At 31.9% G+C, this 72,089-nt stretch overlaps 6 protein-coding genes across 6 annotated transcripts; 4 read left to right on the top strand and 2 right to left on the bottom strand.

Moving 5' to 3' along the window:
• Positions 1 to 24,912: 24,912 nt before the first annotated feature.
• On the top strand, positions 24,913 to 26,751 carry LOC108347341 (flotillin-like protein 1). Its single transcript, XM_017586508.2, has 2 exons — positions 24,913 to 25,839; positions 26,216 to 26,751. The coding sequence occupies exons 1-2, from the start codon at positions 24,913 to 24,915 to the stop codon at positions 26,705 to 26,707; spliced, it is 1,419 nt and encodes a 472-aa protein (XP_017441997.1). The 3' UTR covers positions 26,708 to 26,751.
• A 5,201-nt stretch (positions 26,752 to 31,952) lies between these two features.
• On the top strand, positions 31,953 to 36,196 carry LOC108346979 (DNA-directed RNA polymerase II subunit 4). The gene is made up of 6 exons (XM_017586058.2): positions 31,953 to 32,141; positions 33,383 to 33,491; positions 33,824 to 33,901; positions 34,191 to 34,224; positions 34,416 to 34,484; positions 35,774 to 36,196. Exons 1-6 carry the CDS (start codon positions 32,093 to 32,095, stop codon positions 35,849 to 35,851), a joined length of 417 nt encoding a protein of 138 aa, XP_017441547.1. The 5' UTR covers positions 31,953 to 32,092; the 3' UTR covers positions 35,852 to 36,196.
• A 2,060-nt stretch (positions 36,197 to 38,256) lies between these two features.
• LOC108347046 (serine/threonine-protein kinase OXI1) lies at positions 38,257 to 41,086 on the top strand. Its single transcript, XM_017586155.2, has 2 exons — positions 38,257 to 38,719; positions 40,117 to 41,086. Exons 1-2 carry the CDS (start codon positions 38,334 to 38,336, stop codon positions 40,943 to 40,945), a joined length of 1,215 nt encoding a protein of 404 aa, XP_017441644.1. The 5' UTR covers positions 38,257 to 38,333; the 3' UTR covers positions 40,946 to 41,086.
• Positions 41,087 to 49,135: 8,049 nt separating this feature from the next.
• Positions 49,136 to 56,590, top strand: LOC108347564 (E3 ubiquitin-protein ligase CHIP). The gene is made up of 8 exons (XM_017586892.2): positions 49,136 to 49,538; positions 49,639 to 49,706; positions 49,841 to 49,904; positions 53,353 to 53,424; positions 55,389 to 55,522; positions 55,719 to 55,872; positions 55,979 to 56,089; positions 56,174 to 56,590. Exons 1-8 carry the CDS (start codon positions 49,431 to 49,433, stop codon positions 56,297 to 56,299), a joined length of 837 nt encoding a protein of 278 aa, XP_017442381.2. The 5' UTR covers positions 49,136 to 49,430; the 3' UTR covers positions 56,300 to 56,590.
• Positions 56,591 to 57,797: 1,207 nt separating this feature from the next.
• LOC108346752 (disease resistance protein RUN1) lies at positions 57,798 to 60,588 on the bottom strand. The gene is made up of 4 exons (XM_052868983.1): positions 59,998 to 60,588; positions 58,820 to 59,897; positions 58,380 to 58,655; positions 57,798 to 58,249 (listed from the first exon to the last, which is right to left on the bottom strand). Exons 1-4 carry the CDS (start codon positions 60,516 to 60,518, stop codon positions 57,899 to 57,901), a joined length of 2,226 nt encoding a protein of 741 aa, XP_052724943.1. The 5' UTR covers positions 60,519 to 60,588; the 3' UTR covers positions 57,798 to 57,898.
• An 8,361-nt stretch (positions 60,589 to 68,949) lies between these two features.
• Positions 68,950 to 71,884, bottom strand: LOC108346751 (disease resistance protein RUN1). Its single transcript, XM_052868982.1, has 4 exons — positions 71,189 to 71,884; positions 69,981 to 71,085; positions 69,541 to 69,831; positions 68,950 to 69,407 (listed from the first exon to the last, which is right to left on the bottom strand). The coding sequence occupies exons 1-4, from the start codon at positions 71,707 to 71,709 to the stop codon at positions 69,096 to 69,098; spliced, it is 2,229 nt and encodes a 742-aa protein (XP_052724942.1). The 5' UTR covers positions 71,710 to 71,884; the 3' UTR covers positions 68,950 to 69,095.
• Positions 71,885 to 72,089: the final 205 nt, after the last annotated feature.

Genomic DNA, 72,089 nt, shown 5'->3' with positions numbered 1-72,089 from the left:
ACACCGGTGGCGGCTAGACTTGGTCGTAGTGGTTCTTCTCTCCCACACGCAGAGATGAGTATGGGGAGGAGCTAGACACCGCGGCCAGCGATAGTCTCGGTGGTAAGTTGGATCGCCGGTGACGCCTTGGATTGAGGGGGAGTTCGTCGCGGTGGCTGGACCGGTTTGAAGACGGCAGCTGGTAGCGGAGAGTGGCAGAGGTACGGTGGCCGTGTCAGAGTGCGCCTCCTGAGCGCATGGAATAAGAAATGCCGAGGCGCATGGTGGTGTTACAGGTAAAGATGTGGCCGGCGACTTTCTCAGTTGGCCGCGACGACGCACGGCGGGTTGGTCTCGGATTACGGCTGCCATGGATGATGAAGAAAAGCCACTCTCCCGCTCCCAGCCTTTCATGTTGAGAAGGAAGACCCTAGTGGTTACCTTGGTCAACAAACACCAAATGCCATCACAAGACTTCATTCACACTCCCCTTTCATTTGGGCTTAAGCCCACTCTGAAAAAAGAGAATTGGACATGAGCACACTATTTCAGAATACACCTCCGTTTTCGATTCCACACCGGGGCTGAAGCCCATTCCGTTTTTGCAAACAATAAAAAAGGGGAGGTTTGGACATTGGGCTCATTTTATTTCTGGCACCTCCAACTTTGCTACTGCACCTCTATAGAGCCTAATTTTGCTCCGCGCGCAATTCTGGTTCTTATATCTGCACCCATATTCTTGTTTAGTTGTTATCTTGCTTTATTTTTATACTTTTGTTTCTTTTTTTTATTATTATTTATTTGGTTATTAGTTTTTTCTGTATATAGCCCCTTGTAAGATAACCCCTACCTTCTGTTTTAGTGGATTTGCTCGTTTCGTTTTATATCAAAAGAAAAATAAAAAAATAATAAAAAAAATATGTAAAACTTTAAAAAAACATTTAATGTAATAAATCTCGGTATGAGTACTCGTGCGATCGTATGCATCAGCCTAGTACTTATTGCCCAAATATAAAATAAATAAAAAGCCGTGTGAGTGCTCGTGCGATCGTACGCATCAGCCTAGTACTCATTACGCAAAACAAAAGAAATAAAAAGCCGTGTGAGTGCTCGTGCGATCGTACGCATCAGCCTAGTACTCATTACGCAAAACAATAAAAGGAAAAAAAGCCGTGTGAGTGCTCGTGCGATCGTACGCATCAGCCTAGTACTCATTACGCAAAAAATATGTTTCAAAGGTTTAGGCACATGTGTGATCGCACGCATCGTCCTTGTGCTAAAAACATTTTCTCTTTTCTAAAATTAAAAATCCAAAAAAATATGTTTTAAAGGTTTAGGCACATGTGTGATCGCACGCATCGTCCTTGTGCTAAAAACCTCTTCTCCTAAACAATAAAAATACCAAAAAAATATAAAAATCCTCAAAAACTAAAAAAAACTTCTACTTTTCAAACTCAAACAATATCGCCTTGGCAGAACTACGTGATCCTTGATTCTCCATTAAAAGTGGAGATACGTAGGAGCAAGGCTAGTCCTTGTCAGGCTCACTCTCCCAAAAATCCAAATCATGTCAAAACAAAGTTCTCAACAAATTTCCAAACAAACATCTCAAACAGTTTTCAAAAGAACTACGTAACCCTGATTTCTCACATGAGAATACGTAGGAGCAAGGTCAATCCTTGTCGGGCCCAAAAAACTAAAAAAATATTGTTTGTTTCTTTAGAGTTTTATTTTAAGGGGAAGTTAAATACTTTGAAAACCACATCCACATTCGCACATTTAGTTAAAGGTACTGCCTTAGGGCAGGCGTTGTAGGGTGCTAATACCTTCCCTACACGTAACCGACTCCCGAACCAAGAATCTGGTTCAATTTGACCATGCCTTATCATTTTATGGTTTTTCCGTAGTTTTCCAGAATAAACTATGGTGGCGACTCTAAAATCTCTTTTCAATATCTCTTCTTTTTATTGGATCGTCGTCCCGTCGCGATTCCGGTTGCGACAAGGACCATTCAACACTATTGACTTAAAGTGGCTAAATAATATTAATAGAAATATTTGTTGACGCAGTTATTGTATATTAACAAAATATATGATCAAATCTCGTTATTTTAATTAGATCATAAATATCCTTTTATACCATATATATCAACAAAATATAAGTTTAATCTAGTTAAATAATTTATTATTATTATCATGCTTATTTATCATATATGGTAAGTTTTAGTATGTTTTATTTTTAACATATTTAATAGGACCTTGAAATCCCATAAATACACGTGATATTTTTTCATGAAGTATAATCAGATTATTATAATTACTACTATATTTGAAGGTTAGAGACGGTTACACATAAGTGTTTTTCTTTTTATATAATGAAGGACTCCATTTCAACTATAAAAAATATTCAAGCTACTACTAGGATGTTACCAATCCAAAAGTTTGTGCTTTGAATCCCAATTATAACATTAAATATAACATGCTTCTATATTTTAATTTCAATATCTTAATCTTCTTTATTATGTTAATTATTACACTATTGTAAATAATTTTTTTAACAACAATTAAAAGAGTTGAAATAAAAGGTTACATAACAAAGATATGAACAAAGGCAACACAAATGGTGACAAAGTGGAGGCACAATGACAAATGGGTGATGATGGCAATGAGTTTCGAAGGGGATAGAAAAAGGAATGAAAATGAAAAAGATAAATAATAAGCGAACACAAATTTTGATTGTTTTAGGACAAAAATAAAGGGAAGAGGAACAACTTCAAGCACATCTATTTTTTTTTTACTTTTAATGACGCTCTTTTAAGAAATCATTGTCATTTATCAATTATTTAACTTTTAACACGATTGTAAACCACCAATCATAAAAAAAAATTGTATTTATTCACAAATTTGTCATTAATTTTTTTTACCATGGTAACTTTGGAACACCATTAAAATGACTCTTTCAATCTCAATTTCACACTAGCGATAATATTTATATGTATAGTATGATTTTAAAATTTTTATTTTTTTAATGGCTAACATAATTTGGTAATATTAAAAAATATTAAATGCGTATGCATATATAAATATTAACTTAAATTAAAACCTAAATATTTAGTTTTAATAACAATTTTTTTTGTCACAGTTAAGTAACTTAAAAGTATTAATTAGTATTTTCAATTCAGACACTTTTGTTAAATAAAATTCATATTAAAGAAAAATACTATAGCAGTTTAAAATAAAAAAAATTAGATGTGTCATCTTATTAATAATCACAAAGTAATAATGTTTATTAACTTAATTCAATATGTAGTTGGATATAATTAAATTAATAAACGTCTTTAAATAGTCTAAATAAGGATTGTAATATATTAAAAATACTTTTTTGGTTACTAATTTGTTAAATAAGGATTGTATAAAAATATTTTTTAATTTTTTTAATTTCCCTCTTCTCTTAAGGAAAATTTAAATCTTAATGAACTTTTTCAGAAACTAAATTTCAAACTGATTTTTTGCTCAGTTTGGACACAACAAAGATCAGAATTTATCACTTCAGTAACTGAACTTATCCTAAATAATGAACCCTACTGTTTATACAAATATTGCAGAGTATACTAGGCAGGAAAATTTTTTGTGCTCGTAAGAATTCACCTTTTGTTTTCGGTGTCTTTTTTGCAATATAATGAAGTCTATAAGTAAGATGATTATACAACATGATTATCCTAAAAGCTTGATGCATGAGTGTGGAAACGTGGAAGAATATTTTCTGGATTACATCATTGTGTTGTCGTGAATCAAAGGTTTAAATAATTAGGGCTCATAATTTATTAGGGTTTGAATAATTAGGGCTTGTTATGAGGTTGAAATGAAGCAACTCAACCAAGTTTCGTGGACATTGGTTGTAATTGAACAGCTTTCTATTGTCCTTTTCTTGACATTATATGCTGTTTCCACTTTTAACATTATGATGTGTTCATATGAATTCACTATATATTTGTGTCAGAATGATGTGTTTCTCACATTGTCACGTCAAATCTATCACTAAAGTAGTGTTTTTACCCTTTCCCTTTTGTATTATGGCCATGTTGGGGCATCAATGTCTGTCCAAAATATTTGGGACATTTTTTTTATTGAATAAAAAATTAATATTTGGAAGCTAAATTTTTATGAGATTGTGATTATAGTTACGAAATTTGATATCATAAATTTTAATGTAGTGAAAATTTTATTTCTCTATATTTTATAACCTATATTTTCGTATTCATTGATGTACCAACTTTTGAAGGTTTGATCATTTTCAACTTTATACTTGTGCATGGCTTGAGACCTAGGAGTATCGTATTCTAGATTTGTGTGAAGTTAGAACAAGAGATAAGATGTTTACTAATTGAACTATGTTTAAGGTTGATGTTTGCGTTACGGAGCCATGGGCTGTGCTTATAATGATTCCTCGACATTAGGTTTCCATGGTGTATGATAAGACCGTATATTTCAAAAAGAAAATATACCTACCTAGCTATCGTTTCCATTCATGACATTTTATATTAAAAATGCTAAAGATGATACAATGATATTAACAAATACATAAAGTGTGGTTGAACATTTCATTTTAAGTTGAGCTAAGGTTCTGATTTTATGTTTGTTGAGATAATATTGATAAGGTTAATTGTTATATATGAATTATTATTCGTTTTGGAGCTTGGACTTTATAACATAATTTTGTTTTAAAAACATGTTTGATAGAATTAAAGGAAGAATGTGCATTTAATTATCATTTCCATTGACTCTTAGACAACGTAAGATTATTGGACATATTGAAACAAATCTTCTAGGATTAAGAGACGCGAGATCTTTCTTTGGGACATTATTTTTGTTTCCAAAAATGACATTAATGTTTGGACATTCAGTTATTGAAATAATATTATTAGGAGTAATCACCACATTTGAAATATTGTCTGTTTCGAAACTCAGAACTTTATTATAAATTTTCTTTTAAAAGATATATCAAAACTAATTCACCTTTAATTTTCACTTCTAATAAGCGTGAAACTATTAAGCTTTCTAGAATATTTATATGTTATGCACAAGACATAGACAGTAGCTAGAATAAGATACAAATAAAATAGAAAAGCATAATATCCAAAATGAGTTAAATATGTTTTTTTTTTTCAAACTATTATAAAAAGTTATGTTTTAGCCTTAAACTAAATTATAACATATTTAATGTGTGCTTTATGAAAACAATATAAAACATCATTCACAAGAAATTCTTGTATTATGTTTTTCATATGATATATGGAGTTTTACACTAAACTATAATAGAACATTCACATATCGTTGTTGGAGGAATATTCTTCTTGACTTCCATAAAATGTAGGGATACTTTATAATTTAATATAAAGGTGAAGCACAACTTTTTATTATAATTTAATGACAAAAAAAAATCCTTAACCCAATGAAAAGTATATTTTGGAGGACATGAAATAATCTTATTTATAGAAGTTCAAATGTGATAAATATATAATAATCACATGATCCCTTTCTACATTAATGGAACGACATTATACAAAAAAGAAGTACTTTGGAAAACAAGTATAACACAAAACAAGAATGAATATAGAGATAGGGAGGATGAACGAATATGGAAGGATGATGAAGCACACACAACCAAAGCCTTGCCATAAACCCAACACTTTGTATGGTGCATAAATGAAACATATGGAAGATTTGTGACTTTTGGTTAGAAAAATAGTGCATAAATAAACTTTTGTCAGGTTGAACATCTAGAACCGAATAACAAATGTAATAAGGTGTTACAAAGTGAATGACGATAATTTAGGCCTTGTTCTCTTGAGTGGATTTGCGGGAGAGTAATTGAAGGAATTTGAAGATAAATTTTTTTGTTGTTTATTTGAGTGAATTTGGAGGTAAATGAGAGTGAATTTGAAAGTAAAGTTTGTCATAATTAGTATAGGATTTTATTGACGTGACAAATTAAAAAAATTTATTTCCAAATCTACTTTCATTTACCTCTAAATTCACTCAAATAAACGACAAAAAGAATTATCTTTAAATCCTCTCAAATCCCTTCAATTACTCTCTCTCAAATCCACTCAAGAGAACAAGGTTTTAGAGTTTTTGGATTCAAACGAACAATGCTATTTTAAAGAATTTAAAAGAAGAGGTTGAGAAAGTGTTTACTGTAATATATATAAGAAGGGTCTAAATCCTAAATAAATATTCAAACTTTTTTTAATTATGGTTGGTATTTGAGTTCAATTACATACCTACAATCAATGCAAATATTATAGCCATAGACTTAGTGTCTTAATTCTTCTCCTTGAAGAACAAAAGGTTTTGATATACAAACCAAGGGACTTTGGTACATGCAGATGAACATTGTCCTGATCGTGATAATTGAATGGCAGTAATTAATATATAGCCTTTGTAATAACCGTAAACCACCACTTTCTTAGTTGAAGAGGATGAAAATCATTGCATTTGCTAAGTTATCACCATACTACTTTGTAAGGATATGAAATAAGAGGAGGAAAGTGGGTTGCTTTTTGAAACTTGTTTATTTTCTTCCCAAATTCTACCACTTTTTTTCTTTTTTAAATAGAGTTAAATATATTTTTAATATTGTATCTTATCTTTAAACTAAATTATAAAATATTTTATCTCTACTTTTTATGAAGTACATAAAATATTCTCATCAATGGTACATGAAACATTCATTGTATAACATAAAAAAACACTTCACAAACCATTTGTTAAAAAAAAAGTTGTAACTTTCATAAAAGTATAAAGACAAAATACTTTTTAATTTAGTTTAATTTTTTTCATAATAATTTAAACATAAAAACACATTTAATCCTTTCAACCTTCAAACACAACACATTCTGATAATAATTCTTTAAAGATGCATTTTTTCTGTCTTATTGGTTATTTTGGTCAATTTCAAGTTCCCTCAAATTACCACACCTAGCTATTAGTAAAACCCAAGTTTTAGATGTATAAACATGGAAAGTGTTATTATGTTTAGACTCTGAACCTTTCAATTGTAATAGTTTTCCTGCAATAGTTTTTGAAGGGACATAGTTTACTATAATACTTATTACTATATATGTAGTGTTTTTCTACTAAAACTAACAAAGTATTGAGTTTTAAAAGTTAAAGTATAAAGTTTCATATAGTTTGTTAAAGTACAAAGTATTGAATATGGTTTAAATAAATGAAATTAGTTTGATATGAGTTTAATGTAAATGAAAATTATGTATTAAATTTAAATGATCATGGTTGAATTGAAATGCGTAAATTATGGTTGTAGTAATCTTTTTAAATTTCTTTGAAAGTTGTATATGTTAACTTGGTTTTGAGTAAAACCATGGAAAACAATTTTTGTTGGGCTGCATGAAGTTGATTTTTTTAGGATGACAAAATGGTGGCTGTGGTCTACAGGTAAACTTGCCAGCCCGGGTTGAATTTTCAAGCTGCTAGATGGGGGTGTTGCTCCCTCCACCACCATCCCTTCTCCTTCCACCTCCCCAAAAAATTTTTAATGACAAAATTATCTTTTAATTTTTAACCATTCTACTTTTAATTTTATTTATTTACTAAACCCTAAATCATCCTTCAATTTCACTCTTGCGTAGCCCCCCCCCCCCCCCTTTCCCGCTTTCTCTCACTCTTTTTCTATTTGAGATCCGTTTCTTTCCACTTCCGTCTCACTCTCTTCTCTCTTTCTGTGTGAGATCCGTTTCTTCTCACCCCAACTCTCCCTTCTCTCCGTTCGTGGTGGTGCAATGTTGAGGTGCGGTGGTGTGACTGTTCCTGCTGTTCGTAGTGCGGTGATATGGCGGTGGATACAGTGGTGGTTCGAGAGCATCGGGGCACATAGGTTAAAGAAAACCAACCTGAGGGTAGACCAACACACAAATGACAGTGGGAACAGTCTTGTTTTTTTTTCTCACAGTTGTCCATGGCCTTGATCAAGATTGCTCGCAGATAATTCTACACTGGCACTAGATCAAAATAAAATAATATTCTATATAGTACAAGAAGTTTAAGGAAGAGGCATCCTCATTTTGATGGTGGACAAAAAATCAAACCGACCCCATTTCTATCTGTATACATCTTTTGGGAAACAATGGCAGATATTGTAGATTCGCGATTAGATTGTTTGCAATTGCAAGGTAGCACCAAGCAGGATTTTAAGTGACAATTTTGAGTTTGCATTGCAGCGTAGTAGAAAACAGCTTATTCGTTGCAGACTTAATTATTCGTTTTAGATTTAATAAGGAACCAAAAAATTGATCATTGATCGGCTTTGAGACGGGAACCCATTATCACCTAAACTGTAATCTTGTTCTTTATTAGCTTGGCTCCTGCTTTTTTAACATTTGTTAGCTTTACTGACCTCTAATTTAAAAATCTGACCTCTAATTTAAAAATCCAAAAAGTACCAAAGTAGACATTTAATTGCCCTTTTAAAAATTAATCAAAGAAACATATCGAAAGAGAGAAGAGAGTGAGACGGAGGTGAGACAGAGGTGAGACGGAGGTGGGAAGAAACGGATCTCAGAGAGAGAAAGAGTGAGTGGGGGTGGAGCTGGGTGTGAGTGAAAGTAAGGAATAATTTAGAGTGTGGTAAATAAATAAGGTTAAAAGTAAATTGATTAAAATTAAAGAGTAATTTTGTCATTAAAAATTTTGTGGAGAGGTGGAGGGAGAAGGGGTGGTGGTGGAGGGAGTAACACCCGCTAGATGGTTTTAGTCTGGTCTCCTGTCAAATTGATGGGCCAAAGACAAGCCCACCCACTAGCTTTTTAAAAAAAAAATTAAATAATTAATTTTTTTATATGATATTTTTTAAAAATGTAAATACGTAATAATATAGTGTTGTAATTTTATTAATTAACACTTCCAAAAAAAATATCAATTATTAATTTTTTTTCTTCATCTTCACTTTGATGATAGTTGCAATTAACTCAAGAATATTTTTACTCTTAATAGATTCAAATTGGCACTTGGTTCACAAAAATATTTATTCACAATCATAAATCATAAAGCAAGTTGTGGATTAAAATTAAACCAACATTAGTATACATACTGATGATCTAGAATTGGTAATGATGTATTCCAATTATACTATAAATTATATAATTCATTACAGAATGATAAATTACTAGTTTCACATCAAATTTCCTTCAAATTTCCTTCAAATATTTGTTTGGTATTTGGAAATGTAGAAATGACCCAAAGCTCCAGTACGAAACTTGTTTTCATATATGGATTCTAGTGTTAGAATTTCTCCATCTTCGATCTTGATGGAACCAGGTTTGGGATAACAAACTAACATTCCAACTAGGTAACTCTTTTCATTTCCTGCTTCTTTTCCAGTTCCGTATTTTGGATTTGAAGTGCATAAAACCCTTCCATCCTAAGTTAAGTATCATCGTAAATATAAAGATGATTCAATAAACTAGTTAACTTCTTATAAAGATATATATATATAAGTATCAACAAAATTTATTCCTAATGAATATATGAATTACACAAAAGTTAATATAAGCTTATCTACATGATATAGCTTATATGGGAACAACAAATATCAAACATTACCTGTCCATATAGAGTAACATTGACAACACCAGTGTGCATATGAGCAGTGCCATATATAAGATAACCACCTTTTATCATTGGGATGTTTGCTTTCTTAACATGAGGAAAGTCATTGTCATGATTTCTCAGGATCGTATACTCTGCCTATAACAAATTGACGAATTTATTTTACTCACGTATCGACAAAAAAAGTAATTAATACCCTAATAGTTTTGTTTTGAAAAAAATTAGTTTCCAATGTTTGCTTATAATTTTTAAAGTATAGTGCCATATATAAGATAACCACCTTTTATCATTGGGATGTTTGCTTTCTTAACATGAGGAAAGTCATTGTCATGATTTCTCAGGATCGTATACTCTGCCTATAACAAATTGACGAATTTATTTTACTCACGTATCGACAAAAAAAGTAATTAATACCCTAATAGTTTTGTTTTGAAAAAAATTAGTTTCCAATGTTTGCTTATAATTTTTAAAGTATAGTATGTATTGAACAAATCATCTACCTGACAATCATGAATTGCTGTAGAACCATTTGATCTTACACGATCAGTTGAATCAAGTATGTAGAACTTAAGAGGCGCTTGGTGTTCATCCCAATCAACCCAACTTATTTTGTAACTTAGGGAAAGCTTTCTTGTTGGGCCACGAAAATCATTTCTTAATTTGCATTGTACGTTATCTTGGGAACAAAAGAGTCATCCTTTATAATTTCTAGACAACAATTGACCATTAATGCCCGTCATAACATTGTAAAAGTCCTTTGGGAGATTCATAAGCTTACACCTACACTCTGTATAACCTTTTCTATCATGTGTTCCACGTGTATCAATAACCATGATGCTAAACAACCATTTTTCTTTAAACCCACGCTTTATTTTTGCAGCATTACCTAATTCAACTGCAAAAGGATCTGGAAGATTTGATTGTGTTCCTCGTGATTCTCCTCCCAAGCCCCAATAATGCGGAAGTAGAAAACCTTGGCATGCACCATCATTTCTTTCAAATTCGATACCATTGCGAAGGTCGTGAGATTGTTTAATGTAGGGTGACATGGTAATGTTTTCAATATATTTTACAGCAAACCAATGATGAAGATAAGTTTCATACAAAGGTACTGAATTACCAACTTCATCAACTACTTCAACATCAAAACTCTTGACCCCAATGTGACCCCTTGGAAAGTCAATATCTAATAATGTTTTCACCGCAATTTTTCCGGGTTCCACTTCAAATTTTTCAGAGAAAAAAGTAGCTGACTTTATATGATTTTCACCCGACTCCAAAACAACTGAGTGGGTTGTGTCAAAAGCAACATCATTATTGATAATAAAATCATAGCTACTTTAGAGATACTCCTCATATTAACCTACATAGAAATTGTTGACATTAGCAATGAAAATATGTATATAGGATCATTCATTTGATAATCATGTAGATAATTTAAAACATAATGAGAACATAATAGAACCCATATAAGAAAAAGATAGTATGTTGATCATGGTCATGATTTGTTATTAGATAAAGATTATGATCATTTAAATTTTAAACCGAGTAAATTTATACTTATATGAATTTAGTTACTAGTTTTATACACAGTGGATCACTACATAATGATATATTTGGCATAACAAAATTTGAAATTGATCTTGGTTGTCAATTTTTCATTTGATGTATAGGGTGTTTGGTAAGGTGTTTAAACCTAATTTAACATGTATTGACCTAGTTTTACACATTACAAAACTATGTGGAAACTTTTGTAACTATTTTTAGACGTGAAAACAACTTAATTAATGATTTGTTTTGGCAAACTTGACATGGTTTCACTTTTGTGGTTTTTCTTTTTCTTAAATAATAGAAATTACTTATTTTATGACAGGAAATTTTTAGCTTAAATTATGCTCAAAAGATGAAAATAAAAAATATTAATCATATAAATTTAAAAAAAGAAGTTTATTCAAATAAATTTATAAGAAAGAGACACAAAACATTATTTCATTAACATTATTTAATGATACTTCAATAGCATATATAAAAGAGAATTTTGTACATGGCAATAATTAATATATATATATATATATATATATATATATATATATATATATATATATATATATATATAGAGGGAGACTCTCCATGGATATGCTTGATATTTTTTTATTATTGTTCATAATATTTAATTAGGACATAAAATAATTCTTTTATATGATATACAAATATTTTAACTACTTCTAAATTTATATAAGTTAAATACATTTTCAGATTATAATTTAAAACTTGATTATTGAATAGTTGTGTCATTGAATCATAAACTACTAGAAACAAAGATATTTAAAGAACAATTATTACCAAGAACATAACTTAGCTTTTTTAATCAAAATGAACAAGTAACACAACACACAACAAAAGTGTCAGTATAAAGATGAATGTTAAAATTTTTTATGATGTCTCTAAATTAAGTCTTAAGTGTTCTTGTTGTAAGAAGATCTTCATGAAGACTTGTTTTATGTTAAATCTTTTGTAATTTCGTAGTTTTATGTATAGGAAATTGATTCCAAGTATTGTTTGGTTTTAGTTTGTTTTAGAATTCGCTTTGGAATCAAAAAACCTTTATTTTGACTCATAATAATCGATTAGCAACTAATGATAATCGATCATTTATGACTTGCCATAATCGATTATCACGAGTAATTATGAGAATTTTCAAGCAAGTTTTTTATCATTGTGCATTCATTAAATGCATAATCGATTACCCCATTTAGGTAATCGATTTATCACACGTTAAATTATATTGGGACTCTCATTCTAATATACGAAAATACTTGAATTTCGAAAAGCTTATATGTTTTGCTATGTGATGTGATAAGTGTGTTCTAGGGTTTGTGTAACCTTTTTGCTTGTGGCTTTGAGAACTTGGTGTTGGCATAGAGCTAGAACTTTCATGAGAGTTGTGATTGAGTGTTGTTGTTGTTGCTGAGTTAAAGTCTCTCATCCATTGTGAAGATTCAACGGAGGTGGTCATCCTTTATGAAGATTCAAAGGAGATGTTCATCCCTTGTGGCTTTCAGGGGAAGTGAGTTTCATCTCTTGGGGTGATAAGAGAAGTGTTCTTAACCTTAAACTTGTTTATTTTCTGTGATTTAAATAATTTGTTGGTTTGTGATAGTGGATTATTAATTCTCATTTCAGATTAACAACTGGATGTAGGATCCTTGTGATATGAACCAGTATAAAATCACCTGTGCAATTTTCTCTCTTCCTTACTCTCTTATTTGCTTTAATTTATTGCTAAGGAATTTTATTTGCAAGAGAAAATGTTTAAAGGCACGATTTATGCTAAGAAACCAATTCACCCCCTTCTTGGTTTGTTGTTCACGCTAACCATTTCGTTGTATTGCTTTGACAATTGGTATCAGAGCTTGCTTTGATAGTAGTTCAAAATGACAAGGCAACATAAAACCTTTGATAAAAATGCATCTACTAACATACCTTCATTGTTTACTGGAGAAAACTATGTTTTTTGGAAAGTGAGAATGCAAATTTTTATGGAATCTGTTGATGGTGAGATTTGGGAAACTATCACAAATGGTCCTTTTGTTCATATTATTCTTATTAAATATTTGCAGGAACCTAAACCTCGCGACCAATGGAATGTTGATGATAGAAGATATCAACAAGATGTAAGGACTCGTAATATAATATCATATGTCTTAACTGTTGATGAGTTTTATAGAATCTCCACTAGTAAGAATGCTCAAGAAATGTGAGAGATGCTAAGGGTCACTCATAAAGGAACAAATGATGTTAGAAGAGATGGAAGGAATACTCTAATCCAAGAGTACGAGATGTTCCACATGAAGTAGGGAGAAACCATCATAGATGTTTAGAAGTGCTTCACACATATAATCGGGTTAGGTAAGTCTTTTGAAAATGATGAATTAAATATAAAAATCCTTAAATCTTTGGATAAGACTTGGCAACCAAAGGTGACCGCTATAAGCGAGTCACAAAATCCCAATACCATGTCAATGGCTGCATTGTTTGGTAAATTAAGAGAGCATGAACTGGATCTCGGGAGATTGAACGAAGATGAAGAGAAAGGAAAGGAGAATACTCTAGTGTTCAAATTTGAGATTGAAAAAAGTAAAAAAATCTTAAGGAAGAAGAAGACTCTGAAGAAGAAGAAAATATGGGTCTCTTCATTAAAAAAGTTTAACATGTTCATGAAGTCCAAGGGAGGAAGGAGATTTAAAAACAGAAAGAAGAAGAATCAAGAATCCTCCTCAATTTACCGTTATTATGGTTGTAGAGAGAAAGGACATATGAAGGCAGATTGCCTAAACCCAAAGAAGGGTAAAGAAAGAGGCCAAACGAAATTCTTCAAGAAAAAGAAGTCATATATTGCTTGGGAGGAAAATAATGAATCTACAACAATCTCAAGCGACGCTGATGAGAAGACCAACATATATTTGATGGTTAATGACAATATTTTTTAGAATCAAGTAAGTTCCTCTAGCGACTCTGAATATTCAGATTATAGTGATAGTGAATTACTTGATACATATAAAGAATTATTATTTGAATAAGAAAAATTGGATATTGTTGATAAGAAATTGAAGAAAGATTTTAAAGAATTAAATTCAAAATATGAAAATATTCTTAAAACCACAATTTCATACCATCATATATTTCAAATCATATCACATTGTACACAAAATATCACACCATTTTAATCATCTTAAAAAGAATTCATGTTATCATCACTAAAGTCACTCCTTAAAATCTCAAAATTCTATTATACTCGTTTTTAAGGACATTTTGACAAACAAAGTATCCAAAGATTTCCTAATTGACTTAGAAACTGACCTTTAACTAATGGTTTCCCCCTTCAACCGTTAACTCAATCTCACTCATCAAAACCCCTTATTTTTAACCCAAAAACCAGACTAAATTGAGCTAAGTTCCTAGCTCTCAATCTTCACATCACATTTTAACCATTTAAGAACCTAAGTTATAAAGACCTTAAACCACTTACAAAATTTTAGCTACCACTCCAAACGCATTACTCTCGAAATTGACCTACCAATACCCCTAAATTAGACCGTAAAATAGTAGAATAACCTCCTTTTTCACTAATATCCACCTTACCACAATTTTTCCATTCAATGCCACTTCAAATTCATCATAGAATAAGTACATAATAGTCACACAATACCAATTATATAAATATCACACCATCAATTATCAAAATTTGCATTTCCTGAAATCTCAACTTACCTAAACTATCATATAGCTATGTTTCATAAACCATTAATTCAAAAATCAATTTAATAGTAGTTCCACATTATACAAACACATCAAAACAGATTATTGATTTCTACATTATTTATGAACAACAAAATTAGCTTCCCTTACCTTAATAGGAATATTACCAAGCTCTATATACGCAGAAATCTTGCTTCAAGTTCAAGGAACTCTAGAAACCACTAGTACAAAAACATCGTATAACGTCGGTGTTTTTTGGCCTTTCACGTCAAAATTAATGTTGACGTCATATCAGGAGACGTTAAATTGACGTCGAATTTAAAAAATTCGACATTACCTTAATTAACGTCAAATTTTGTTAATATACGACATTAACCAATTTTTTTACTTTTTTTAATTAATTGTGATCATTTGTGATTCTTTTTTACAACTCTACGAAGACCTGAAAAACAGAAAAACAACACATTTCAGTTTTTGGTATTTTATAAAGTACGAACTATGAACGTGCAGTGTAGTATCTACAACAAACAAGTTCAACAAAATAACAACAAACAAGTTCAACCAAACAACCACAACAAACAAGTTTAACCAAACAACAACAAGAAACAAGTTTAACAAATAAGTTCTTCAAAACAAAAATGAAAACTAACCTTCAAAAGATGGGTTCGTCGGAATAAAGTGTTGCCACCCATGAGAGAGAAAGCAGAATGCGAATATGAAGGACCAGAACACGAAAATAATCGGTCAAAACAAACGAAAATCATACCTAAAGTAGTTAATTAACCTGTGTTTGTATCAAATGAAGGAAATATTACATGTGATGGCCGTCAAACTTCGTTCGAGAAATGTTTGAGTAGAGAAAAGGGTCTCGCGCGCTAAGATAAAGTGAATGAATTTTCAATTTCTCGCTCAAATTTTTATTGAATTCACTAACATTTTGACGTTTAACGCTATGACATTCGACGTTTTATAACCTTTTGTGACATCTAACGCTAGGGCATTCGCGTCATACGTAAGTATATTTTTACCTTCGAGCCAAACATTTTTGCAAAATTTATCAAATAGGATGTCGAACGTCTCAATATTCGACGTCTTATAACAAATTGACGTCGAATTACAGTTTTAAACGATGTTTAATAATTGTATTTATTTACAAAAATGTCAGTAGTCATTTTTAATGTTGGCTTTTCAATGGTTGGATGTTGAACGCGTGATGTTATAAGTTGTTTTTGTACTAGTGAACGCCTACAAACCACAAAAACATTATCAGAGCAAGTCCTTAGGACTTTTGATGGATGAAGAGCTAGAAAATGAACTCAAATGACACATGTGAAGGAACTCCTACGCATGATCGTAAACTAAGAATTAAGAAACAAATGTTAGAAACTTACTTGCTCTAGAATGAAAACTGGTTGGTAGCGAATGAAGGATTCACTATCGTGATCGCTTAAAAACTTCTTAATCGTCAAACAGATGATTTAGGAGTCAGAAATTGTAGAGAGAAGGGAAAGAAAACTCAGAGAAAGAGTTCTAGAGAGATGGTGAGTGTTTTAGATAATTAGACGTGTTTATGAAATTCTATTTATATTATTAAATTATTTTAACTTTAAAATACTTGGTCTCAATATTTTAAAACACCTATCAACTCTAATACTCTATTTTCTAGGTTCTTATAGTTTACACTTTTAGTTCTTAGTAATCACATCTCCTTTGTTCTTCTTCTTCACTATCTTTTAATCAATTGTTATTAGTATTATACAAAAAATTTGATTATCTATATGAATGGATATCATCCATGTATAAAAAATCAATCAACTTATTTGGTTGAAAAATTGAACACGACTCGAGTTATACTTGTAAAATCCATAAAAAAAAATAAATATTTACCTTAATAGTAACAATTTTATTATTAGTGGTAATAGTTAATAAAAAAAAATTAAAATATTGATAATGGAGAAAACATTCATAATTAAAGTCATAATTATAAGGAATCCATTATGACTCCATTATAAATCCATTATGTAAGTGGTGAAATTAAAATAATAAATAATATTAAAAAAATGATGAATAGTAAAATTTTGGACTATAAATAGCAAGGATGGGGAAGGCTAAAACTTGCACCAAAAATTTAGAAAAATTTTGAGAGAAGAGAGTTGGAGGAAATTCTAGTTGCAAAAGGGAAAATTCTGGAAGTTTTCGGAGAACGATTTCTAAGCACGAGATTAAATCTGGAATTGAGGTAGGGGAGCTAACCTTTCTTATATATGATTTTTATCCATGTTATGGTAGTGAATATGAGTTATGAACATGTTAAAATTTTGGTAATGGTAGTTATCTATTCACTTGTATAAAAGTGGTGAAATTAAAATAATAAATAATATTAAAAAAATGATGAATAGTAAAATTTTGGACTATAAATAGCAAGGATGGGGAAGGCTAAAACTTGCACCAAAAATTTAGAAAAATTTTGAGAGAAGAGAGTTGGAGGAAATTCTAGTTGCAAAAGGGAAAATTCTGAAAGTTTTCGGGGAACGATTTCTAAGCACGAGATTAAATCTGGAATTGAGGTAGGGGAGCTAACCTTTCTTATATATGATTTTTATCCATGTTATGGTAGTGAATATGAGTTATGAACATGTTAAAATTTTGGTAATGGTAGTTATCTATTCACTTGTATAAATTTAGTCTTCATGATTATAATTTTCCTATTTTCGAGTTACTGTAGTAAAACTTTTCTTATAATTATTTGGACCGTTGGATTTAGCTAAAATTTTAATATATTAATCCTAAGACATATTTATTCACTTTGACCGTTTGGATTTATAATTAGAAGTCTGTACTTAGAGAAATAAATTCTGCATGATTGCGTAAATTAATTACCCCTGTAGTTCTGTTACTGAGTCCTCTCGGTAAAATATAGATTATGACTAATTTAACCGTTAGATTGAGCTCAAACTTTAGTATGTAGTTCATAAGACATATTAAGTCATCTTGACTTTTCAGATTTGTAATTAGTTGTCTGTGCTTAGAGAAATTAGTTCCTCATTTTGAGTATAACCGAAAATCACTTAAAATTCTGCACCTGAGTTACCTCGGTAAAACCTCAATATCTATCTAGTTAACCGTTGGATCAATATGAAATTTTAATATGTAGTTCCTAACACATAGATAAGTACTTGGACCTTTGAGATTTAAAACCGGAGTTACAGATTTAGAGATATTAATTTCTCATCTTCTCAGTGTTGTAAATATTGCAAATTTCCGTTTTTTAACCATTTATACATAAATTATGAGTTCTAACTTATTAATCGTTGGATTGGACTAAAACTTTTACCACATGATCTAAACATGTTTTTAATTAGTTTGATGGGTTCAAATATTTAATTAATGATATGAGTAAAGAGTAATGTTTTTACGAAATAGTAAATTTATTTGAATTGAGTAAAAATCTTGAATAATTATATTCTTAAATTGTATGTGTAGTTGTATTTTGAAGAGTGGAATTTTTGAAATGCATAGTATGATGTGATTTATGTGTGAAGTATGTGAATGTATGAGATATGTTGGATTCACTGTGATAATATGATGGTATCTGGTTATTCATGTCTTGGGTTAAGTTTCAAAGTGACAGTATGTTTCATATACGTAATTCCATGATCCTCAAGGAGAGGAGACATGGTGGTGTTTTGGGGGTGTATAGAATGATTACATGGTAGCTCAGTTTTGGGGGTCATCCTGAAACTCCAATGGTCTTTCTTCTCATGTAGAGAGGATTGAACCATGTGGTGAGGAGTAGCAGGAGGTCTTAGTCTTAGGTGCTTCCATATGATCCAAGGTGAGTGATAACGGATTAACCTCATGACTGTGGCCGGGCAGTAGTGCCCAAGTTTCACCGGGCGGTAATGCCCAAGTTTCACAAGGCGGTAGTGTCGTGCGGTAGTGCCCAAGTTCCATAAAGTCACCACGAGTGCAAGACCCGCCATAGCTCGGTAATCATTCTAGTCCGGACGAGTCGGGGTATAAAGTAACAAGTCTTGTGATGTCATTTTACCATGTGTATCAAAGTAATGGATGAGTATGTATGATGTGATTGTTGTATGATGGTATGAGTATGTCTGACATAATTATTATGTGAGGTTTGCATGCATGTTTTATAAATGATTAGTTGCATGTTAGCTCACCCTACTTGTTTGTGTTTTTGTGTTTGGGTATGTGCGATGATCATATAATTCGTTATACGGGAGCAGATGAAGGAATGTCGTCTCACTCAGTGTCAAGGAAGGGAGGGATAGAAGAACTCAAGTTATAGTTTTATAGTTGAAATTCGAGCAAAAAAAAAAATGTAATGCTACAATGCGTAATTTACAAATTTTCAAGTGTGAGAATTTGGGATGTTACAATACTTATTTATCTATTTCTAATATAGATATAGGTTAACTATCTAGGACCTATTTCAGAATATTTAAATTTAATATTATTAAAGATATAAAAAATATTTGAATTGAATTAAACTATACTAATATCAATTAATTTGTATAAAAAGATAAATTATTAAAAATTACATTAAATTATCATATTAATTTAGCTTTTGAAGATAAAATCTTAAATATGACAATTTTAACATAATTTATTATATTAAAAAACTAAATTTTAAAATAGAATGTTTGTTAATAATAATTCCAATTATCGAGACACTTAAAAAAAAGCTAATTCAACTTAATTAAAAAATTAGTTGTCTATCTTCAATTTAATATTTCAACCTTGATATAATTTTGAAGAGTTTTTTTTTATTTTTTAAGTTGGATACTATTTAACGTCATTATATTAGTCCTCTTAAATATCATACATAAAAGTTCTTCAATCTGTGTTTGATTCTAATGAATCAACGATAGAACGTGAGTGACCCGAGAAATACAAGATAAAACATTCAAGACTTGCAAGAATCAAAACATAATATACAAAAAATTAGTAACCAAAAACTATAAATAATACAATCATAATATAAACAACAAAATATATATAAACCTTGTAAGAATCGTAAGTGTCAACACCTCGTCTAAATAAATAAATAAATAAAAGTAAAAAATAAAAAAATAATAGTTAATAGTAGATAAAAAAGAGAAGAAAATAATAAAATAAATTTTCTTAAAAAAAAGTAACTTTAATACATGATTCATCATAGAAAATAGTTTTGGAAGGAATGTTTAATATGACAATAATTAAATTAATATTATGCGAATAATTATAAGCAACAATTAAAATAATATATTAGTATATTTAGCTGCGAAAAATATGATTTTAAAAATAGACAAAATTTGCTCACAATAATTATAATCAATGTTTTGAATATTATTTGATTTATTTTTCTTCCAATCAAGACCATTTTTTTTCTATTTTGTTCCAATTAATTCATAATTAAGACAAGATTATCATAACATTACAAATAATATGCACATCGTGTCATAGAAAAGGAAGACGAAAACATTACAAATAATATGCACATCGTGTCATAGAAAAGGAAGACGAAAAAATAGAAATAATAAATAGAAAGAGTGAGAGAAAAATAAGTTTTCACGCTAGAGATTCTGTCAACAAAGACTACCAAGGAAGAACTTGTAGACTACCAAAAGCTGAAAAGTATGTCATCTTTGCACCCTTCTTTTTCTCTTTTTATTGAACTTTGATGGTTTTTCTAAAAATATTATTTTACTACACACATATAACATATTTTTTAAAATCATAAATTTTGTAGTATAAGTACTTGTCGGCCTATGGCCGGTTACTTTCCTTTTTTCCCACCATATTCTTGAAATAAAAAAAATACAAAATTTGTAAAACCAAAAAAAATGTCAATTTTGTTAAACCAAAAAAAATGTCAATATTATTAAACCAAATCCTTGTCGAGTTTACTTTTCAAAAATCTCAAACAATCCAAAATAATTTTCAAACAAATTCACAAACCTCTCTTAGATAAAGAAGTAGGTGATCCCTTATTGTGCATCATAAGTGGATATAAGTAAGAGTAAGGTCAATCATTGTCGGGTTCATAAAACAAAAAATTTGTTAGTTTCTTTATATTATTATTAGGGAAAATTAGATATTTTGAAAAATTATACATTTAATTAAAGGTAAAGCAGACGCATTAGGATATTAATACCTTCTAACCGATTACTAAACCTAAAATCTAGGTTTCATAGATCATGTCTTATTTTATAGTTTTCCATAGTTTTTTCAAAATAAATTATGGTGATAACTTCAAAAATATTTTCTTAAACCCATTTATTTTCGGTTCGCAGTCTCAGACAATTAGGATCATGAAAATTAAGGTTTAAAATATCTCCTTACAAGAAATAATATATTTCTTTCCAATATAAAAAATTATTTACAGGATTTATTACTTTTTTGGATGAACTTGTCTACGGAAACGTGGACACTATAGCAAAAATGCTACTTTTTGCTTTACTATTTAGTTTAATAGTATAATTAAAATATTATGTTTCAATAATTTTATTTCAATTTTGTTATATATTTTCTATAATAATTATACAAATATGAAATTTTATTATATAATTAAAATTATTAGCTTTTAATAAAATAATATATGAATGAAATATAGATATAGATAAATACTACATATAAAAGATTTCCTATTTAATTAATAGAATCAACAACTGATATAAAATGATATTGATATCTATTTCCTATTTCTATTGTAGTATTTTTAATTTCTATTATCGAACTAATCTAATTTTTTCAATGCTACCTTGGATAGATAAATTTTATGAAATTTGAAAGTGAAATTTAAATTTAATTATTTACAATATACAAATATCATAATTATTTATATATAACAAAAAGAAAAATATTTAAATTTATTTTCCAAAAATATATTATTAAATAATTTTTAGTGATGTAATGAATATATATTTTATTTATTTATAAAATATAAAATGATATTTAATTCATTTATAATTAATTTTTAAAAATAGTTTTAAAAAAATTATATATTATTTAATATTTATTACATATTATTTATGACTTGAATTTAGAAAGATAAGTGTCAAAAAAATCGTGCTTGATTATTTTACTTCCAGTTCTATTTAATTTCAATTATATCTTTGTTGTAATTATTTTATAATTATTTTAATTATATAGTTTTTTATTAGTTTATTTTGTTTTTATATAAATAAATATTTAAAAACAATTTTATTTTATTTATATTTTTATAATAAAATATACAAATATGAAATTTTTTATTTATATAATTAAAATTATTAGCTTTTAACAAAATAATATATTAATGAAATACAAATATAGAGACATAATGAATAGAAATATTTTCTATTTAATTAAGTTGAGTTAAAATCAAGTTTTGTTCTTCCATGTGGGACTAAAAAAATTGAGTTAAAATTATACTTTGGAGATGAGTTGTATTTGTCATTAGATGACTTTTTTGAAATCATACTAGCATGGCATGATTCTATTTTCTATAAATCATTAAAAATATTTAAAAATTGAATTTTACTTCAATTTTTTTCGTGATAACTTGTTTTAATATATATTTGATAGAATAATTTTTGTTTTGGATAAAATAGTGATAAATTTAGAGATACAAAAATTTGGTGAAAAATATAATAGTAATTACGTATTTATCATATTATTATAAAATGTTAAATATATGAAGTTTGAAAGACATGGGAAAATAATAAAATGGGATATAGAAAAAAATAATAGAAATAAGTTAGATTGGTTCAGTGTTAACATTGTTGGAAGAATAAATTAATTTATAAATTATTTTTTTATATATTTGAATATTGTTTTGTTGACCATAAGGCATTGGTATAAAGGTTTTGAGTTTGTTTATCAATGAAATGAAGATAGCATAGTGATTGGTTGTAGGAGTGGGTATATTTAGTGATTCGAACCATAGGTGGATCAAATCTTTGCATGGTGACTGTTTGCTCTTTTATTGGTGCGTGGTGAAAGGTGAGATTTATTTCTTAAGTTTTTTTTAACAGAAAACGGAATGGGCAGTTAAAGAATATTGTTTATATCTTTTCTAATAAAATATAAACACTGTATATTTATCTTTTGGTATAATAAAAGAAAAAAATATAACAGACTGAGATATTTTTTAAGAAGATTTAGGAAGACGGTTTAGAAAACAAGAGAATATATAGAAGAGAGAGTTAGGGTTGGGATTATTGGAGAGATATAAACACGGGAGAAGAGTTGAGGGGAGGATTATTTTTCGCGTTTAAGACTACTGGTAGTGTGCATCAGTGGAGAAGAAGAGACCTGGTTAAAAGGTAAGAGGACTAACTATATTCATCTATGTTACTGCTTATATTCATATGATGTTTTAAATTGTAATAAGTAGGTTTACAATTCCATATAGTAGCTAGCACAGTAGGGACACATGGAAGGTTTCTTATAGCTTAGGTACTGAGTGAAGACTTACCTGAAGGTGCCTGATTGGGTGTGCTTATATGTGATGATTGAATGAACGTTGGGTTATAGAAGGATGACGTTCGGAAACTTTGGGTCGCGGGAATTAGAAAATTTATGTTTGGGTTGTGGCATGTGTTCGTGAGAACTATGTAGTAAAAATTCACATGCAATGGTAGACTTGAATAAAGTGAATGAAAGGTTAGTGGTGGATCCATGTGGGACCCACTAAGATGAGTACATGAAGTGTCATGTGTATATTGGTAAAGGTAGGGGTGTGGAAGGCATTAAGTTTAACTTTGATATGTTAGGTTGACTTTTATAGTTTTGGTCATGGATGTGATTATTATGGTTAAGTATTTTGATCTCGGTTGGCACTTTTTCTTTCGGGAGAGTATAGAAAAGTAGATCTTTTTTATTTTGAGATGTGGTAAAGAGACAAGTCTCTCCTTTCATGAAGGTGGTAGAAGAGGCATTTGGGAGTAGGGAAGACAGATTCAAAGTTGTGGCGAATGACTATTCGAATTGTCTTGTTTTGGTAAACCGGAATATATGACAAAGTGTAGAAGTTGACATAGATTTATAGTGGTGGATATGGTATAGGTACGGGTTATTGTAGTCTTTTATAATGTATTGGTGATTGTTGGTAGTGATACAATTATAATGAAGACTTGACATAATTTGATGTATATTTTCTACTTGCAAACGATCGTATGACTCGTGTGGTTATACAAAAGCCAATGTTATTGCAAATAATCCCGTGAACACTTAAGCAACGAAGAAAATGAGAGTTTGGAGATTTCCTTTCATAGGAGTTATTTTTAACACATGATTTTTATATAATTGTTGAACGGTTTAATACTTTATTTTGATTGAAACCGTTGTTTCGAGTTTGATCAAGGATATTTGAAAGTTTTGAAGTATTATTTACAAATTGTTAATGATTTATATTTATTTATACACTAAATCGGTTTGTTTGAGACGTCGTGAATTGGGGTTTACAAAGCTTGATTTGTTAGGAAAGAAATACTGTGTAATTTATGTATCAGTACTACTTATAGGAGAGAAAAAATCGCTTTTGATGAGTTTCGTTTTGAAATGCATATATGAAGGGGTTCCTTTATTTTCTTCTTATGTGTTAGTGTGTGGTTTTTCAGTTTTTGCGTATGAGAGTTTATTTTGTTTTGTTTATTTCTAGCTGCTACATTGGTTACTTGGAGAGTCTCTAGTGTGTTTGTCTTCACTTTAAATATATAGATGTGTTTTCACTTTTGAGTTCGAATGAGTGCAACATAAATTCCATATAGGGGCCGATTTAAATAAATAAATAAATGTGTGAATGCAATGCTTGAATGAGAATGTACAATGAGTCCAACAAATGAAAAGAAAGATGGTTATGGCTTCACGTTATTGGTGGAATTTTATACATGAAATGGCATACATTTTTAAGTTTTTGCTTTATGCATACATGATTTGATGCACTCTAGGAACCAAATCAAGTATGATTTTGATTCAACTTAATTGCATGGCATTTATTATAGGAAAGTTTGAAACATACGTGTCAGAGTAGCAAAGGCATCAGTATCACAGAAGAATAAACATGTACAGAGTAGCAAAGGCATCAGAATATCTTGTGATCACTGGGATTGGAATCAAAGACATAAAGCTTGCAAAAAAAGCATGGGTTTTCCCGGGCCAGTCATGCACCGTCTTCGAGCTCTCTCCAGTGAACTATACTTTTGAGGTTCAAGCCATGAGTTCGGAGAAGCTCCCTTTTATTCTCCCTGCTGTCTTCACCATTGGTCCCAGAGTCGACGACACAGACAGCCTTCTCAAATACGCCAGACTTCTCTCTTCCCACGACAAGCTCTCTAACCACGTCAACGAGCTAGTCCAGGGTATCATCGAGGGAGAGACACGTGTCCTTGCGGCATCCATGACCATGGAGGATGTTTTCAGAGGCACCAAATCCTTTAAACAGGAAGTGTTTGATAAGGTTCAGCTGGAGCTTAACCAGTTCGGGCTTTTCATCTACAACGCCAACGTGAAGCAATTGGTGGACGTGCCTGGCCATGAGTACTTCTCTTATTTGGGTCAGAAGATTCAGATGGAGGCTGCCAACCAAGCCAAGGTTGACGTGGCAGAGGCAAAGATGAAGGGAGAGGTTGGAGCCAAGATGAGAGAGGGGGAGACGCAGCAGAACGCTGCGAGGATCAATGCTGAGACAAAGATAGTATCGACCCAGAGGAATGGAGAGGGTGTGAAGGAGGAGATAAAGGTGAAGACGGAGGTGAAGGTGTTTGAAAATGAGAGAGAGGCGGAGGTGGCACAGGCTAATTCTGACCTTGCGCAGAAAAAAGCTATGTGGGAAAAGACGGCGCAGGTAGCGAAAGTGGAGGCCACAAAAGCAGTGGCAATGAGGGAAGCTGAGTTGCAGAGAGAGGTAGAGAGGATGAACGCTCTCACAAGGACAGAAAAGCTTAAAGCCGAGTTCCTCAGCAAAGCAAATGTTGAGTACGAAACCAAGGTTAGCTTATTTCCATTTCATCATTCATGAGGCTACAAACCCCACTTTTAATTTAAAAATAAGTTTAGCATACCTTACATGAATACTTTCATATAAGAATTTTCACTTTGATATAAGAATTTTCACTTTAAATCAGTTTTATAAATTGAGTTAGATTTAAAATACATTTTTTAATGTCTAAATTCATGCTCGAAATAATGTTTATAACTCGATATGAAGGAGTTTCTTAAAAATTTTACATCAATTAGACAATAAGTGAATTTATAATATATAAATGGATGTAAATTTTATTTTAGAAGTTGGTCTTGTGAGATTGAGTTAGGTTTAAAGTTGAGTTGTGAATATTTTGTAAATGTTTCTTTTGTTTGAGAATTAGGTACAAGAGGCAAACTGGGAGTTGTACAGGCAACAAAAAGTGGCAGAAGCAACATTGTTTGAGAAGGAGAAAGAGGCACAGGCAGAGAAAGCAATGGCAGAGGCAAAATATTTCAGAGAACAAAAAGCAGCAGAGGCTGAGCTATTTGCAAAGAAAAAGGAGGCAGAGGGACTTATGTTAATGGGGCAAGCCCAAGGGGCATACTTAAGCACACTTCTTGGTGCATTGGGAGGCAACTACACTAATCTAAGGGACTACTTGATGATAAATAGTGGCATGTTTCAAGATATTGCAAGGACTAATGCAGAAGCAATTCGAGGACTTCACCCAAAGATTAGTATTTGGAATAATGGTGGAGAAGGAAGTGATAGTGGTGTTGGAATGAAGGATGTAGCTGGTGTGTACAAAATGCTGCCACCTTTGCTTAATACAGTGCATGAGCAAACGGGTATGCTGCCACCCCCTTGGATGGGAACCCTCTCATCAGACTAAACTTCTTAAACCTTCCTCTTTTTGCTTTGATATAATAGTATGTCATAAGATAAGACTCGTTTTAGTTTTCTGGTTTTAACTTCTTTTAACAATTTCAATATATAGATCATATACATTCATCGATAATCTTGTTACTTTTATTCTATTTTCATTCTTTTTACATTGATCCAAACCATCTCAGTCTAGTTAGCTTTTCTATATAATGTGAAAAGCACATCAATGTTTTTATCTAATTATGGTTAAGCTTGCTTTTGTTAATGAGAAGGAATGTTTTTTATCTAATTAATGTTTGTATCTAATTATTTTTATCCTTTTATTAGTGGTTGAGTTTAGTTTTGTTAATGAGAAAGATAAGAAAATATAAGAAGCCAAAATTAGCGATTCAATTTAAAACCTTAGATTTTATCTATAAATAACAACCAATTTGCATTCCCCAATCTAATTTTAATGCTGTTAAGGATATTAGAAATATTTGAATTGAACTAAATTGGTACTGAACTTAAATAATTTATATAAAAGGAAATTATTAAAAACTTACATTAGGTTATCACATTAATTTAGTTTTTAAAAATAAAATCATTCTTAAATATGACAACTTTAACATAACTTATTATACTAAAAAATAAATTTAAAAATAGAATGTTTGTTTATAATAATTCAAATAATTGAGATACTTAAAAAATTAACTAATTCAATTTCATTAAGAAATAATATATATATATATATATATATATATATATATATATATATATCAGCCATTATATAATTTAGACTAGTTTTATTTATTTATTTATTTAGTTTTAAAGTTAAGTTTGATACTAGTTAAATTAAATATCATACATAAAATATGTAGTCTGTGTTTCATTCCAATGAATCAACACTTCAAGTGAAGCGATTCGAGGGAAACATTTAAGACTTACAAGGATGAAAACAAAATATTAAAAAAAATACAGTAATCCAAAAGCAATAAATAGTACAAAGATATATAGACAATAAAATATATATATTCTCAATAAGATTTCTAGGGATTTAGAAAATTAAAGTTTAAAATATTACATACAAGAAATAATATATTTGTTTCCGATATAAAATTGTATATTTGGAGGAATGTTTATTTTCTTTTTGGATGCTACAATTTTTTTACTATTTAAATTTAAATATAAGCTCACCTAATTGTTTTTATACTCCTAAAAAACTTTGCTCCCTCTTCACTTACGAATAAGAACAAATTTATAACCAAACACATGAAAATCTTAAAAGCGTACAGAAAAACTACTTTCAAAGCTGTTTTTGAAAATGCATTATTAAACAATTACATTCCGGAAGATTATTTCGTTATGACAAAAGCAATATAACTTTTGTGTTGTGTAAAAAAAACGTATATCTAAATAGAATAGACAGACTAGGAGAGCTATATCAATTGAGTTTAATTGAATTTCTAAATAAACGAATTAAAAAAAAAATCTATTTTTCGTCAACTTATTTTGTTTTTTTTTTCAAACTTTACAAAATTATTTTATATACTTAGATCTTAAATTTTGATTTAATTTTATTTTGGATTCTCATGACTTTTTGATATTTTAAATAAATTTTCAGGTCATTTAAAGTTCGTTTGAATATACTCTTAATTTTACTCTAGGTTTGGATATATATGGTGTATGAACAACAAACAAGTTTAACAATACGAACAAGTTCAACCAATTTATAGCCAATAAAAAATGAAAACGAAAGTTCATAATATTTGTAATGCCTTTCTTGGTTATTAGAAAGTGGGTTTTAAGCCTAACTCATCACCACAAAACCGGCTTGTAAGGTGAGGTTTGCACCTCACTTGTGGAAACAAAAATGTCCACATAATACTCGCTAGGATAGACTTTAACCATGACTTTGATACCATATTAGAAAATGGGTTTAAGTCTAACTCAACCCCAAAAAACCGGGTTGTAGGGTGAGGTTTGCACCCACGATACCTGCTCGATAGCGGGTGGAACAATATGCCCAATAAACACCCAATAATCGCTAGCTTTTAACCATGACTCTAATATCATATTAGAAAGTGAGTTTTTAAGCCTAACTCATCCCCATAAAATTGGCTTGTAAGGTGAGGTTTGCACCTCACTTATATGTTATAATTTGGCTTTATCTCTAGTCGATGTGGAACTTCCAACACCCCCCCTTCACGTCGAGGTATAAACATCTCGTGCGTGAGAGTAGAAATTAATGGGGTGGTCCGATAGTACACACAAGATGTCTATACCTTGACGTGAAGGGGGTGTGTTGGAAGTCCCACATCAACTATAGATAAGGCCAATTCATAGTTTATAAGTGGGTGCAAACCTCACCCTACAAGCCGGTTTTGTAGGGTTGAGTTAGGCTTAAAGTCCTCTTCTAATATGGTATAAGAGCTAGGTTAGAGTCTATCATGGCGAGTTCTAAGTGGGCATTCTATTCTTTTATTCCACACGCTATCGGGTTGTTATCGGACCACCTAATTTCTACTATCATGCACAAGATGTCTATACCTCAGCATGAAGGGGGTGTGTTGGAAGTCTCACATCGACTAGAAATAAGGTTAATACCTCACCTTATAACCTGATTTTGAGGGGTTGAGTTAGGCTTAAAGTCCACTTCTAATATGGTATTAGAGCCTTACCTATTACAGTTCATTTCCTGGTTGTGATGCCTTTGCATTGCTCCTTTAGATTAATCATGTTGTTAGCCATGAGCTTTGATTCATGCTAAACTTGCAAGTTGTTGTGTTATTTGTCCAATCTACACTTTTAGGTTTCTAATAGTTGCTTTTTTGTTCTTTTAATTTGATATAAATACTTAGATTAATTGTGTCAGTGCATTCCCAACTTTTGACACTTTATCTTATTATTGAGGTTGTTGTCCATGATAATTTGATTGTGTAATTTGTCTGCTAGTTGAACCTCATCTTTCCTCTAACTTTGTTGTTGACTTTGGTTTTGATTTGATCTTTAGTTGTTGGAGTAGTTATCTAACCTCTTGCTATTGTTCATGAAGTTTACTTCATTTTCCTTTGCTATTTCTATGGTGGAGTAGTGGTCATTCTAGTGTTCACCTACACAAAAATCACATTTAAGAATTTGTTACACAAAGCCATGAGTTCGTGGCTTAGGCTACAACTTCATCATTTGCTTCTTTAACCCTTTTATTTGTTGAGAAATGAGTTTGTTTTGTGTTAGTATGACATCTTACGTTGGAGTTAGTCTTCTTCATTAAGTGAATGATTGGTCGCAATTTTTTGGCTAGATTTGACATGAACCTAGACAAAGAGATAATCTTGCCCACTAGTCCTTAAATGACTTTAACATTTGTGGGACTTCTCATCTCTAACAATGTACGACCTTTATCTAGATTAACTTCAATATTGTAAAATGTGAGTATGAATCTTAATAACTTGCCACTTGTACGTAACACCAAAAACACACTTCTCATTATTTAACCTCATGTCATATTTTTGTATGTCGAAAATACCTCCTCCAAATCCTTGACATGTTCAACAAAATTTGACATGACAACCATGTCTTCCATGCTTCTATTTATTAGATGATGGAACATCCTATCCATTAACCTCTCATGAGTGGCTCTAACATTTTTTAACCCAAATAGCATGACTTCATAATTATAATTAACCTTCTTTATTATAAACATTATCTTCTTTTTATCTTAATGGTACATTAAGATTTAATTGTAATCAAAATAAATATCTAAAAAGTTAAGAACTGTATGACCAATTACACCACTCACTAACCTGTCAATACTTGATAATGAGTATGTATCTTTGAAAAGCCTTATTAAAATCAATATAATTTGTTCACATTCACATCTATTTTGATCAACACTATATTGTTCACCATATTATTTCTTCTTTCATAAATCAAGTTTTCCATAGCTTATAGGTATATATTTTAATAATTATACTTAATTCTTAATTGTGATTCTAATAGTACTTTCATAAATGTTTTTTTTTTCTATTATCAATACTAATTTTTTCATAATATCATTTTATTTTTATCATAAAAACAATTCTTACATACGTCAACTTTTTATGATAAAAAATAACAGAAATAAATTTATATAATTTAATTGTAGGTAATTTTTCATTTTTGGTAAATGATATTATAAATAGTTATTTTAATTTAAAAAGTAGTTAGATTTTAGAAAAAAAATGATAAAATTAAAAAATATAATTAAATTTACAAAAGAAATCAATTAAAAGATAAAATTGGTAAAAAAATTATTTTAAAAATATTTAAAGAGTAAAATTAAAAATAAAATATGTATACCAAAAGATTATATATATATATATATATATATATATATATATATATATATATATATATATATTGTTGTATAATCTGTTGCATTTTAGAGCAAATAATATTATCCGAGAACATGGAAGTTTGAATATGTCTGCCACCCTTTTTTCCAAAAATTATTTTCATTCTTCTTTTTATTAAATGAAATAAATAATATTCTTCTACTTGTACTCTTTTGCTTTCTCTATCCATTTCCATTGCATCAAACACATGATAATTCCAAATTTGTGATTTACTTTTTTTATTTTAGTTTCTATACTTTTATAAAAAACAATCACTATTTTTATATAATTCTCAATTATCAATATTTATATCATTTTATTATTTTATTTTAATTAATTAAAATATTTTTCATTATATTTTAAAAATTAAATATATTTTTAGTAAGTGAGTTTTGAAACAAAATTAAAATTCGTCAATATTTCAAATTATTCATATATTTTTACTCATTAAAATTTAAAAATAAATAAAAATAATTCTTTCAATCCATTTATGATATATTTCAATTGTTAATTACATTTGTGCTAACGTTTAAATTATTTATTTCATTTGACATGTTATTACTTTATTATCAATTAAAAATTTATTTAATAAATAAATAAAATTTAATGTAATTAAATTAAAATAATTTTATTTATTTTTTTTTTAAATTTAAACACTAAAATATATTAAAGTTTTAAATACAAAAGAATTTACTAAAATTATATTTTTGGATAGCTGTATTAAGTTATATACATTCAAATGAACAAAATTTACATGCAATTAAATATTATTTCAAAACTAAATTTTTTAACTAAAATAACGTATAAAATAACAAATAAAAAAAAATCAAAATTACACGTAAAAATGGAAATATTAAAGTTACAATTTATAATAAAATATACAAGAACACACCTCGCAGAGTTATTCAAACAGAAAAGCTGAATCCCTCGTTGTCATTCTTTTTTCGGTATTCCTCTTCACGCGCTCCCTCTCCTTCGTTCTTCTACTCGCTGTTTCTGCATCTGTTTCGTCTCACATACCGGAAAGTCTCTGAAACATGTCTGGGGAAGAGGAAGAAAACGCCGCAGAGCTCAAAATTGGAGATGGTAATTAATTTTTATTTATTTACAAATTGATTTGCTTATTTGAATCGTTTTGCTAGAAATCGATCTCTTGCCCTATAGAATCAGTGTGCTTTTCGCATGGGGCTTGGGGTAGTGTTTTGCAATCTGTTACAACTTTTCAAACCAACCCTTTGTTGTAATTTGTAAACTTTTACTTTGTGCTTCGTAAAATTTTCTGTTGAATTGGTGGGATGTTTGATGAGGTATAGCATTGTGTTACAACACATATATGAATTGGGTTAACCCTAAACCCCAGATTACAAGCGTCAGTTGTTTTGGTGTGTAACTTTACGAAATTCTTAGTTTAGTCCCTGATTTTAGGAAACAGGGTTGACGAGAGTGAAAAAAGGAAATAGAAAAGGGCTGAAGTGAATGCCTTTTTGACCCAATTGTGGGTTGCGTGAAATTAGGGACTGAAGTGATGGACGCATACAATTTAAGTATTAAAATGGGATTTTCTGTATCTGAATTATTTAATTTTAAATTAACGGCCTATTGAGAAATGGTTAAATGGTAAAATTTGATGCTGCTAACAAGCGTGGCTTACCAAACTGCATCACTTACTAGTTTTGCGGTGTTAGGGTAGAAGGCTTGGTTTGTGCTACTAGGGCATTTAGTAACACCATTGTAAACAAACTTAACTTATATGTTGAAGTCTAGTAGGAAGTGAGTTTAAACCTAACTCATTCTCACAAAACCGACTGGTGAGATTGTTTGACTTATGTAGTGTAAATTGGTTTCATTTCTAGTTGATGTAGGATCTTCAATATACTCACTTCATATCGAGGTATGAACATCTCATGTGTGGAACTAGATATTTATAGGTGGTCTAAGTGATACAATAGACCTACAAACCTAACTAAGATATACTTTGATAACATATTAGAAAGTGAATTTTGGCCTTATTTCTTGTTGATGTGGGGTTTTTACAAAGGCCAAGCAATTGGTGGTAGTTTCTCTATGATCAATGTCTTTTGTTATAATTTGCTCAACTTTTGGCTATGATTATCCCCTGATTTTGAGTTATGTTTTTCCTTGCTAATGCTGAGGTAGTGTCTAAATGTGAGGGCTTGTGGGTGTTACATCACCAGATCCAATGATTCTGCTATATAGATGGTTTGATTGTATCATATCATGCTTGAATGCTTGAACATGTTTTATGTTGGTATATTTGTTTGCAGCTTTTTTATCTCACAATAATGCAATCTGTTTTTTTTCTTCAGAGTTTTTGAAGGCAAAGTGCTTAATGAACTGTGAAGTTTCATTGATTCTTGAGCACAAGTACGAGCAACTTCAACAGACATCTGATGATCCCATGAATCAAGTTTCTCAGTGAGTTGAATACTTTATGAAGTTCATGGTTATTTGACACAAAGGTCCTCAATAGCATCTTTTCCTGATGCCCTCAAAATAATTAGTTTTTATGACAATTGGGTTGCACTTAACTCCTCCAAGATTTTATCTTTTATGACACAGCTGAAAAATATGTTTAACTTTGGTTTCCTTTAAATGTTGCAACATTAGTGTCATACAACATGTTGGCAAACATCGTGGTCCCAATTGAATTTTTTGCCTCATGTAGATTTGATATTGATAATGAGATGGAAGAGGAGCAAAGCAGTTGATCACCTAATGACTCTGATTCTTTTTCTCTTCTGTTTTAGGGTATTTGAAAAGTCCTTGCAGTATGTGAAGCGATTCAGCCGCTATAAAAATCCAGATGCTGTTAGACAAGTTCGAGAGTATCCTCCAAAACTAAATTAAATAATCCATCTATCATTTCCCTTTATCACACATTTAAATTTTGTCAAATCAGATCGATTCCTACATAAAAATATTGATCTAAGTTTCTTTCATAGCATTATTGACTTTTGTATTGTCTATGTTCTTGATAGATTAAATGACTTTTGTATCTCATTTAGTACATCTTACAAAGTTGGTCTGTGCTAATTCCTCTTTTACTGAAAGTAAATTCAAAGAAACTTGACATTTATTGCCTTACTTAGGAATTTGATCTTAACTAACGTACAGAATACTTGCAAGATATCAATTGGCTGAGTTTGAGGTAATACAACTATTTCGTTCATGAATTTAGTTAGGGATGCAAGTGTTCACATTATATATATATATATATATATATATATATATATATATATATATATATATATATATATATATGTATAAAGAAGTTGAGTTACCAGTTTCAGTTTCAGACAATACAATATATGATTTTTTGTCTAAATGAATCTGTTGCAGTTGTGTGTCCTTGGCAACCTTTGCCCAGAAACTGTGGAGGAAGCCATTGCTATGGTTCCATCTATCAAGGTAAAAGTAATTTGCTTCCCCCTTTCTCTGTGTTAGGTAGGATTTTCTTTGTGGGAGTAGGCAAAGTTTAAGTGCTTTCCATTCTCCCTTTCATGCTAGTTAGAATGAAGGAGGTAGTGGATTAAATAAAAGCAAAATATGGTATATGTTTTCTATAATTTTCTGCTCTTATAACATAAAATTCAGTTTAGACAAGTAAGTTTTGAAACACCAGTAAGGGTGTAAAGTAATTTAGTTTACTTAAGACCTTGAAGTGACACAGACAAAGTAAATACTGATAATTGAAGGATTATAGTACGTATTCGAGGTAAAGATTAAATTACCTTCATTTTCTCCGCATCCATGTTATATGATAAAGAAGGATTAGAGGTTTTAATTAGGGCAAGGATGATATTTTTAAAATAAGTTTATGTTCTTATTGCTAAAATTCAATTTTGACAACCTAAGTTTGAAATATCAGAGATAATTGAACTAGAGCAAATATAATTGTTTTTAGGTTTAATAGGTTCGGAGGTCCCTATATTTGTGGGTTCGTTTCAATTGGGTCCTCCAATTTTGAAAGTGATCAATTTGGTCTCTAATTTAACAAAATTGAGTCAATAATAACCTTTCCGTTAAATGCAATGGACGTCATTAACTTTTTAAACATGTGGTATGTTGAAGCATCCTTCAAATAAAACTGTGCCACCTGCAAATAAAAGGATGCCTCAACATGCCACATGTTTAAAAAGTTAACGCCGTCCATTATATTTAACGGAAAGGGTATTATTGACTCAATTTTGTTAAATTAGGGACCAAATTGATCACTTTCAAAATTGGAGGACCCAATTGAAACGAACCCACAAATCTAAGGACCTCCGAACCTATAAAACCTTGTTTTTATTATAAATTTCTGTTCGGATTGTTAAAATTCATTTTTGACAAGCAAAGTTTGAAACACCAGAAAGGGTATAAAGTAATTTAGTTTCCAAAACAACCGTTAGTGGATAACTAAAAAAAGAGTAAATGCGGATAGTTGAAGGATTTTGGTATGTTTACTAGAGATCTTTTATTTTTCTTCATAAATCCCCTCTGAAACAATTCCCTTCATTGATCCACTCTCTAGCATAACATATTGGTTACATAGTTCCCGTCATTTATTGTAACCTCACTAGCTTACCATCTGCTACGTTCTTACTTTGAAATATTATTCATTCCCTATTGGGTGCTGTGTAGCTAATATATCTGAATAGTAAACGTAACTGCCATTAAATCATTTACGTCAATTGCTCTAATTCTTTTACCTGCAGACAAGAGGACGGGCTCAGGATGATGAAGCAATTGAGAAAATGCTGAATGACTTGTCATTGATTAAGAAATTTGAATAAATATTTCTTACAGTGGGTGTATGATATAACGTTACTAAATAAGTTTATGTAATATGATGGAGTGCAATCTTGCAAAAACTCCATCTAAGTAAAATATAAAACGGATAAGGAGTAAAAACAAGGCTTCTGTTGATGGAATAACTTTGTTCCGGCATATCGTTGGTAGCTTGAGGTTTATTTGTCACAGACCAAAAATTGATCTTAATGTTGGACTTGTTAGTAGATTCATGAATGATCCTAAACAATCACATCTCTTAGCTACTTAGAGAATTATGAGATATCTAAAAGAGAACTCTTGGATATGGAATTATTTTCCCTCATCAATGATAATTTTCTAAATCTTTACTCTCGTTTCCAATATAAGTTTCAGTTTTCTTCTTTTCACTTCAAAATGTATGTTCTGACTAGGTTTTAACATTTTCAAATACAAGAATTTAACTCTTAACATAAATATAGATATTAGATTAGTTACATAATAAAAAATAATAATAAAATTTCTATTAATATAAAGATTAGGGGTTTGCAAAAATAATTTTTTTAATGTAACCACTCTATATAAACAATTAAGTTATAACAAATTTGTTTTCGTGAAGTTATTTAGTTTATTTCTTTTAAAAAAATCATTTTATTAATTTGGTCTATGTTTCGATCATGTATATATATGACTTGGTTCAGTTAAAGAAACGTATTTATGTTTTTAAGTAAGTTTGGTTTAATTAAGTTATACCTATTTATTCATAAAAAATAGATATTTTCTTTAAAAATATGAATATAAAGATGAACATTATATATATTCTCATCACATCCCTGCGCTAATTATTTCATCTGAGATTCTGAGTTGTGAGATGATTTAAAAAATTAATTATGTCATCATCATCCATGGAATGCTGCATTTTTTTTATTATGGTTATAAACAAGAGGCTCTGCTTCATGTCTAGTGCATTTTCCATGCTCCCAGTTTGACTAAAATTATTTTCTTATAACATAACAATGTTTATATATATAATTTAAGATGTGGATTAAAAAAATAATAAAAAATAATTGTGACGGATTTAATGGTTTAGTGTGAACAGATTGAATATGTCATAGAATAATATTTTAAAAGAAAAGAAGGAAGAAAAGTGTGGGGTGGTCTAACTTAACAACAAAGTTAAAGACCATTTCCTTGGTAAAAAGGAAGAAAATGCTTGCAAAACTACTTATTTTCCTTTCTTTAAGGTGGAATAGAATGAGTACGTTTGTAATAAACTTTTTTTAAGTACTTCTAGAAGAAAAAAGTAAAAATAAAAAATAAAAAAATCGGTAGTAGTAGTAAAACTGATCTATTTGTTACGTTTTTTATGAAATACACAAGCAAAAGAAACTGTTCTTTTTTTCAAAAAATTCATACATGTATTTTAACTTTTCAAATAATTAAAATTTAAAATTTCTTAAAATTTGAAATTATTCTAACCAGCATATAATAATGTCGGTATTTTCTTTGTTACTAATTATAAAAATGTCTTCTATTTTATAAAATATAAAGAAAATAATATTACACATTATTCTCCTGTAAAATATGTCATTAAATTTGTAAGAAATTGATAAACTACTTTATTTAATTAACTTCTGTGATATAAAATAAATTGTTTTAAAATTTCTCTGCGTTTTTTACAAGATTATTTTTCTATTTATGTCTCATCATAATTAATATGCTTAAATCATGAACTGTATCTTTTTCTTTTTCTTTTTTATAAATATAAGAGATTTAAACAATTTAGCTCTTAAAATAAATAATCATTTAACAAAGGCCAGACATTAAGTAAAACTTAGTTATTCAAAAGAAAATATGACTAAACAAAAGAAAGGTAGTTATAAAAGATGTTTAAATTTATCAAAATTATATAAGTTTTATGGTTTATTAAAAGGATAGGGAAGATAATACTATTTGAGTCAATACATGATACAAAAGTTGTAGAATTCATATACTAATTTATATTTTTCTTTTATACATTTAAGGACTTAATGATTATTTTAGAAATAAATCATTATCAACTTAAAATAATTACTGTTTTTTTATAAATTTTTAATGTGTTAAACTTAATATCATATAGTTGAGACACTGCTAAACCAAGTTTTACTTAATAGTGTGAGTGTTTATAAGATCTATCGACATGTGAATTGAAACAAAAAACACCGAACAGTGTCACAGTCTAGAATCCAAACGCGTTTTAGTCACGTTCCCGCAGTTTCGCTCTCTCTTCACAATAACACGTCAACAGTGACGTCGTTTTGTACACGTGTCCGACGATCACGCAACCTTCACAAAAGTCCATTCAATCGCAAAAATCTTGGACCGCAAGCAAAAAATAAAGGAAGTAAAAGTATGCACCCACCGTTCACGCACGCCCTATAAAACCTCTACAACACCGTCAACCTAAATCTCAACTGAAAAAAGAAGAAAACTTCACCAGCTCATTTCCGGTTTCCTGTAACCCATACCATGGGCGACGGCGAAAGCACCTCCGATCGGTCGCTTAATTTCGAGGACATGACAGTGGTCTCCGCCGTGGGGCGCGGCGCCAAAGGCGTGGTGTTCCTGGCTCGCGCCGGTGGCCGGCGGTCGGGAGAGTGCGTGGCACTGAAAGTGATGTCGAAGGCGCTGATTGCGCAGAAAAGAACGAGAAAGAAGGACGAGGAGGAGTACGGGAGAGTGTCGTTTGAAGAGGAAGTGCTCCGTCGTTTCGATCATCCGCTCTTGCCGAGGCTTAGAGGCGTTCTTGAAACGGAGAAAGTGATTGCGTTCGCCATCGATTACTGCCATGGTGGCACGCTCCACTCTCTCAGGAAGAAACAGACTGAGAAAATGTTCTCCGATGACACCATCAGGTACGTTAGAATAATACCTTTTCTTCGTTTCATTTTCTTCAGTTTGGTTAAAGTAAAAACGAAACCTTGCGAAGAAGAGAATCTCCGAGTTCTGAACTTTCATTTCCCAGTTAGGTTGACCAGAAATTCAGCTTAGAAGAATGAAAATGTTCGTAGTTCATTTTTGTTTTACTCTTTTTTTTTTCACTTCTGAAATAACGTGTGATCAAATTAGTTGTTTTTGATACTCCTCTTTTTAAAGGTTATTTTAGAGAAGTTAATACATATAATAAATATCTTTTTATCCTGATGCAATATTCATAAATTTCTATTTTTTATTAATTAATATACGTAATTTAATAAAAAGTTAGCTGAAAAAAATAGAAGTATAAATGATAAATAATGCTATATTAAATTTTGTAAATAACAGTGAAATAATGAGTGTAAGATATAAATTGAGTTTGATAAAAGAAAGGTAAACGTTTTTGTTAATATTTAAATCTTACAAATAAGAAAAAAAAATGTAAAATAATAAATTTTGTAATCAGAATCTGTTTTCAGTAAAACTTTTAGGCGCATAGTATGAATATCAATATGAACATGAATGTTATGTTATTTTTTTTGTACATTAATTATTGTGCAAAATAGTTAGATTGATTATGTCGGATCTTTCTAAGAAAACATTGGTTTTTCTTTAAATTATTATGTTTTTTACAAATTCACCTAAAAAATTATGAAACCATTTCAGCAATTTCTCAAATACTGGATTATCTATTTCTTTGATTCGTAAATTCATGAATCTCTGTACATAGTTTTTATAGAATTTGAGTAATGTTAACAAATTTTGTTTTAATAATTTTAGTCTATTCATACTTAAACTATTTTAGTTATGTTAAAATTGATATAAGCTAGAAGATATTGTTTCAATGAAATATTAAACTATAATAAGGGAAAGTGGTGGATTAAGACGTTCGATTTTCTTTTACGCAGTTTAAACAAGGAGTCTTTGAAAAATAGATAAAAAAAGCTGTCTTCATTTATTTCTGTTGCCAACCAAACAAGACCGAATCTGTTTGCTTGTCCTATTCGGTCGCACTGTTCACTTAATCTTTCCTTCCTAATTTTTGTGAGAAAGTTAGGTCAGAAAGAAAAAAACACTAAGAAATTTTATTCTTTTTATGGTACCAGTTTATATTACTATAAAAAAGAAAGTAAAGAAAAGAAAAAAGTATTTACTCCTTCTTTGGTATTTATAATATTTATAAATAATGTTTTAAAAATGAATTAATTATATAATTAAAAAATAGTCTTATAATTAATAACAAGGAAAGAAAATGGACGTAGTTTTTCTTTTATTTTCATAAAAACCGAAGCATAAAAAGAGAATTATCTGATGTTTTTTTTTTATCAATTTGTAGGTTTTACGCTGTAGAATTGGTGCTTGCATTGGAATATTTACACGAAATGGGAATAGTGTACAGAGATTTGAAGCCAGAAAATGTGATGATTCAAGAAAACGGCCACATAATGCTTGTCGATTTTGATCTCTCCAAAAAGCTAAACCCTAAATCCCCTCACTCACTGAGTCAAAACTCGACCCCGAGTCCTAACTCGGAGAAACGTTCAAGGAAACAACAACGATTAACTCGTATATACAGTTTTTGTAACTCCGGCATCTCGCCGTGGGACTCGGACTCGGAGCCCCCGCTAAGTACAGTCGACTCAGTGCGTCGCACGGAGTCTGACTCGGTTGAGAAATCAAACTCGTTCGTTGGAACAGAAGAATACGTGGCACCCGAAATCTTATCAGGGAAAGGTCACGGTTTTAGCGTTGATTGGTGGTCATACGGCATCTTGTTGTACGAGATGCTGTACGGAACGACGCCGTTTAAAGGCTTAAATAGGAAGGAAACGTTTTACCGGATCTTAACTAAAGAGCCAGAGTTAACGGGAGAGAAGACGGCGTTACGGGATTTAATTTCAAGATTGTTGGAAAAAGATCCTGACCGTCGGATCCCAGTGGAGGAGATCAAAGGCCACGATTTCTTCAAAGGGGTTAAGTGGGACAAAGTGTTGCACATTGCAAGACCACCTTATATTCCTACAAATGAGGTTGAGAACAAAGTGGGGTTTAGCAAAAACGACGTGGAAGTGTTTGTGAACGAAGTGTTTTTTCCCACGAATGATGATGATGGCGTAGAGAATCCTGAGCATAACAAGAAGAATGACGATTTTTTAATTTTTTAACTTCCATATTCTTTCATACATAGACTAAATGTAGATCACGCATGCAATTTTTTTGCATTTAATTGTCGTATAATTAAAATGGCAAATGTCTAGACTCATTCATGAATTACTTAATTTATTTTCCTTTCAATTTTGGAGATCTCAAATATATAATTCTAATAGTTAAAATTATTAATGTACGTTAGACATTAATTCATATAATTGCTGTTTTTTTCAGATTGTTTTGTTTTGTTTTTACATTGTTCACAAATTATTTAGTTAAATACTAAATTCATATAACAAGTATATTCGTCACCTTTTCTGCTAAAAGGCATATTTGATATGATAAAAATGTTCAGTAAACATTTTATTACTTTCATCTGCAAATTAGCTCTTGTTGATAGTTTTTAAAAATAAAACTCTCTTAAAATAATTCCGTAAGATAACATTTGTCGTAATTATGATAATATATTGTTTATTTGGTAGGTTAATTTACGATTTCAGTCAAATTATTTCTTGATAAATTGAAGACAATTTGGTTAAATTCGGTCGGATTGACTTATTTGATATATAGCTAAGAATAAAATCGTATATGGTGTGTGATGTGATTTTGAAAATTTAATCTTCAAAAACGACATAACTCAACGTCGTTATTTGAAATCTACCGTAATAGATTTTTTCTTCATCTAGAAGTTCGGATACTCTGTTTTCTAAAAAAGAAGATACAATATCGGTTTAAATATATGTTTCTCTTGATTTAATTCTTGAATCATTTTAGCATTTACCATAGTTTATTTTCAAACTCCTTACATTTATATTGTTTATGATTATTCAATTTACATTCTACAAAACCTTCTTTCATTAGTTGTAACGTTGTTTTAACTTTATACGTAAATTGAGTTGTTTTAATTATTTTTTCATCATTTTGGGAAATTACTTGAGTTTTCCAATTAAAACTTTTTTTAATTTTAAATTTCCAATTGTATATGCGTATTTACGAGTTTGATGACGATCATCAACAGAAACTGTGCATTCCATTTTTCTTGCTTATCACGATCAAACATGTCTGCGCACAAGGAAAGGTGTGAACTTTGACACGAAAACCTCAAATTTTTATCATTTTTCATAAAGCTAACGTGTACGATCTTAACTTGTCTTAAAGGTACATAAACTATTCATGCAAAATAACTGCTACGTTCATTGCTTTATGAGGCTCAATGGAATGAACACACGCACCATCTTTTAACCTAATTTGTGAACAGTTGAATAGTTGAACACACTCATAAAGAAAGTAAGATGATAAAGCAGCAATGGAAGTTGGCTAAGTGCAATGTGAAGCATGATTATCATGTGGTCTTTTAGGACTTGAAGTGACTCACTTCACATGTCAAAGCCACCTTGTTGTGAACATTGTAAATGCATCAATGGAGGTGCACATGAGGTCATTTTTTACATGTACTCGTGAACAACAGACTTTCCACTGAGTGGTTGTTAATTTCTGGTGGGGAGAAGGAATTATTTGTTAAAATAATCCAAGGTTAAAAGTTTACTGATTTATAAGATTTATTACATAATAATGATGATAAATAATTTTAAAAATTAAAATAAAATATCATTTTATTGATATTTAAGATTCAAAATACACAAAAATAAATCTAAATTAAACATAAACTTTATGAATTTGTTAGATTAATTGATGAATTTGACACAACATCAACAACAACTGGTAAATTTGTCAACAACCCATAAGAAAAAAAATTAAAATTAAAAAAAAAAAAAACTAACCATGTCCATATTCACGGTACCCTACTTTCACATCTATCCAATGCAACACATGCGAGAATTTGGTGCTCCGAGATTGACCCTTTGTGTTGGAAATAAAAAAAAATATATCAAAAGCGCATAACTGAAATAAGTATACATCAATATAAGTTCTAGTTGATGACCAAATGTTATAAACACACACTATTTAAATATTAACATTTTTGTTATAGAAAACTTCTTTCAATCACTGTCTACACTTACCTTATTTAAATCAATTTTACGCCAACTATCCAAACCCAAGCCTAAAACATACATATAATAAATTAAATCTAAAATTCCTTTTTTTTCACTAGTCTAAATACTTCAAACACTAGTAAAAAAAATGTTTTCTAACGCAGCTAATACGTCTCGGTCTACACAAACTCGAAGCATTTAAATTTATAGGCCTTGATTCAACAGGAACCGAGTCATAATAGTCATATTATCTCGATTAAAAACCACCCGAAACGTATAATCTGTGTATAAGCATCAGTTGGAGGAAGGAATCGAGGCAGTAGAAATGTATTACTTCAGTTAAGGGTATAACCAAGTCAGTATATGTATTACTTCATTGCTTCCAATGCCTTCACGAGACATTTCCATTCTCACAACATAACCTCTCCTAAAACCCTATCTTCGGCCTTTGCTAGGGTTCATCATTACTCACCCAATTTTCTCCATTTTTGGTTGTTTAAACCATTGATTTCTTTCATTCCTATCGGTTGAATGCATCCTGCCTCTGAACTTACCGATTGAAACTTCGATTAACACTATTTTCATCCTTCTCACCTTTTCCTTCGTTTTTGACTGAACAAAACACTTTCTCGTTCCATTTCACCGATTCAATCGGTGAATCCTTTTCTTTCCTCCATTGCAGCAGCTTGCGCTCTGGCGAGGATGACAATGGTGGCCAGCGTCGAAAGCGGAGGGGAGACACGATGGTAGAGACGAGTACCGCAGCGGCGATGATGGGAGGCTTGTCGATCTAAGGCGTTTGACGAGCAGAGAAGATGGTGTTGATGGTGCCACGGTGCAAAGAGAAGAGTTGAACGAAGTTCCTTGAAAGCGGTGGATGATGGCAACAGTATGGGAGGAACCACAGATAATGGGAAACCCTTGTCTTGCATTTTCTTTTATGATTGTGTCAACACCCAATTTCGTCCGGATTGACTAAATAATGAGTCTCTTTTGATTTTGCCTTATTTTTATTTTCTTTATTTTTATTTTTTATTTTATATTATTTTATTTCTTTAGTTTATTTTATTATTTTATCCTTTTTGTCTTTCTTGGTTATTCTATTTTATTTTACTATTATTAAGTTATTTTACTTCATTTTATCTTCTTATTTTAATTTTATTTTACTATATATATCATTTCGTTTTATATTATTATATTATTTTATTTGACTGTATTTTTATTTAGTCTTTTTTGAAAAAAAAAGAGAAAAGGAAAACTTATAAAAAATAGCAAAAAAATCAACAAAAAGAGGTTTTACTTAACCGGTTGCGTTTCCAACATTGTCAATTCTTTTTTGGCTGAAATCTTTTCCTATCAACTACTTTTGGAAGCAAATATTTGGTTCGGTCATTTTCAATGGTAAAAAGCAAAGTTAGTTGCCGTAAATGCGAGTGGTCGCTGTAAAAGAAAGGGCATGTTCTTTGGTATTGCAGGAGGCAACAGAGTGTCAGCGGGCAACCCCTGATTTTGGCCTCTTCACGCAAGGACCAACATCATTCAACTCTGACCAAAAGCATCCACCTCCACCACGTTTCCTAACACCCAGCATCGCTACACCTATCATCTACAAAAAAAAAAACAGCAGGAATTCCCCATTAACAATTCAGAGCCACCACTTCCTTCGGAGAAAGAGAGGAAACCAAAATCAAAAAAATATCCATTCACTCCCAATTCCTCGTCTTCATTAGCATCCATCGTTCACCTCTGGCCATTCTTCATTGCCTCCAACACCCATCCTTTTCATCCGAGGCCTCCATAACCTTGGAGCGACACCTCCGTTCTTGACACACAAGACTTCATTATCACCCTTCATAATTCCTCACCAAACCAGCATTCACCACACATACTCCTATCCCATTCACTCCACAGATTCATCTCCGCATCACACAACACTCAATCCTCCTCCATTCTCTATCAATGCTAGCAACTCATATACACCCATCACCATAGCCATATTCACACTCACGGCCATCACCGAAACCCATTTTCCTTCAGTGCATACTGAACTTATTCTTCTTATTTACCTCCACGAGCATTTTATCATCGAAACTCTTGAAGCATCCAACCTTCTGCTTCCATTTTCATCACACTACAACATGCCCCAAGTTGGAGGGAAGACATATCTCACAGAAAAAAGAAGGGAGCAGCATCACCGGTTCTAGGAAGCGCTAGTGGCTGCAAGCTCGACAAAATGTGCCGACAGGGCTGAGGAAAGAGCCATCACTGAATTGGGACAAATTGAACCGGCGAGTGGAAGCGTTCATCAACAAGTTCAACGCGGAGAATGGTGGAGTTGCAGGCAAACTGACCAAGGCCGGCATTCATGAAGAAGAGAAGGGGAGAAGGGGGAAACCCATTGGCTCTAGGCAGCACCGGCGGCAGGCTCGACCGTGGTGGCGACGCGATGGTGGTGGAGAGAACCTCTCGCGAAGAGAGACGAGAGAGAGAGGCAATGGCGCCGCGGTTAGAGACGGTTTCGGTGGCGCTTGGGGTTGCCGCCGACGCCAAGACTGGAAGAAGTGTGTTAGCAAAAATCAAAGATGAAGTTTTGATGATGAATAGATTTGCACAAGTCAAGATCCATAAAGACAGATTGAAGATCTTTGTATTTTATAAAGCTTTTATAATAATCAAAGTTGATGAAATAGTGCTCAAATATGTATTAGGGTTGATTCTTGTAATTTATATTTAATTTATTTACTGTTGAGAGTCATCCACAAGCTGTTTTAATCGATTAAACCCAGTTTTAATCGATTAAAACGAGGCTGGCATTGAAAACCCAACTGCCACTGTAATAATCGATTAAAGCTAATGATAATCGATTAGTTAATCGATTATTCCTGAGAATAATCGATTAACACTAGCCGTTGTGGGTTTCAGATTTGAAAAACTAGCCGTTGTACTCATTTTAATCGATTAATACTTGTGTTAATCGATTATATGCGTTAGATGGCCCGTTTTCGAAGAATGGAAGAGTATTAGGCTGAGTCTATAAAATGGCTCACTCTTTATCTCAAAAATAACTCTTCCCTTGTGCTAAAAACCTCTGAACTCTTTGAGAACTCTGTGAGATTGTTGAAGCTAAGGAAACTCTTGTCTACAAAGTCCTGAAGTGCTATTGCGGTGACAGAGGAATAGCTTGTTCATCCTTGGTGTATCCAAGGAAGTGCCTGGAAGAGAATCATCCTTCGTGAAGCATTCGGAGGAGGTGGTCATCCTTTGTGAAGATTCAAAGGAAGTGTAAGTTCATCTCTTGTGGTTTCAAGAGAGGTGGTGTTTCTAAACTCTTACAAATTGTTTTTCTTTGTGATTAATATTTGTAACTGTTTTTGTGTTAGTGAAAAAGGTTTATCTTGTTTGAGATAAGCGACTTGACGTAGGATCTGAGTGATCTGAACCAGGATAAAATCACCTGTGCAATTTTTCTCTTTCCCTTACTCTGTCATTTATATTTAATTATCTGCTCAGTAAGAAAAATTAAGAGAAAAATAATAAAAGGCAAAATAAAAGTATATAACCAATTCACCCCCCCCCCCCTCTTGGTTTGTTCCACGCTAATAATTCCGTTGCAGCGATTCTAACAAAGTGGTGGCGCGGTGGCTGGTTTAGAGTAGAGGTTCTGGCCCTAAATGAGGTCATAACAGCAATGGCCAAGTGCAGATATCCTGCGTTCTTTCCTTACTTTGGTCCCCGGATGATGTGAGTAAGTTGAAGAGAGCCAGGTTTCCCATCATCCTCTCAGTAGCACGAGTGTTGAAACAAAGAACTAATTCTCCCACAACAAACCAATTCGTGCTCCCAGTCGTTGGAGACCAGCTGAGATTGGTAGAGGAACTCGCAGATGCACACCAAATGACACTCGCAAGACGGCGTGAGACCAGGCCTATGAAACAATTGCGACAGATGGCGACTCCGCTGGGGAATTGTGTCAGTGTGCTTGAGATCTAATGTTGGAGGTGAAAACGAAGAGGGAAGGGACGAAGATGATAGATGTTGGCCGTGGGTGTCAATATGGCTTGTGGCAGTGGGTGAATATGGATGATGGGTGTTGGAGGTTCAGTGTCATGAAGGGATGAAGATTGATGCTTAGAGGAAAAGGATGAACGAATGCTATAAGATTCTAAAATGGGGAATGTGCCAGACTCACCGTAGCATAAGCAAAATGGAATAAGCATAAAAGGCAGTTATGCAGTAAGTATACATGACCACACAGGTGAGCAAGAGGCTTACCTCTTGGAGCTCTATGGCTGCTGCTAGCTGCGAGTATCCGGTGACTTCCTCTCCTTCCTCCTCTGGCCCTTGTCTTTCTTTGCCGGTGCCAATGGTGGATGCCCTTCTGTGACTGAATGATGACTCAAGATGAAGGTCCCAAGAAGCAGTATCCACTCCTTTGCTTTTCTCCCCAAAACCAGAATCCTGCCCTTCCCTCTGCTCTCTCTGTGTTTTTGTGCAATTCTCTCTGCCAAATTGCTTGTACTGATTTCGTACGTACCCAAATCGCGTCTGCCACCCTACTCTCCTCCAAAACGTCTCTGCCACCACCTTGGCTCTCTACAGAAACAGTTTCTGCCCCCTCTTCCCTAACACACGCACACATTTTTTTCCTCTTTTTTTTTAGTTATATTAATTATATTAAAATAAAATAAAATATAAAGAGGTAAAACAAAACAAGAAAAAAAGACAAAAGAAACAAAAATAAAAAGAAAATAATAAATAGAGGGGAGAATAAAATAAAATAAGATAACTTATATAAATAAAGATAGAATAAAAACAAAATAATAATAGATAACAAAAAAAAGATAAAAACGAAAATAAAAAATAAAAATAAAAACAACAATATAAATAAAAATAAATAAATAATGAAACCTAGGAGAATAGACTATAGTAAAAATCTAAAAATGATCCGGACGAAATTGGATGTTGACAGTAGCTGCACACATTGTAAGAAAAATTTATAATGAATATTAAATAAATATTTTAAAATGCTATTTTAATTATTCAATTGTTAAAAAAATAAACAGTATCACAATATTCAATCTACATGTACCTAGTGCACATTAGTATTGTTAGAAAATTTTATTTAAATATTTTAAGAAGATCAAATGATTAAAATATAATTATTGATGAGAAAATATTAATCATTAAAATATTGTTTACAATTTAAATTTATATATACATATTTTTTAAAATATTTTTATTTAGGTTTATAAAATTGAAATTAATTTTTAAAAAATAATTTTTAAACTTTTTAATTTATTTATGACGTAATTTTTAAGTACTTTTTAAAAATTTAATTTTTTACATTAATACTTTATTTAAATTACATTTTAAAAGTGCTTTATTTTATTTAACTTTATATTTAAAAAATATTATTTTTAAATGATTTTATTTAAAATTAAAAAAAAATTAAAAATACAAAATCTCCATGGCTGAAAAAAAAACTTCAAATATATGTTTGTACATGATAAAATCATTTTATTAGATGAAAACGAGTACAAGTGTTCCTCCATTGTCATCCTTAGCATAGCCTACCTAATATTTATCCTAAAATTATTAATTTGTTGATATACATACATAAAAGTACAAGAAAAAAAAGTTTCTATTACATTGATCTAAAATAAGAAGCTCATTTCATACATTTTAGATTTTTTTTATTTGTAAAAAAAATAAAAACGACATTATAATAATCATTTTTGTTGACCAATTATCTAATTCTTTGATCAATTTTATAAATTATTTGCACATGTTTAATAACTTATTCATCTTTTTTTGTGTTTTGAAAACACAAATAACTATCTTAAAACCCAACAAATTTATCAAATAGAAACATTTGTGATGAGATCACAACATAAATTGTTTCTTAAATAATGTATAAATGCACTTTCATTTATTTATGACTTTGATAGATTTTAACTATTAATAATAAAAAGTGTTTTTGAGACATTAGTGTTATTATTATATAGGATTAAATTTTTCTTTTAATTTTTGATGAAAATAAATTTAATAAAATTTAATTAAAAAATGAAATTGACCTATTTTTAAATGGAAAGATTAAATTAGATAAAAAATTTCGAAAAGAAAAAAAATTAGCCTGTTATATTTTGACAGCAGAACAAATCCAAGATTGTGTATCTAACATCTGCCCAATGAGACCAAACCTTACAATTAGTATTCTTTTGACAAAGAAATGCAAGTGAGTCAACAGCGACACCTTCCTCAACACGTTGTTCTTTGTGTTACCTCTTTCCTCTTTCTTGTTTCTTTCTTTTCCCTCGCTCCTCCTTCTTCAATCCCTGGAAAATTCTGGATCATTTCCCCTTCTCTCTCCATAACTCACCAATCCAAAAACACAACCACAAACTTTTTTACTTATTATATAATTTTATTTTCACGCATTTAACACACTATTTGTATGCATCCATTATCGAGCGATAGAATTTTCTAGAAAGAGAGAAAATTGGGCGAAATGGGACCAAACGCTGCGGCGGCGAAACAAGCTGAGCAACTCCGAATTAACGGCAACACTTACTTCAAGAAAGACCGTTTTGGGGCCGCCATCGATGCTTACACCGAGGTATTCTTCTTCTTCGTATTCTTCTTCTTCGTCTGGAGTTATCGTTAACATCAATTTGAGTAATTATTTAAAGTTAATCTTTTTGTTGTTTGGTTGGAAGGCGATTACGCTGTGCCCTAATGTTCCGATTTATTGGACGAATCGCGCGCTGTGCCATCTCAAGCGCAAGTACGTGTAAACTTTTAGTTTCGCGCTTGTTTGTGGATTAAATTTAATTTGTTGAGCGTAATTTTTCGGAATGTTAGAGACTGCAATGCGATTTTTTAGAAAGGTTTTTGTTAATGTGTTTGATTTGGTTGTAGTGACTGGGAGAGAGTAGAGGAAGATTCTCGGAAGGCAATTCAGCTGGACAGCAATTCAGTCAAGGTTTTTGTTACTAATTTTCCTTGTGGTTTTGTAGTTCCTTTTATAGTGCACGTATTGGTTAGTTATTTAGCTTACGTGGTTTCACTGTAGGTTCATTTGATGATTTAAGTGTGTTGGAGATTCTTACAAGTCTAGAGATATGACTAGAATAGAGCATATAAGTGAAACCAAATGTCATCTTAAAATTAGGCCTAAACCCCCCTTTATAAGATGTATCAAAACCTATTCTAATGAAGTTTGTTGAACCGTCACTCAATATAAGTGGTTCTTAAATCACTCACAAATAGCTTAAAATGTTGGCATTGGGGTTGGATTGGAGATCTAACATTGTTCAAAGGTATAGCTAAAGTAGAGTAGTGAGTGAAAACCTCAACTTAAACGAAGATTTATAGATTGAGTTAATTTTCATAAACCCACTTTTTAAGAAAGAACATGGAAATTCTTTTTTTTTTAATTGAGTGGGCTAAATTTTATTATGTCTTGGCTGAGATAGATGATATGATGGATGTTTTTGTGCTTGGTAGTTTATGGCTTCCAAACTTCTTGTTTGTCATTGAGCATTGAACTGTGAATTACAAAGCCTAGATACTTAAAAGATGGCAAATATAGCTGGATAGATTGATAATAATACTTGTGTGATAGTATTTTCCATTTGTTTTTGAACCTCCGGTGATAGGTGCATCTGGTCTATGAATTTGATTTCCTTCTCCTGAGTCCTTAAAGATATAGGTAATGGCAGATAAAATATACTTAAAAGAAAACGGCAAAGATTGATTCATATTTGATAGCAGTGTGCACTGTGATTATTTTTCACTTTTTTAAAACTTATTGATTGATGCATCTGGGATATGATTTTGGTAATTTTTTTTTTTAATTTGGATGCCTTTCCATTTCTATTCTTAGAGCTATTGTAAGTTGTAGGCAATCATATGGAGTTCAGACTTCTTTTAAATAGATGTGTATGCGCTTCATGATCCATGGCTTTCAATACTTCATGATGGCCATGGATTCTTGAAATATGAGCTGTGAAACCTAGATACTAAAAATATGCAAAGATTGGTGACAGATGCATATTTGACGGGAATATGCACATGATAGTGTTTTTCTTCTCTATTTTATTTATTTGTTGAACTTTTAATCATCCATGCATTTGGGATATCACTTTGATGATTTGAATTCCTTTTCATCTATGTCGTTACAGTTATAGTAAATGGTAGACACCTATATAGAGAAAGATATATAATTTGGGATTTTTGTTATGATTCCAATGTTTTAAATGTTGTGATCATCATCCACTGATATACTTATTTATGTTTTAATGAAAAAATTTCAATGTCCAATGTCTCTGTACAAATATTGTGCATTTATATAAAATATGCTTGTTTAATTTATGATGATGTTTTTAGGCTGTAACATATCTTGTATTTGTAAGAATTTCCTAAATCCTTGCATCCAAATTGAATTTTACCCGTATCATTAACTTGTGAGTTATAAAGTATTGGGGCTTTATAAAATGTGAGGTAGTTCTCTGTGTAAACATTGATAGCACAATTTTGGTCTTCTGATACATATTGCATGTCTAACTAGGGATGTAGATTCATATCACGCAAATACTTTTATTTCAATTTTTTCATGCTATCGCTAAGTGGCTGTTATGAAGGTGACAGATGCTGCAGTGAAGGCTGTTAAAAAAGGGCTTCCAAATGCTGCAATGAGCAGCAAAAAGGGACACACTAAATGTGCCGCATGCTGCAATTAAAGCAGCAAGAAAAGGGCACAAATTAGTGAAAGTTCCAAATAAGTGGTTCTTTTGAAAGAGAAATCCAAATATCAAACAAGGTCAAAAGGAAAGAGCAAGAGAAAAACAGTAGCAATTGTTTGTTAACAAACAAAATAAGACCATCATTGTACAACAGGAGAAGAGGAAATTAAAGTAAAACTCCACATCTTAGGGAGCTATGGGGCAAGTCACGGTTGATGGTTTTACTTTGATACCATGTTTAAAGAAAGATTTGGAAGAAAGGAATACATCTGAATTGTATTCTTAACCTGTATTTGCCGAGAGTGTATAACGTATTTGTATCTCATCTAATTAAGAAAATAGGAGTGGATAGATACTGTATGCACATAAAATCAAATCTGACTATTTTAAGGAATGAGAACCAGCGATTTATGGGAATAAATCTTCAGCCTAGATGTAGAAATAGAAATAAATTAGTTTTCTTGGTTACATTTCAAAATAAATTATAGTTTTCAATCCTGAATAGTGGTGTGGTATGGCCAACACTAAAATTGCTGTAGCAGGATGGCTGCTATGGTGAATGCTGTATGGTACTAATAAAATCGGTTATCTTAACCAAATATAAAGGCTGAAAAATAAATAAAAAAAATCTCAAAATGGAAGACACCCATGATCAATAATCACAATAGGCGATAACACCAAAAACACTAAAATTTATTTATTTTTTGGATGATATTGTGAGCTCATGTTTGAGGAGGACAGAGAAGATAGCCAATAAAGTTAAAAAAATCAAGAAAAAATTTGAACACTGCACGAAGATAGAAAAGAGGTTGAGCATTTACAACAGATAGAGGACTAGGAACCAAAAAAGGATGAGCAACTTTGCTAGAGGAAGGGCAGGAGCATTTCCTTCAAAGTTCTACTCTAAAGACATTTGGGAACTGTCATTTTTGGCTGGAGAAATCGGCTAGCTAGTATTCAACAGTACCCATCTTATATCATGATAGATACCAGAAATAAGGAAGCACACTATAGCTGAATATTCATTTTATTAGTAAAGAAAACAGATTGCATATCCCAGGGAAGAGACTACAGATCTGTAAAGCAAGTAAAAGGTATCACTAGACAGTTACAGAGTGTCTAGTCTCTCCTAATTCCCAGCCAATTCCAGCCCTCCTCCTCTCCCACTATCTTTCCACGCCTTATACCCATACAATGGAATCACTCTTTTCCTATTGTGCCAGCTCAGCAGTTTGTTACATTGAAGGATTCTTCTCATTCTCTCTCTTACCATTTTGATCCCCTACTTTGCATTCCTTCTTTGTCTAACATACACCTTAGATATTTTGGGTTTGGGCCTAACTATTTCCGGGTTCCTATCATATCAGAACCTGGAACTAATGTTTTTGGTAGAATGGAATGTGCATGTATATGAGTGTATGTGCATGTGTGTGTCTACCATTTGGATTAACTTGGGAAGAAGTATGCACTTCTGGGATATTAATTTTCATCCTGGGATATTTACTTTGTAATGGTTTGCATTAGAGTTGTATGCTATTCTGTAAAACCATTTTGTTGGTGGAAGCTGTTGGCGGCTATATTATATATCTGTTATTTGTTGCCTGTTGATCATTTATTTTCTTCATTGTTAATCAGTGTTTGTTGATTGTCTTGTTTCTCCCTGAATTCTTTTTGTTAACATTTCAGGCCCACTATATGTTGGGGCTAGCATTACTACGGAGACAAGAATCTGCCAAGGGAATTAAAGAATTGGAGAAGGTTTGTTTACATTAAACACTTTTTCTGTGTGTTTCTTTCACATTTGTTAATTTGTTATAGTATATCTGCTGCAAGAAATCATTTAGTTTTTAATTGCTTGTCAAGGTAGTTAAACTCGAGATCTATTATGACTCAAAGGAGATACAAAATTGTGGAATCGTAATATGAAGTGTAAGATTCTACAAGATATATAAAATTCATATATATGCATATAGCATAACATAAGAAAGAGAAAAAGGCTTATAACACACCAAGTGTTAAATTAAGCTTAAATTTATAATCATAGATGAATAAGTATATGGAAGTCAATGGCTAGGCCCCATACAAAACTCACACACAAGTCATAGATGACAAACAAACAAAGCAACTTAAAATACTGTAAGACTAGACCACTAAAGTAGATCATCGCAATTAAAATCATAATCCTGTAAGAAATCCTCATTCCATATAAAGAGAACCAATGAACCACATGAACAGAGCAGCAAAAGCAGAGGAACCAAACAGAGTCGGAGAACTGCAAGCCTAGTGGAGAAGACCTCTGGTTCAGTGGTTCATGCAACTCTTGAGGCTCAGGTGAGAGAGGACACAAATTTTGTGCTAGCGGTTGAAGATGCACTAGTGTCAAGTTAGCCAAGGTGTTTTCCTCTATTATTAGTGTGGGGGTTGTAGAAAAGTTGGTTTTAGGGCTTGGTTTTTATGGACATAGTTTTACAAAAGCCTAAATCGAAGAAAGGAGCAAGAAACTTGATCTACTGCCTAAATCGAAGTGATTGCATGAATGCTTCTTTATTTGAGAGAAGTGATTGCATGAATGCTTTTATTTTAGAGATTTTAGCGGTATTATTCCTTGTAATGACTGTCATGAACATAAACAAATAGATAAAAGACATTTTCCAGGAGAGTATGATAGTAAAGATTCAAATGATAGAGACCAACACAATTTACAAACCAACCCAAACTCTCCTTGAGCTAAACCCCTAGAAAGTTGCTGCATGTAAATTTCCTTCTCCAGATCACCATGAAGATTTTTGTTTTAATATCCAATAGATGAAGTGACCAATGATGAATAACTGTCATGGCAAAGAAGAGTTGGACAATAGTCATTTTTACTATATGAGAAGTATCACCATACCAAGCTTATCCTTTAGCCATCAATCTAGCTTTAAGCTTTGTTTGGATTAAATGATGGAGAATGAGGGAGTGGAAGATGAAAGAAATGAAAGGAAAGAAGAAGGAAAATGAGGCTGTTCGGATTGAGTGAAAGAGAGTGAAAACAGGTGAAAAGTATGATGATAATTTTATTTGTTATTAATAATTTTATTCATGGTAGTTGAATCGAGATATGAATTATGTATAAGAGAACTTATATTTTGAATAGTGACAAATTATGTATAAGAGAACTTATATTTTGAATAGGGACGAATTATTTACTCTAGTAAGATTCATAAACATTATTAGAAATGTAACTTATACTTAAGTATACAAGACATATGAACATGCAAAATACAATTAATAAATATGCAGATATACAATTAATAACAAAACAATGACATAGGAAAAACTGGTTGTATCTATTTGTAATTACTACACAATTTCAACGACACAACCTCCAAAACAACATTGTTGTTGCTGCATCAGATTTCTATAACCATGTCTGTATAGATGGATAGATAGAGGGAGGGAGGGAAGCAAAAGAAAAATAGATACTAATTTACCTCACTGGGATTTTCGCTGTATTGAAAATGACTAATAAGTCAGATTGTCTAAATTTCAGCTTACCTACAGAGCTGTTGATGAACATGGTGCTTCTATCTTCTAAGTTTGATATCACAGCTAATTAATATAACTTTCCTGATTATCTACTCTATACTGTGCTTTTCTGAGATACAAACAGTCATTTTACCCGTTTTGTTTTTCATTTCAATTGCCTGATGATTCTGTTATTGTTTGTGATCATAATTAAGGCTTTGGATCTCGGGAGAGGTGCCAATCCCAAGGGCTATATGGTAGAAGAAATATGGCAAGAGCTTGCAAAGGCAAAATACCATGAGTGGGAGCGATCATCTTCGAAACGATCATGGGAATTGCAGAGCTTGAAGTATGTTTTTCTGGTGATTGTCAGACCTATTATCTGGGGGTCTTTTAGCAGTGTTTGAAGTTCTATTGTCTCTTAACATATTTGTCATTACCTCATGAAAAATTTGATTTAGTTTTCCTGTATCATTTATTTAGTGTAGTGATTATTACTTAGTGTCCATGTCCAGTGCTGTAAGAAAATGTGTTAAATGTCTCAGAGAAGCTTGCGAGTCTGCTCTGAAGGAAAAACATTTTCTGGAATACTCCGAAGCGGAAGGATTTGTAGATGATCCTACTACTTCCCATTCGGAACAATTAGAGGCTTTAGAAGTAGTATTCAATATAGCTGCAGAAGCCGATACACCTACTGAGGTGTGTTCATGCCTTCTGTTTTCTTAATCTTCATCAAATCTTCCTTTGTGGTGCCCTGGAAATTGCCATGTTATTAATCACACAGAATGGCTTGTTGAGTCTATAGGTGCCAGATTACTTATGTTGCAGAATCACACTCGACATTTTTCATGATCCTGTAATCACTCCAAGTGGGCTTACATATGAGAGAGCAGTGATTCTTGAACACCTTCAGAAGGTAACCTGATTTTCTTGTTTCTTCTTATTGAATGTTTTCCATTTCAATGAACCCCATGTGCAATACTTCAATTTTCTTATACAGGTGGGTAAATTCGACCCAATCACGCGGGAACCACTTGATCAATCACAGTTAGTGCCAAACTTGGCCATTAAGGAAGCGGTTCAGGCATTCTTGGACAAGCATGGTTGGGCTTACAAGGTAGACTAACGAAATAGTATGTCACAAATTAAGTTCATGTGGTAGTTTTATCTGTTCAGCAATGCAGCAGGGTGTTGAATTCTGCAAGCGTGGCCGAAGTTGTTTGTTTTACTTTTGTTTGCTGTTTCATGGCGTACTGACTCTTGAACACCCATCTTATTAAGTGTATATATGCGTTTGATGTCATGTATTGTGTAAATATAGTAGTATGCATATCAGTGTTTGTTGAGACTACTTTTTTTAGTCTGTCCTGTCAAAATATTCAACCTATCCTTTAAAGATTTGTTGTCTTTTCGGAGATATTACATTGCACAACCAAGGACAAGACGTTATTCATCGGTCACTTAATTTATTCAAAGTTATTATTTTGACGTCGACACACTTTACATCTCTTATTTTTCTTTTATTTTTCTTTCAATCTCTCTCGTCCTTTACAAATAAAAAAATTAATTTTTTTTAATAACGGTGTAACTGTAGTAAAAAAGCATTTCCTTTATTCAAATGGATGAAGGTTAATAAGTAATTTTTCTTCATGTAGATATGAATATGTTTGCAAAAGCATCAAAATGGTGTATTATTTTTTTAAATTACTAAAATTGGATAGATTTAGAAGAAATAACGAAAGTGGGTAAGTCGTCTCAAGATGATGATAAGATTTTTAATGTGAAGAAATTCTCTTACCGTAACATGACTTTAATTTAAAATATTTTTTAAAATCTAAAATATTTTTAAAATTGAAGTTAAAAGATTTTAATCAATTTTAAATTGTTTATTGTTAGAGACTAAACTATAATTTTAAACCATTTAAAATTTAGTTCATATATTTTTAAATATTTTTAAAAGTTTAAAAATGGAGAGAGTATACTTTACTTTTAAAAACAATTGCAAAATTTTTAACGTCTACAATCAACAATAGAGATATTCATGCATTGCTAATGGTTGAAGAAGTTAAGTGTATCCAATTTTAAAACCAAAATAAATGTATAGAGCACCTATCTTACTTATGTATGGATTAACATTTATATAGAGATATACCAATGTGATCAGATAAAAAAGTTCATGTAGTAAAAACGAATAATGATGAAAGAACAAATTAGCTCTAGAAATAAAGAATTGGAAAAGAGATAATAATGACATTTTTGGAAAATATTTTTTCAAATGGCCAAGCAAACATAGAGAGGAATCGTCAGATGGTATTCTTATAAAATACATTTATAAGACTTCTTGAAAGGAGTAATAACAAAGTAATGTACGTGCAATAAAAAGCCTTGATAATGATATATTTTTTATATTCGTTCATACTACTTTGAATAAAAAGGCTCCATAATAATATATTTTACAGAATAATGTTAGATAGGGAAACAAAACTGAGGAAATAAAATTCTGAAAGAGAAAGAATGTAAGAGTTGAAATAAAAGTAATCGTTATTATTCTCAATATATATAAATGGCCAATTATTTATAATATTTGCAATAAAAACAGACATTGAGATTCCTGATTGATTGTTATTAGTCTAACAACAAATAAATGCTACGTGTAGTCTAACAACAAATATTTACCAACAATCCTTCAAATTCTCGTAGGGATTTATATCTGATATTCATTAGCTTACAATTCATCAAAGGGAGCTTGATTCACAATTGTGTTTTCAGCAATTATAGTTACCAAGGATATGACTTGTGATATATCTATAGGGCCAAGCTTCGAACAACCAGATAGGATTAGAGTTTTTAAAGATCTCAACTTATATACCTCTCTTGGAAGACAGCTTAGACTTGTACAGTCCTTCAAATTTATCACTAGTATATTGGAGAGATATCCAATGGATGGATGTACCTTACACAAACTTGGGCAATCTTTTAGAATAAGCTGTTCAAGACTTGGTAGTCCTGAAAAGTCAGGTGTTTCTATCAAGTACTTGGAGTGACTAAGATTAAGGAATTTTAACCGCTCTAAAACCTGCAACCATAGTTTTTCGACAAAAGATTAGGAAAAATAAAAAGTGCAATAGTTATAAACAGAACCAATTATTCTATTTTTATTGTAATTAATCTATTAGTTTTAAAAGAAAAGGGCATGTAATTAATACCACGCGTTGTTCCCAAACTAGTTTGAGACGACTATGCTTGAGATCAATTGCAATCACATTTTCCAAATGAAAGTTGCTTGGAATGCATTTATAAGGAAACCCTCGCCAACAAATCCATCTCAGTTGTTTAGAAATGTGCCCATAATCTCCACTAAGTTCTACATTATCAAGTTGTAGCAGTCTTAGCCTCTTCATTTTCTTGAAAGCATGAGCTTCCAAGCAATTTCTACTGCTGGAATGCAGTTTCAGGGACAATCCCTCGATAGCTTCTGTCCCCTGTGATGAATATAGAAAAGATAAACAATTGAGAAATCCTTAAGTAATTGTTGATTATTGATATTTAATATTGAGTCTAACAGTTAACAAAACATTCATTACACTAAAAAAGAAAACATTTTCAAAAGAAGTTTCAAAATCATATAAATAATTAATGTTCTTACAGTATTCTTTTTCAGTGCATATACTACGTCTTCCTCCAACCACAATCGACTTCTTTTCCCCGGTTTCTCTAGGCATTCTTGACGAATAATTTCTCTTCCCATGTGTTGTAAAAAAGGAAGCATTTGAAGTTTGTTGTTCCTCTCAACTTTTATGAGGCCACGCACTATGAGAATTGTCATTACAATATCAGCATGCAGTCCACAGCCATTTAATATCTCTGTGACATAGTCTCTTTCTTTGCCAATAAAGAAACAACATACATCCAGAAATATATCCTTTTCGCAATCATGTAAATCGTTAAGACCTAATTTTAATACCTCTTGATACATGGGAATTCTTTCTAGTTTCGATAATGCACTTTTCCACACTTCTTCTCTCCTATCATGTAAAAAGGAACCAAGGACCTTAATAGCTAGTGGTAGTCCTTTACAATGAGCAACTACGTTTCTTGCAAGTTCATCAAAGTCTTTTCTTGGTTTTCCTTCTCTAAATGCATGCCAGCTGAAAAGCTCAAGTGACTCATTTTCGTTCAGAAGATGCATTCTAGAAATATAATTAACTTCGAGTCGGTTCAGCAGGCTAATATCTCTAGTTGTAATGATTATCACAGTTCCTTGACCGAACCATTCACGATACCCGCATAGGTTTTCTAATTGGCCAAACTCATTTACATCATCAAGCACAATCAACAACTTCTTTCGACAAAATCCATTCTCGATCATAATTCTTCCGATCCCAACGCTTTCCACCTCCAACTTGGATTTTAAGACATCAGAAAGAAGATTTTCTTGCAAAGCAACGTACCTTTCATCACCAATATTCTCCATAAAACTCTTACCAATGAATTCACGATAAATTCGATTGTAGATGGCTTTGGCTAGGATTGTTTTACCTGATCCTCCCATTCCCCATATTCCTATCATACACACTTTGCTGGATTGATTTTCAATACATTTAATCATGTCTTCCACGCGGGACTCTAATAATGCAACAGGATATTCGGTAATAAAGAAGTCTTTGTAGTCCAGTAATGTCTTAACGCGGCTAACAATTCGCTCTACAAGTGCAGCATCATACCTTCAAGATGAATGATAATGTGTCACCAAAATTAAATGACAACCTTAACTTATGCTTCATTCACTCTCAAACCAAAGAAAGTACGAAGGATTTTGTTTACCTGAAATTTCTGAGCTCCCAACCAGTCATAACTGCAGCTGTGGTGAGTGCACGGCTCCACTTGGACAACGCGTGTTCCAGTTCTTCTCCTGAATAGCTTTTGTGTACAGCTTCTTCCAACGCTTTTCCAAAATCATCCTTCCGATTACGTACATCCGATGGGTCAATCTCGTAAAATACGGGCAGAACTATTTGGCCAAATGTTTCGTGGCATTCAATGATTTTTTCAAGCTCAAGAAGAGAGCAAGCAGATTCAGTGTATGATTTGGAGAAAACGATTATTGTAATCTTAGTGTGTCCTATTGCTCGCATGTGCTCTTCCAGCCTCATTCCGTCATGCAGATTCTCCTGGCTAATAAAAGTTTTGATTTGAGCTTGTAAAAGGACAGAGTGGAGATGAGAAACAAACCTTCGACCGATTTCTTCTCCACCAAAGTTGATGAACACATCGTGTATGAAATGGGGTTCTGATGTTAAGAAGGATGAAGATGATGATGATAAAGAAGAAGATGCAAACTCCATAGAAGGAATTGAAGCCAACTCTTCAAAGATAAAGCAATAATGTTAAAGATTAATATGTGTTAGATGTAGTCTCGAAGTGCGTTATGATAGTCTATCAAAACTATTAAAAAGATTTAGAAAAGGAAAAACTTAAACAATATTTAATTAAGATTTTAAAGGAAAACATTAGATGTTGTGTAGAATTCATAGTTTTTCGCTTTCTTTATTCTTTCATTCTAACACAATTTTAATGGAAGGTTTACCTCAGGTTTGTTAGGTACTTTATATAATTTTGTTTACGTTTCTTATGAAATTGTGTCATGAAAATTTATCATTTTAAATCAATGAATTCTCCATCTTTAAGCATTGCTAAAACTAATGACAATTTAAAAACACAATGCAAAGAAACTGATATCTATTGTTGAAGAGTGAATGTATAAACCAAGCAGCAATACAACACATTATTGAGAAACAGAGGAGCAATCTGAACATTAACTTACACTAGTTTCTACAACAAAAATTAATTAAAATAAATGGAACATGATTTATCATGAGTAAGACAAGTTATAAATTCTGATAAACCCTTTGACGTTTTCCACATTATTTCTTCTTTATTGATCTTTAAACAAGGAATATGGGAAATCCCAGGCCTCATCCCTCCATTACTTTCATAGCTCTCTCGTAATAGTATATTCACTTATGCTAATTACTGAAAGAGAAAGAGGGATCAATTCCTTTTGTGGCAACAACATAAGATTCAAACATTTTTAATCTCTAGGTTTTAAAGAGAGATGAGATATTTTAAGTCCCACACCATTCAAGAAGGAAATGTCTCTGATGCACAATGACACAAGAGAAGTTGGAAGCAATTGCTTTTCCATCAAGGCACATGCGAGAACGTTCCTCCAATTTTTACATCTAAAAGAAACTTAAGAAACTGAGTACCCCACTGAGTGATGGATGCTAGTGTGAGTGCCCAACAATAAAAGAGCTCAACTTTTCGTAAATTGAAAGGCAAACCGTCTTCTGCAAATGACTTCAGACATAGAAGCTCATAAACAATCAATTCTTGAAGGCCTGTGAGGGTGTTAATCTGTTCTGGCAAACACTTGAGAGATAGAAATGTTTTGATATTCAAAAATTGAAGACAACTATAGTTGGTTGGAATCCTAAGAAATAGCTCTAGAAAATGGTGATTCCCAAGAGTAAAGGAGTTGAGTAATGACAATAAACCTGGGGACCAAAAAGTGTGTATAGAGTGAGATGAACTCTTCCGAAGAATCTTAGTTACCCCCAAAGGGTTGCTGTCATCCACCTGATTTGAGTTTTGTAACTCGAGTACGTCACATTCAACTACCCTGAGTCTTTTTAAGGACGGAAGGTTGCTAGGTAAGTATCCTCTATGTTTGGGACAACGGAATATACAGAACTCTTCATGAGAAATAAATTCTGTAGTTATATCACTTGCAGAAAACCTTTCCTCCCAGCATGACAGTTCCACAAATTTTAGATCCTTCAGACTTACAAATGGTTGAAAAGAAAAGCCTCTTCCATAGAAATCAACTCCAAATTTCTTCAACGATTTGAGCTTAGCAATCCATAGTAGCTTGAAAGAAGGTAATTGCCCAAGTGGTGTGGAAGTGACCAACAATGATCGCAATCACTTATTCTAAGCAATACCATGTAGCAAAAGGAAGATGACCCAACCAAATTGGGAAAGTGATGCCACAATAAACTTTTATGATAAGTTGCTTTAAGTTTGATTATGGTTCCAACTGCTAAAGTATTTCTCTCTCAACACGTGAATCTTGCAGGCCCGTTGCAATTTTAACTCCTCAATTAGCTCATTATTTTTAAATTACCTAGAAAAGCTTTATTGCATCTACAAGATGTCGTAGGTTTAATATGGAAAACTTTCCTGGTAGATGTCCAAAATTTTCAATGCTTAAACCTTTAATCTACCTTCTTTTTTCTGACAACAAAGGAAGTCAAAGTTTTGAGACATTTTAACTTACATTTGTGGGAATTCTCCTTCAACTTGGGTTCACATAGATCCATGTGATGCAGATTAATCAATTTGTCTATGTCTTGACGCAATTCCAGTAGGTATGAACAACATGATAGCAGCAAGGTTTGGACATTGTACAGCTTGCATCATGTCATGAGGTAACCTCTTGATTTTATTGTAAGATAGATAATGAAATTCTTTTAAGGCAACTGGTTGGTATTGTCGTGGTGTGACAATGCTATGAATGCTCGTAAACCCTGCCATCTTGAAATCACATCAAATTTATGATGCTGCAAGACAGATGGCGAACATTATCAAGACACTCATGGTTTTTGAACTTCATACCTATAACAATACTTGCCCGATACAACTGTGGCTAAATAATTGATGAGATCATGCATTTTGAACTTGTATTTTTAATAAGCAGTGCTTCTTTGAATCAGTGAGCTTCATACCAGTTCATCAGAGTATTCCTCATCTCTCTCTTCCAAACTTTGATTTCTGTTGAACTGAATTAAACCATCTTCTATTCATAGTTTAACTACCGTCTTCTTATTTAATTCTTAGGGAAAATTGAATAAAGGGAAAAGCGTCCTTTCAAATGAATCTTAAATGACTGTACTGCTTCTGAATTTTCTTACAAGAAATATACTTAGGCTTTTCTAGAGAAATCATCTATAAAGGAGATGAAATACCTCTTACCGCTGAATGAGCTAGGAGAAATTGGCCCACAAAAGTTTGTGTGAATAAGATTGAGTTGCTTTTCTAACTTGTACATAGCCAAGTTTGGGAACTTAGATCTAGAGTGTTTCTTGAGTACGCATTCTTCACATAATTTCTTATCAAACTCTACATCGGGTAGTCCGAGTACTAACTCCTTCTTTGATAGCTCGGCCAGGCTTCCAAAGTTGAGGTGTCCAAGTCGGAAGTTCCACTTTGTATGTTTTCATCTTTTATGTTTAGCTTCAAGCATCACTTTTGTAAGATCTTAAACTTCAGTTTATACATCCAATTTTTCTTCATTTCTACCCATGTTGCAAGATGACCATATTTGTCTTTCAAGTATAGCACTCGATCTATGCTTAAAATGTTGCTTTTTAGGTCGAGAACATAGTAAACATTCTTAATTTCTCCAACTTGCCCATCCTTCTATATGTGTTCGATTATTCCACACCCTTTCACAACTACCTCGGAATCATCTCTGAAAGACACAAAATTGATGTCCACCTTTGTGAGTACATAAAAGAAAACTTCATCTCCACATATATGATTGCTTGCCCTAGTGTCTAGATACCAAACTGAATTGGTAGAAATATTCTCAACATTTGATTTCAAGCATGGCTCTACATCTGAATCCTCCACCTTCAACTCTGAACTCTCCTCTTTCATTTTCGAGCTCATCATCAACATTGTCGAGCTTTTTAACAGCTCGACACTTAGTAGCTCGGTTGTCTCCTGCTCGATCTCAAGCACCTCAGCCTTCATTTGCTCGGTACAAAATGGCCTAAGCTTGGATCTTCTTTATAGTAGAACATTGATAGTGCTTTTTGACAATAAAATTATCCCCATCTCTTTTTCATATTCTTTTGTAAGAAGGTTCTTCTCTTTTTTCTTTTCAACATGATAAGACCATGCGATGTGGTCGGCCTTACCACAATTGTAACAATTCCCTGATTTATATTTGTTTGCATAGTGGCCATGTTTCATACACTTGAAGCATTCCATACTTGATTTAGATTGTCCGTCATGGCCTTTCCTTGATCACGGCCACGCCAATTATGCTACCTCGCCTTTTCTGTGTCAACTTCAACAACATCCCAAGCACAACCTCCTCAACCTCTTCGTCCTCTACTGTCACGACCTCTACCTCTAGACCTCAGCCATAAGTATTCTGTGTTACATTCAATTGAAGTTGCGCCTGTAGTGCTTGATCTTAGGGTTCCAACATCTTTCTCCTACTTCGTTCGTAGGCTTCCAATGACCTAAAGAGTTCTTCCATCGAGAGAACTTACAAGTCCTTTGACTCTTTTAGGGCACAAATGATGCTCACAAAATCAATTATAAGTAATCTCAAGATTTTCTCCTCAACCCGAGTAGCTAGCATTTGTTCTCCATTCCTACCGAGTTGATTTGCCACCTTTACTACCTGAGCTATATACTCGACCATCATTTCTTTGTCTTGCATCTTAAAACATTCAAACTCACCTCTAAACCTTATGGTCAGACTTGTCTAATACGATTTCCCTATCCGCATGCCACTTCCAAAATCTCCTATGTCTCTTTTCAAAATGTCGTTTGCTATCTTCTCGAAGACTGTCTTGTCCACCAAATTGTATAAAAAGTACAAGGTTGTTCTATCTCTCACTCGTGTCTTCTTCAATGTGGTAATATGTGCCACCGTCTGGTTTTCATTCTCCGTGGGTTCTTGATACCTAGTCTCCACTATATCCCATTCGTCTTGGGATCTTAGCTGAACCTTCATCTTCAAAGACCAATTATCATAATTGGTCTTTTGTGACAATTATGGCACGGTCATTACATTGACTACTTTAGCCATCTCTCCCTTTTCTCAAGACACTCAAGCACACTTAGTGTTTACCTCACAATTTTTTCTCTTTCTCGCTTTTTTTCTCTCCTTGGTACTCCGAGCATAAAGCTCTGATACCACTTTGTTGAAAAAAAAAACAAAATGTTGTACTCGCATACTATAAAAATATTGAACTCACTTTATGGAATTAAAGTTGTTGCAGTTAATCTCTAATATATTTTCTATGAAAGCTAAGGAGATACATTTGCTTTCATGGTGGTAGCTTTAAATAGCCACACAAATGGGCAAAAGGGTCGAATGTTTATACATAATAACAACAAAATATGAAATAATAACTGCCAAGAAATAGTATTTACTCAAAAAAATAAACATAGCTACTAAGTTGTTATTGAAAACTAAAAACGAAAATGATTATTACATAGTGTTCATGTCAAGTGTTTTAATAAAATGTGTTTAATGTCTTAGAGAAGCTTGCGAGTCTGCGTTGAGGGAAAAACATTTTCTCGAATTCTCCCAATCGAAAGGATTTGCAAATGATCTTATTACTTCTCATTCAGAACAATTAGAGGCTTTAGAAGTAGTCTTCAATATAGCTGTAGAATCCGATACACCTACTAAGGTGTGTACATGCCTTTTATTTTCTTAATCTTCATCAAATCTTCCTTTGTGGTGCTTGAGAAATGGCCATGTTATTAATCACACAGAACGACTTATTGAGTCCATAGGTTCCAGATTACTTATGTTGCAGAATCACACTCAACATTTTTCATGATCCTAGAATCACTCCAAGTGGGCTTACATATGAGAGAGTAGTGATTCTTGAACACCTTCAGAAGGTAACCTGATTTTCTTGTTTCTTCTTATTGATTGTTTTCCATTTCAATGAATCTCATGTGCAATCCTTCAACTTTCTTATACATGTGGGTAAATTCGACCTTATCATGCAGGAACCACTTGATTAATCACAGTTAGTGTCAAACTTGGCAATTATGGAAGCAGTTCAGGAATTCTTGGACAAGCATGGTTGGTCTTACAAGGTAGACTAGCAAAATATTATGTCACAAATTAATATCACGTAGTAGTTTTATATGTTCAGCAATGTAGTAGGATGTTGAATTCTACAAGTGTGGCTGAAGTTGTTTGTTTTACTTTTGTTTGTTGTTTGACTCTTGAACACCATCTTATTAAGTGTATGTTTGTGTTTGATGTCATGTATTGTGTAAATATAGTAGTATGCATATCAGTGTTTGTTGAGACTACTTTTTTTAGTCTGTCTTGTCAAAATATTGAACCTACCCTTTAAACAATTATTGTCTTTTCTAAGGTAGTACTTGTGCAATGTCATGATAACCAAAGACAAGAAGTTATTTTGATTGAGGAAATCATGATAATACTTTTTCTGAGGTAGTACTTGGGCAATGTCATGATAGTACCTTTTGTTATCTTTTCATATTCATAAACTCTATAATATAGTTTTATTGACTAAGGCAATTTTTGTCCTTATCAACTAGTCAAGATATATTATTGTCATAGTACTTTCACTACAAGAATTATTAAAATTATCGGCGAATTATTACCAACGGTGAATGATCTTTTGGTAACACACATTTTTGGGCAGATTTATCGGCGAAGTAGAGAATGGGTAGTTACCAACGAGCTATGGTCGTTGGTAATGGACTTCGTAACTTATTGGAGATTATATTTGCCAGTAATACCATCGGTAAATGTCATCAATCATTACCGACGGACAATGGTCGTTGGTAAGTCCATCGAGTTTATGAAATCAGAAATTGGTTTCCCTTCTCCCTCATTTTCGTTTTCTAGAAACCCTCTCCCGCAACCTCCCCCAATCTGAAACCCCCCACACCACGACCATTCCTATGCATCATCCCTAACCACAACAGTCGTCAGCCCCAACCTTCGTTTGTTTCCTCCGCCATTTCCCCTACAGAAGCCCTAAACTGGTGGTAGAGGTCTGGCGATGGAGGTCTGCCAGAGGTAAGTCTGTGTTGAATGGATTGCGTTCTTGTTTTGGTTCTGGAATTGGTTTAATGGATTGCCTTAATGATGCTTACCATTGATGCTTGCTAATAATTTGGAATTGGTTGTGTGTAGTTGTGTTATTACAATGATGATTGCTACCAATTTAGGACCAATTTACTGTTTATCTTGAATTCCTTAGCGTACATGTGTTTTATTAGTAGCTGTTATAGGTTTGGTTTTCATAGCTTTCTACATTTTGGTGCACTTCATATGATCACATTGTTCATTCTAGGATTACCATTCTATGCATTGTTTCACTTTTCTCATGAATTGAAATTTGTCTTGAACTTGCTATCATGCATTAGTTTGACTCTATAAGTGGATTTGAGAGTCTACAATGGTTTTAAATCATTCATTGCATTACAACATTGTAGTTATACATTAACCATTATAATTGAATCTAAACCTGTTTCTGATGAGTTTTTCTATTATCGAGGGAGAGTGCGTGATTGTAGCAGCATTCGTCAAGGGATTGTTGTTCTCTAAGGTTCATGCTTGTTGCATCTTCGTTGAGGGAGAGTTTGTAGTTGTATAGAAGCCCTATATTATAGCTCCCTCATTAACCATCAAGGTAAGTTTTGAGTCCTTCTTTGTTTGTATTTGAGTCCCCTATTTAAGAGCTCAAGGTCTAGGTTTCTATTTAACTTCCGCCTTGAGCTTTTAGCTATTGGAATAGTAGATAGAAATTGAGCAATATATATTCATAGATATTGGGCTAGTAGATAGAAATTGAGCTTTATATTTTAGTCGAGCAACCCAATGAGCACAAGCTTTATATAACAATATTAAACAAAAATTTAAATTTCATTCTCAGATTTTTTAAATTATTTTCTCTTTTTCCTTTTTCTCAATTTTAATCTTTTATTCTTTTTCATTTAACTATAGTCTCTTCTAGCGATCTTGATCTACGTTGAAACATTGTGCTCTTTCTTTTTCTAGAATCATCAACAAGGAACACTGATAACTCATTATTGTATGTGTCCTTCATTTTGCACTATATTTCTTTAGGTCTTTTGTATATTTCCTTTCTTTGCACGAATTGTTTTTTGTATTTTAGGGCTTTTTTCTTACACAGAAACTTATTTCCTTCTAAAGGTAGCGTTGAACATTATGGAGTTTGGTTTCTTCTTACCAAAACCTAAATTGTATGGTTTGTATAAGTTCTGCTTTTAGGATGAATAGATGATTTCACATAAGAATATAAAATAATATTATTATTTCATCTAATACTTAATCTCTATAATATAGTTTTATTGACTTGGGCAATTTTGTCCTTATCAACTAGTCAAGATAGATTATTGTCATAGACTAAAGTACTTTTAAAGAATTTAAATTGTTGTGGTCAACATAATTTCTTAAATTTTATTAGTTCTTATGATTAGTTATAGGAAAAATATATAATTTATTTTTTATAATTTTCTTATAACTTTTTCATAATTTAGTCTATATAATTGAAACGAACTATAACTTTAAAAAATAAAAATTTAAGTCCCATAATTTGAAACAACTTAAAGGGTTTATTGTTAGAGACTAAACTATAATTTTAAACAATTTAAAATTTAGTTCATATATATTTTTAAACATTTTTATAATTTAAAAAATGGAGAGAGTATACTCTACTTTTAAAAGAAATTGCAAAAATTTTAACGTCTACAATCAAAAATAGAGATATTCATGCATTGCTAATGGTTGAAAAAGTTAACTGTATCTAATTTTAAAACCAAAATAAATGTATAGAGATATCCAATTTGAAAGTAAACGTTATTATTCTCAATATATACGAACCGCCAATTATTTATAATACTTGCAGTAAAAAAAAGAAATTGAGATTCCAAATTAATTGTTATTATTCTCCTAAAGTTTAGTCAAACAACAAATGAATGCTACTAGTCTAACAACAAATATTTACCAAAAATCCTTCAAATTCACGTTGGGATTTATATCTGATATTCTTTTAGCTTTACAATTCATCAAAGGGCGCTTGTTTCACAGTTGTGTTTTAAGTAATTATAGTTACCAAGGATTTCACCTGTGTTATATCTATAGAGCCAAGCTTCGAACAACCAGATAGGATGAGAGTTTTTAAAGATGTCAACTTATATATCTCTCTTGGGAGATATCTTAGACTTGTGCAATCCTTCAAATTTATCAATAGTATATTGGAGAGATCACCAATGGATTGGTGTACCTTGAGCAAACTTGGACAATCTTTTAGAATGAGCTGTTCAAGACTTGGTAGTCTCGAAAAGTCTGGTGTTTCTTTCAAGTATTTGGAGTGACTGATATTAAGGAATTTTAACCGCTCTAAAACCTACAAAAATAGTTTACAGAAGATTAGGGAAGTAAATGTAAAAAGAAGGCAATAGTTAGAACTGGAACCAATAATACTATTTCTATCTTAATTAACCCAGGAGTTTTAAAAAAAAAAAGGGCGTAAAGAATACCTGGGGTTGCTTCCAGAGTGGTTGTTTCCAGAGGAGTTGAAGATGACTATACTTTAAATCCATTGCAATTACATTTTGCAATTGAAAGTTGCTTGGAATGTGTTTATATGGAAACCCTCGCCAACAAATCCATCTCAGTTGTTCAGAAATGTTCCCATAATCTCCAGTAAGTTGCACATTATAAAGTCGTAGCAGTCTCAGTCTCTTCATTTTCTTAAAAGCATGAGCTTTGAAGCAAGCTCTAGTTGTTGAATGCAGTTTCAGGGACAATCCCTCGATAGCTTCTGTCCCCTGTGATGAATATAGCAAAGATAAACAACTGAGAAATCCATAAATAATTGTTGATTATTGATACTTAATGTTGAGTTTAACAAGTTAATAACACATGCATTACACTAATAAAGAAAACACTTTCAAAATTGTATAAATAATGTTCTTACAGTATTCTCTTTCAGTACATATTTTACGTCCTGCGACCACAATCGACTCCTTTCCCCCGGTTCCTCTGGGCATTCTTGAAAAATAATTCCTCTTCCCATGGCTTGTAACAAAGGATGGATTTGAAATTTGTTGTTCCTTTCAACTTTTATGAGGCCACGCTCTATGAGAAATGTTATTCCAATATCAGCATGTAGTCCACAGCCATTTAATATCTCTGTCACATAGTCTCTTTCTTTGCCAATAAAGAAACAACATACATCCAGAAATATATCCTTTTCCGTATCAGGTAAATTATCAAAACTTATTTTTAATAAGTTCAGAAGTTGTTCATTCGGGGGAATTCTTTGTAGTTTCAACAATACACTTTCCCACACTTCTATTGTCCTATCACATAAACAGGAACCAAGGAACTGAAGAGCTAGCGGTAGTCCTCCACAACAAACAACGACGTTTCTTGCGAGTAAACTCCATTTGTTTCTTGGTTTTGCTTCTCTAAAGGCACGCCAACTAAAAAGCTCAAGTGACTCATTTTCGTTCAAACGATGCGTTTCATAAGCATAATTAACTTTGAGTCGGTTCAGCAGGCTAGCATTTCTAGTTGTAATGATTATCACAGTTCCTTGACCGAACCGTCGAAGACTCCCCCATAGGTTTTCTAATTGGCCAATTTGATTCACGTCATCAAGCACAATGAGCAACTTTTTTCGAGAAAAACTATTCTCGATCATAGTTCTTCTCATCCCAACGCGTTTTACCTCCAACTTGAATTTTAGGAAATCAGAAAGAAGTTTTTCTTGCAAAGCAACATACCTTTCATCTTTATTTTCTGCATGCCAAGCATAAGTAATATTCTCAATAAAACTCTTAGCAATGAATTCACGATAAATTCGATTGTAGATGGCTTTGGCTATGGTTGTTTTACCCGACCCTCTCATTCCCAATATTCCTATCATATACACTTTGGTGGATTGATTTTTAATACATTTAATCACGTCTTTCACGCGGGACTCTAATCCAACAGGATATTCGGTAATAAACAAGTCTTTATAGTCCAGTAATGTCTTAACGCGGCTAACAATTCGCTCTACAAGTTCTGCATCATGCCTTCAAGATGAATGATAATGTGTTACCAAAATTAAAACAAAACCTTAACATATGCTTCATTCAGGTTCAAACCAAAGAAAGTAGGAAGGATTCATTTGTTTACCTAAAATCTGTGTCATCCCAACCAGTCATACCTGCAACTCTATTGAGTGCACTGCTCCACCTGGACGGCGCATGTTGCAGTTGTTCTCCTGAATAGCTTCTGCGTGCAGTGTCTTCCAACGCTTTTCCAAAATCATCCTTCTGATGACGTACATCCAATGGGTCAATCTCGTAAAATACGGGCAGAACTATTTGGCCAAATGTTTCGTGGCATTCAATGATTTTTTCAAGCACAAGAAGACAGCAAGGAGATTCAGTGTATGATTTGGAGAGAACGATAATTGTAATCTTAGTGTGTCTTATTGCTCGCATCTGCTCTTCCAGCTTCATTCCCTCATGCAGATTCTCCTGGCTAATAAAAGTTTTGACTTGAGATTGTAAAAGGACAGAATGGAGATGAGAAACAAACCTTCTACCGATGTCTTCTCCACCAAAGTTGATGAACACATCGTGTATGAAATGGGGTTCTGATGTTAAGAAGGATGAAGATGATGATGATAAAGAAGAAGATGCAAACTCCATAGATGGAATTAAGTCCAGTCTTCAAAGATAAAGCAATAAAGATTAATATGTTTTAGATCTAGTCTCGAAGTGTGTGATGACTCGTCCATATACACTTTCAAAGAAAAATTTCAAATTCCTTTTTTTTTACTAAAATATATACGGTGATCAATTAAAGAAATTATGGTATTCTATTAAAACTATTAAAAACATTTAATTAATATTTTAAAGAAAAACAATATATCTTGCGTGGAATTCGTAGTTTTTCGCTTTCTTTATTCTTTCATTCTAACACAAAAAGGATGGCTACCACTGAAAATTGGTTTAATAGATTAAAGTGCTTATGTCAAGCAAAAATATATTTCCAGAAGACATCTTAAATTTTTAATGGAAGGTTTACC

Source organism: Vigna angularis, chromosome 9, assembly GCF_016808095.1.
Source record: "Vigna angularis cultivar LongXiaoDou No.4 chromosome 9, ASM1680809v1, whole genome shotgun sequence".
Taxonomy (NCBI): Eukaryota; Viridiplantae; Streptophyta; class Magnoliopsida; order Fabales; family Fabaceae; genus Vigna; species Vigna angularis.
Note: the sequence above shows the minus strand (reverse complement) of the source record. Positions and strands in the feature narration are given on the sequence as shown.

Coding starts and splice junctions, on each gene's coding strand:
- LOC108347341 (XM_017586508.2), top strand. CDS start 24,913: ATGTACAGAGTAGCAAAGGCATCAGAATATCTTGTGATCACTGGGATT. Junction 25,840..26,215: donor ATGTTGAGTACGAAACCAAG/GTTAGCTTATTT, acceptor TTTGAGAATTAG/GTACAAGAGGCAAACTGGGA.
- LOC108346979 (XM_017586058.2), top strand. CDS start 32,093: ATGTCTGGGGAAGAGGAAGAAAACGCCGCAGAGCTCAAAATTGGAGAT. Junction 34,225..34,415: donor ATCAATTGGCTGAGTTTGAG/GTAATACAACTA, acceptor AATCTGTTGCAG/TTGTGTGTCCTTGGCAACCT. Junction 34,485..35,773: donor CTATGGTTCCATCTATCAAG/GTAAAAGTAATT, acceptor TTTTACCTGCAG/ACAAGAGGACGGGCTCAGGA.
- LOC108347046 (XM_017586155.2), top strand. CDS start 38,334: ATGGGCGACGGCGAAAGCACCTCCGATCGGTCGCTTAATTTCGAGGAC. Junction 38,720..40,116: donor TTCTCCGATGACACCATCAG/GTACGTTAGAAT, acceptor ATCAATTTGTAG/GTTTTACGCTGTAGAATTGG.
- LOC108347564 (XM_017586892.2), top strand. CDS start 49,431: ATGGGACCAAACGCTGCGGCGGCGAAACAAGCTGAGCAACTCCGAATT. Junction 49,707..49,840: donor CTGTGCCATCTCAAGCGCAA/GTACGTGTAAAC, acceptor ATTTGGTTGTAG/TGACTGGGAGAGAGTAGAGG. Junction 55,873..55,978: donor AAGCCGATACACCTACTGAG/GTGTGTTCATGC, acceptor TTGAGTCTATAG/GTGCCAGATTACTTATGTTG.
- LOC108346752 (XM_052868983.1), bottom strand. CDS start 60,518: ATGGAGTTTGCATCTTCTTCTTTATCATCATCATCTTCATCCTTCTTA. Junction 59,898..59,997: donor TGGGAGCTCAGAAATTTCAG/GTAAACAAAATC, acceptor TTCATCTTGAAG/GTATGATGCTGCACTTGTAG. Junction 58,250..58,379: donor TAGTTTGGGAACAACGCGTG/GTATTAATTACA, acceptor CTATGGTTGCAG/GTTTTAGAGCGGTTAAAATT.
- LOC108346751 (XM_052868982.1), bottom strand. CDS start 71,709: ATGGAGTTTGCATCTTCTTCTTTATCATCATCATCTTCATCCTTCTTA. Junction 71,086..71,188: donor TGGGATGACACAGATTTTAG/GTAAACAAATGA, acceptor TTCATCTTGAAG/GCATGATGCAGAACTTGTAG. Junction 69,832..69,980: donor ATGTACTGAAAGAGAATACT/GTAAGAACATTA, acceptor TATTCATCACAG/GGGACAGAAGCTATCGAGGG.